Genomic DNA, 70,634 nt, shown 5'->3' on the forward strand with positions numbered 1-70,634 from the left:
TTGTTCCAGAGGTATAGACGGGAACCCCGGGGCTGAGCCTGCCCCGCAGCTGAGCATCGGCCGGACCCGGCTTCCATCCCGGGTTTTTAATGACAGACGGTCTCTGCCTTCTTCTTCTTCTGCTTCTTCGCTTGGGGTTGGGTTGAGAAGAAAGGAAAACCAGCCCCCCCCACCCTCCACTCCCACCCCTCTCCGAAAACCCCGACGGCGGGTTTGGGTTAAGGGTTTGACAAATGAGGTTTTGATGCTTCTTTACAAAAAAATAACCCCCAAACCAAATTCAATTACTAATTCAGTTTTGGAATTGGCATTGAGCGATGCTATCATCCCGGTTGGTGGGCGCAGAGCCGGATCGGGGTGGGGGGGGGGAGCTGGAAAGAACCCCGACCCCCCCCCAAAGCCGGCGTATCCTGCGCCCGCGGCCCCTCCGCGCTGCACCGCGGGGAGGAGCGGGCTCGCCGCCGGGGTCTCCCCGCCCCAACCCCGTCGGTCCCGTCTCGCTTCCAGCCACTTCTTCCGAGAAATACCTTTTTTTTTTTTTTTTTTTTTTGCCGGCAGACACCCAGCGGGAAAAAATCTCTCAGAGGGATTTTTTTTGGGTTTAGCTATTAATTTTTTTTTTCCTGCATAAAGACTGCAGGATCAGACCCTGTGCGGAGAGAATAAGGCACTTTGAAAAGAGACAGCCATGCTCATTCTGTTATTTATTCTACATTTTTTTGTTGTTGCTAATAATCGAGACACGAGTAGTCTCAGTTGATCAGTATTAAATCGGTGAATCTCTGTTGGCAATATTTGCCATATAGATTTTTTTTTTTTTTTAGTTAACCTTTGTAAATTTTAAACCGATCATGGTCTCTGTGTAAAGACAATCCTCCATATGTTTTTATAGAAATATATATATAATGAAGGATTATTGCCCTCCCTCCCCCTCTATATTTTTTTTTCCGCCCTGACTTTGTACAGTTCGGTGACACCTATTTTAATTCTTTCTGCACTGTATAAAATTGTAATTATGTGGGTTGTTTTTTTTTTCAGCCTGCCCTTTTGTGTACGTTTTGTCCCTAAAGAAAAAAAAAAATCGAACCGAAATAAAACATGTATGTTATTTGTACATGGGCTTCACGATTGTATGAGCAGCAAATAAACGAGCATGCGGTGTTAACAGGCGTAATTATATCTGAGGAGTCTGTGGCCTCCGCTGGGCTCCGCGGAGCGCTCCGCACTGCGCGGAGGGGCCGCGGAGCGCCCGGCCCGGCCGCTGCAAACCTTCGTGGGTTTGATGCAAGAATTCCCCATCTCGGTGCAGACTCGAAAGGGCCTTTTTGGGGTTTGGCTGCGGCTTCCGAGGGGTCCTGTGTCCCGGGCTGGTTATCCCTTTCGCTGCGCAGAAATATTTAAAATGAGGCTAATGAAGCGAGGAGGGAAGAAAACCGGAGGCGATTTTTATTTTTATTTATTTTTATTATTATTATTATTTCATTTTTTTCCCCCAAGGAGAAAGCGAAAGGCGGTGTTTGACAGCTCTTTGCCTCTTACTCGGAGACAAGGCGAGTCGCTGCAGGGATGGAGCCTGCGGCTCCTTTTCTCTCTTCCTCCCCCCCAGGAGGGAACACGGGCATTTTTCGGGCAGCCCGAGCCGGGCATCCCCGTGGATCCGCGCCGCGCTCAACCCCGGCTCTGCAGAACCTCTGCTGGTAACGGCCACGGCCGCATGGAGGAGAGCTCTGCGTGGAAAAAAAAAAAAAAAAAAAAATCAAGCAGATGAACTCCTGCACCATCACCATCCAGTGCTGGGCAGCGATAAATCCGCAGCGAGGGGAGAGCAGGCAGCGGGAACACAAGCCCGGCTCATCTGAAAAATAGGTCTTTTCCTGCAAAGGTTGGGTTTATTTGGTCTAATTGAGGATGCTACCATATCCAGGAAATTTTGCTTTAATCTGTGGGCCAACACATCTATATCAACACTCATACTATGAATATACACACACATAAAAAATAGACACACACAAATTAATCTGATTACTTGGCTGTGTATTTCTGTCTTTATGTAGGGAAGTTAGGTTACTGCACACTAATTAGCCCAGCTGTGTGTAATCAGCTTAGTTAAAAGCAAAGTTAGCTGGTAACAACAACAACAAATCTGATTATTCTTTTAATTAAGGCAGGTGGGAAAGGCCTTATCAGAGTTGGTGGAGGCCTTTATCAGAGAGGGGGGTTTGTTGTTGTTTTGGGTTTGTTCTGGGGGTGGGTTTTTGGGGGGTTTCTTTTGGGTTTTTTTTTTTGAGAGTAGGTTTGTTTAAGCTAGTGGTAATCAACCTGCAGTATTTATTGGCGTTTCCCTGGTTTTATGCCTTTATGGATTGATCCTTCCCTCCATCGCCTGCACTGCCGCCCATCCCTGGTGAAGGTGAGCCGCGTTGTTACCATCCTTTTTATATCTGAGCTGAAGACTGAGGTTTTTGCTCCTGAAGCACATATCTGCTCTAGGTGTGGCTGAGATAAAGGTCCAGGGTTAGGAGTTCAGTCTCTGCCAAGTGGTTCTTCCTTCCTTGAAATCTCACTGTCACTCCTAAGGTTCATTTTCCTCCTTCAGATGAATTTTGGATTCACTCGTTTGCCTGCGGCACCGATACCTTCACAGCTTGGCCTCTGCTGGGCTGGAAAGGGCAGGCAGGCACCTTTGCGAGCCTCAGGTCCAGCTTGAAGGGGTTTGATATCTGGTCCCCAACAAAGGTTTACGTGATTCATTTTTCTCCCTCCCGTCAGTTTCCAAACCTGGAAAAACAGAACCACCGCATACCGTGGACGCCACATATTCCTCAAGCCAGTGAGCGCAGTCTAAACAGACAGCTCTCCATCTCAGACACCTACATCGGGGAGGAGAGGATGAAACCCCACAGGCTCCTGCCCCCGGCCCTTCTTCTGCGCAAGACAAACTTGATTTTTTTTCCCTGCATATATTGTCCCAGGGGATGGCAAAAAAACCCCCCAGCCGCTATCACAAGCGGTCCCTTTGTACAAGCTCCGCTCGTACATTTGCAGGATCGGTTGGGCTCTGGTGGGAGGCGAGGAGAAATAAGCTTGCTCAGAAATGCTGTTGGAGCCCTGTAAGAGGAGATGAGACATAGGCTTGCTCAGAAATGCGGTATTTGCTCACGTAACGGCCCAGATCTGACCGTGGTCAGCTGCTGTGGCTCAGTTCGGTATCAGTGATCTGCTCTCCGCTCCCCGTCACCCACTTCCCAACCTGTAGGTGATACAACACCATGGTTTTCTTTGGGTTTTTTTGGCATTTCTACTCCAGGAAAGAGTTTCTCATTGCGGATGCCCTGTGAAGGGTCCGTGAGTTTTCTACGGGGCTGAAATTTTTTGGAGGGGGAGGAGAAACAGGGCCTGGCGTCTCCAGTGGGATTTGGCACAAGACGTGTTCCTGGCTCAGGGACCCTGGGGGTCCCCAGGCGCGCCGCACCCCGGGCTCGTAGCAAGGATTCGGATGGCGAGGCCGCGTCGGCAGCCTCGATGCTTCCCTCTGCTCCTCCCTGGGTGCTCCCTCCCATCCCTGCGGACCCCCCCCTGCCCAAGCTGGAGCTCCCCATCACCTACGGCTGTCACCTGCCCCGGGACTTGTGTCCCCAGGGATGCTTATGGGGGGGGGACGAGGGGGTGGGGGGTACAGCTTGAGGGAGCGTGGGCTCACGCAGGGATCCCAAAGCAGAGATGTGCACCGTGGAGACCCCGCCAAAGCAGATGTGGGGTTGAGTCCTTGCTGCGGGGGGGGGGGCACATATTTTTGGGGGGGACGGGGCATCGAGGCGATCTGCTGTCATTTTTAGGGGGAGGGGGACAGCATCTGGGCAGGGATGCCGTCTAGGGGCTTTTTTGGAGAAGGGGGGGGTTGGAGGGATCCCCGCCGGGGGCCGGGTGGGGGGGGACACGGGGGGGCGCGGTTCCCTTGGCGACAGCGCCACCTGGTGTCGTATCGGACCGGCGCGATTTTCCCCAAATTAGGCTTAAAACCTCGGGCGGTTCTGACCTTTTCGCCACGGGTTGGCTGTTAAAGGTTTGCTGCTTGCTTTTATTTTTATTTTTTTAGTTATTTATTTTTTCCCCTTCCGGCATCCGGAGCTCCGAAAGTGAAAGTCTCCTTTATCGCATCTTCAGATTTAGTATCGCGATATTGGCGATGGAACGCGCCAGGCGAAACTCATTTATGGGATGCTTCTGGATTAGGCCTGTTCCGCAGCTGGGTGGGAGAGATGGGGATACCTGGCATGGGATAGCTCATGAACACGGATACTCAGCATGGGATTCTCTCGGATGCGGTTGGTTACCCAGATTAGCAGAAAAGCGGGTACCTTGGAGATTTAACTGGTGGGAACAGACACCTTGAATCTTAAATGGGTATTTGGAAGGCCAGGTTCTGACTTTGGTACCAACTTCTTAGCAGGTAAAGGCTCAGATCCTTCAGAGTAATTGGGTGCCTGATTTATCCCTCAAAACCAAGAAGTTCGGGACCTGTGTACCTCAGGGGATCCGAGCCACAGTTCTTGGCACTCTTGAAAAGGGGACTTTGATTTCTGTGTCACTGAAATGCTTTTGGAAGACCACACCTGAACAGTTGTTCCCTTTCCATGCATCTTTACAAGCACAACTGCTGCCTGACACCCATGTCTGCAGGAAAAGACAGTGCTGGGTTCTTCTCTGGGCTTTGCATTTGCATATCCCTGCCAAGAAATCTTTGCCACTGGGAGACATCCTCAGGAACAAAATACCTGATGCAGGTGAGTGTGCGTCTGGCTACAGGAGACCCCCCCGATGAGCAGGAGGTGCCCTGAGTGCTAGCAGCAGCTTTGCAATCGTGAGCTGATGTTATTCATAAAAACGATTATCAGAACAGCCCAACAAGTGAGAAAAGGCATGCAGCTCAGTTGGTTTTTTTTAAATGACATTCACTGCCAGTATTGATCTTGCCCAGTAAGAAACTAAAATCAGGATATTGTTAAGGAAAGATAACAGAAGGAATAAACTTTATTGTTATTTGGCTTCTGGCTTGGAGAGCTGTCTGTTTGCACAGGCTCTTTGAGACCAATTCCCATTATCACAGGTTGCTCTGATCCATCAAACTTCTGATAAATGTTTTAACTTCAATCTTAAAATGAGCTAAATTTTTGCAAGGGAGATGCAGATCCTTCAGAAAATTACACTGAGGTGAATTGCTGTGTTGTAAACATGAATTGCCTGTTCTCGGACACTTCTCATAGGTCCTCTGAGAGATCCCAAGAAGCCCACAGGCCACTGGTACAAACATCAGAGAGCAAATGACAATTCTAGAGGTCAAACCGTCTCTGCTTAATCACGGAAAGAGATGCAGGGATGCTGGCAGTGCCGCTTTACTTCAGTGGTTCTTACACTGGTGTAAATACATGAGCCTGAACATAGCCATTTCTTTATTTAAAGCAGCAGGAGTTGAAAAACCCAGAACGGTACAGAAAGTGCAGTTCTGTGGCTCGGCTCAGCTTCAGGCTAATTACTGAAAAAATAAGCAAACACACCTGGGAAAGCAAGATGACAGGGCCTGGAAAGCTTTGCAAGGACTTACAGTACCAAGAGTTCACTTGGAGCAGAACTTGTTACAGCAATTGTGTTTCTCTGTGGTGGTAAAGAAAAGCCGCTGCAGACCAGCTACCCGAGCAACTGCCTCCTTCAGAGAGATGGAAACGCCACGCTTCGGAGTCTGAGCAGTGCAGGTGCCTGGAAACACTCTGAAAACATGATATCCCTCTGCAAAAATGTAAGTATTACTCTTGTCTGAACAAGTATTCACTCAAAAACACCAAGGAGTGGCAGCAATGAATACACTAATGCCTAGAAATGTAAAAGCTTTTGCAGCATTTCATGAATGTTGCCCTTCTTTCCCTGCCCTTTTTTTCTCCCATCTAACAACCCTGTGTGTTTGCCTTACTCCTTAAAGAAAGAAAATCACCCTGGTTTAGCTCCACGTCTTCCTGCATGGGATGGGTGGACCGTAACACACCTATGTGACTTGCTAGACCTCTGGAGGAGGCACGTTTTGGGAAAAGTATCTCAGTTTCTCTCTCACGTCTTGTCCCACAGGGCGAGAGCACTGCGGTTTATGTCCCTGGACTGGAAGGAGGCTCGTGTTGGGTGCTTTGGCCAGAAGGCTCGTCTCAAGCCGGAGGACCCGCAGGATGGCACGCTTCCCAGCCGCAGCCGGGCTGGCCGGCGGCTCTGCCTGGTGTGCGGAGGCAGAGCGACCACGATGCTGCAGCTCTCCATTGGGAAGCAACAAGATGCCCATCTGGCACACCAGGTAGCTGTCACGTAGAAAAGGCCAAAGGCTGCCGTGCTATGGGTTTTGGGGGATTTTTTTTGAGAGCTTTTGATGAGTTTCTAGTCTGTTCTCTCCAGTTGTTTTCCAAAGTGGTAGGCATTACCGCTTGGATCTAGTCTATCAGGAGCCATCTCCGCCTTCCTCATTTTCCCATCTGTAAAACGTGGATGTTACTGGGGCCACTGTAAAGATTGACTAGATAGGTCCGTATCCTGAACTCATTTCTCCCAGTGACTTCAGTGGGATGCCCAGCCCAGAACAATGGCAGGATACACGACCCTAAACATTTCTGCAGTGCTTTGAAAGATGAAAAGCAGTGACTTTTATACCTATGTCAGTGTAGGGGCAGGGAAACGTTTCATGATGTTTATAGCAGACATCACGGACATTACACATGAAAATATGGGAAATGGTGCACTTTTCTTGTAGGGAGATAATCTTTAAGAGATGGCAATGAGGAAATAAAAGCATTCGTACACAACAGCCTACCTCACGGAGGGGTACGTTTGCCGGAGTAACGTGGCCACAGCCACAGATGTTTCCTCCAGAGCCAGAACTGCTGCATGGGGCTGTTCCTTCTGAGGAACCGGAATGAGAGAAATCCCAGCACATGCTTTTCCTCCCCCTCCTCACCCCTTGCTGCCGTTGTGGAGAAAAACACAGCCCCAGTGCTAGATTTTTCAATGGAAACATTCCCCTAAAAACCATTTGTTTCTCCCTCTGGAGCAGTAGAAGATGATGAAATGAAAAAAAAAAAAAAAAAAAAAAAAGAGACATGACTTAAAGACAGTATTTACAGTATTTAACCATCCCTTTTCTGAGATACTTTATTGGTCTCCAAAGATAATGAGTTAAAGCCTCTGTCCTTAAAGACTGCTTTCTGGGAGGGACCAGGGCCTGATGTGCATGGAGACACTGGAGGGCTGGATGGGGACCTGGCTGTGGGACCCAGGGAAGGGCTTCACTCTCTTCCCACCCCGACAGGGAGGTTTGTTGTTTTTTTTTTTTTCCCCTTTTTCTCTCCATGGAAACAAACAATCTCTGACTCTTGTCACTCAGAGAAGACTACACAGCAACGTGGCTTGTTTACTCGCTGTTGTCTTTGGTGGATTGAAGCTGTGTGGCCTTGTCCTTGTTCCAGGAAATGCATGGACATAGCTGTCTGAAGGAAAACCCTAATGATTGTATAGTTTTCAGCGCTGAGTGGCAGTTAGCCACCTCGCTTTTATTGTTAACAGATTACAGTGTTGCCTCACTGCTCTGTGCCACACACCACGCTGTGACTAATATCATTCAACAAAAGAAAAGCCCCTCCAAAGTGACCATGTTCTTGAGCTCTAATGGATCTGGTAGAGGCTCCATTCATCCGATAATGTTTTCTCTCCGCATCTCTCCCACAAGTGAGGATAGGAAGAGGGGCAGAAGCATCCCGGGAAGCTCATGCCCGTGATGTGACACCTAGGGTGGTCGCTGCTGGATCCCACACCCTGGCAGCTGCCATGAGAGTGGAGCTGGGTTTGCTCACCCCGACCAGCCTCCAGAGCTGTTCAGCATCTTTCCCCACTGAACCCTCAAGAAGAGGGGCGTGCAATAACAACATCCTAACTTGTTTGTGCCATGAAAGGAGCTGGAAAGAATGCACTGAACCACATGACAAGCAAGGACATCAGGCTGCACAGAGAATAGAAAGACCTCATTTTTAATTACTTCTGAACAAAGTTGGCTCAGTAAAGTATTTCCCATTGTACTGCTGAACTTTTCTTCTCATCACACAGCAGTGAAACGCAGGCTCCTCTGCTGCTGCAAGTGAACTAAAATCAAGTCTGTGTTAGGGATCACTTCATTCCCTATTAAAAGCAGACTACCCATCTATCACCAGCGTTTCAGACTTTTCTGCAGCATCCAGGCACTTCTTTGTCGCTGTAGATCTTTTTATCATGAGAGTCCTAAGAAGCAAGGATGTCCCCCTGTCCTTATAGAAAGAGACTAGGGGTTAAGTGCCTCAAGATACCTTCCCCCCATTGCTCCAGGCACGAGTGGTCACAGAAAGGCCATTACAGAGAACTGGCTTGAAGCATTGAGGCCTCTGAAGTCCTAGACTGGTGCTCCAGTCACAGCAAGAAAGAGGGGATGTAAGCGTCGGTATCCACCTGAGATGAGGCACAAACTCTTATCTACCTAGACGTAGCCAAGTTCAACCGATGTGCTAACAGCAGAGCCACAACTGCAACAGGTACAAAACGAATTATTACTTGAGTAAAGGTTCACATCTTCAAAGGCTGTTAATTCAGACTGCAAGTTCTTCAGGGCACGGACTTTACAGTTTGTCAGTAAAATATCTTGCATAGTCTTGGTCTGGGCCAAAGTAAAATGTAAGCAGGCTTCAGTTCCTCGAGTTTCATTATGAGATCAGAGTCCGAGGATTCACTAAAATGTATTGCATTTCAGAGTTCTGTGGACTTAGGGAAAAGTCAGAAGTCACTCATGTATAACCAATGTCTTCCTGAGCATGCAGAGAGCCTGAAACAATAGATCTAAGAGATGCAGATTGCCCCATTCACTTTTTCTTCAAAATCTGCTGTTTCCTCAAGTAGGAACTTGGTCAGCCCACAAGAAAAAAATCCACATCATACAGCTAAAGACACCAGAAGGCCATGTAGGCCTTGGGCAGTCTTGCATTATTTAATTAAATAGCAATTTAGCATCTTGCATTGAAACGTCTTTCAGCTAAAGATGAGCAACTGCCCAAGCAGCAGTAAGGGCCCCATCCTCGTCACTGCTTCCCTTGCTGTCCAAGACAGAAATTGCATTGACTTCAGAGTACATAGGCTCAAACTCCTGCTGTGTTGGTACGTGACGTATTTCAAAAAGTATGAGCTATACCCTCCTCCTCACAAGTAAGCTTATAGAACAGCTTTGCTGCAAGTCATGCTGCTTTTCTGCAGAATGTAAATACCCCAGTTCTTGTTTTCCCCGTGAGAATCCTATAGCAACCCAAAGGTGATTTCTGAGGTCTACTGTTTTGCCTCCATGTAACCGCTTAGCACTAAACCTCGGCAGAAGCTCTGAACCCTGGTGAGCCTTCTGCAGCTTCAGGCTCTATTTTCAACAGCTGCCGGTACCAATTCCTTCCCTGCAGGTTGTTGCTCCTGAAGCAGAGATGACAGAAACGAACTCGTACCTGCACTTTAGTTGCTACTGATTCGCTGAAGCTACTGGTGCAGATGGGTTTGCAACAGGCTGCCAAACTCTGACCCGGAGTAGCTGCTATTTTGAATTAAAAACACTCTTTAATGACTTTAAGATGGCAAGGCCCAAAAGACCCTGCCGTTTATTAATAACCTGGATCAAAAATGACTACTGAAGTTGGAAATACAACTATCGTAGCATCAACATCATTATTCCAGTCCGTTCAAAATTCTAATGAATGGCACATTAGCTTAAGCTCATAGCAATTCTTTTTCTTCTCTGACCCTAACTACAGTTACATACCTCCATCTAGTTAGTATCTTCTCTGTAGTGTGGTTTGGACACTTAATTGCCTACTGGGGAAAGTAACAAGATATTAGGTAGTACTGTGAAATGCGGCCTCACAATACATGACCAAAAAAAGCGATAGGCTGGAAAAGAACTGCAGAGATCTGCGCACCTGGACACAGGCCTTGCACAGGTCACCCTGGGGGTTACAGGCAGAACCTCAACTGCAAACAGAAAACCATGTCGACATGTTTGTCCAAACAAAACCAGCCACTGACTGCACGCAGTGTTTAGAGCAAAGCAAGCAAACCTAACACATTTACCTATCACGTAACATGTAAACATACCTGCACTGAAACTTCAGATGTTAAGAAAGAAAATAAGGTAGAGGATGAAATTCCCACAAATTTGACCAGAAAAGGCTGGTTCAATCTGTAATGCAACAGGGGAAGTTTGAGATGCTGGAAGTTTTCATTGGCAGAATAACTGCTTTTTAACTGCTAAGGTCACCTGGGCATCTTCACCAAAGCAAGCAGTATTGCAAGAGTCAAAAAGAACATCAAATGATCATGTTACTTAATTTGCCATCATTTGGAAGGGGAAGGCAGTGATGTATAATTTTTTTTTTTTACTTTTCTTTCCTCTGCTTTCTAAGCTCATGATGTAATGAGTATGTTTAGGTAGTAACATAACCCCTGACTCTTACCCTTGAAGTGCACAACCACTGAAACAAGATGTGGAGGACTCTGCAGTGCTTATGTTTTAATTCAGACTAAGTGATATTGAAAATAATGTTGAGCTGGAGAAAGAGAGAGCATTTCAGAGCACAGCACTCTTTTTTCTTTTTCTTTTTTTTTTCAGAAACCTTTCCTTTGTTGACCTTACAAGAAGTTGAAGCAATGCTTTCCTTGAGCCCCTCTGTACAGAGTATATGATAACGATGAGAACTTTTTATTTAATACTGTATGAAATGTCTGACCCTTGAGGCATAATAACGTGCTTAAAATATACTTAACAGTACCCTCTGGCTAAAAAAAGTTTCCAACTCATACTTAAAAAAATATCCATTTAGATGCTTACTTTGACTATGTGCCCAGCATCAATGGCAAAAGTGCTTCTGTTTAGAAAGGATGGTTCAGCCAAAATTCAACTTGTTTTTTAGGAATAGGAAACCGAAGGAAAAAAAAAAAAGTAATAAAAACCATACCAAATAAATCATCATTCTCCTTTACACCGTAAGTGAATGTTCACATGTATGCACATCTTACTGTTCAAGCTAGTACTTGATCGCACTTTCACAATGAAAAGCTGCCAGCGCTGCTGTCTAACCCTCATGACTGTCTGATGTTGTGGGTGCAGGAAGACCACACTGGTGGTGACAAAGGCACAGCAGGAACAGGCTTTGCTACTATCTCCAGCAACTTTTTAAACAACTCCATACCAGGCTAGTCACCCACAAGTTTTGACCATGGTCTGTCTGCTTTTCATTTCCACTACAATGATTAATATTAATGTAATTTCACAGAGGCAATGGAATCACACCAAATTATAAGAGACAAGACAATCAGGAAAAGCATCTATTTTATAATTATCTGCATCCATGAAAAAAGTACCTGAAGCGTTTTGGGGAAAAACAGAGGAGAAAACTCTTCTTCACTTTCCTCTGCCAGACTGAAATAAGACATAAAAGGTTTACAGAGGGCTGAATTAACAAAACAGAACTGAGAAAGGGGCTACCATCTCTTCCACCTGATGTTAATAGCTATTACTAGAACTCAGTGGCTGAGCCAGTGTTTCCACCGCTGTTCTTCACAAGAGCACAAAAAGGGCAATCTCTCTCCCCAGCCATTTTTATGAAAAATATGCTGGAAACTCCCAAGAGGCAAACTCCGGTTTTTTAGTAAACAGAATTGTAACCCTTAAGACGGGTTTTCTGCAGCTGGCTTTTAAGCTCACAAGTACAAATTTGCAGGTACAACCTTTAGATGACGGAAGAGAATCACCTCCTTACATGTGGCTGCACACAGCTACCCAGGGGCAGGTTTTTGATCCAGGCCTAACAAATGTACACACCGCACAGCAAATCAACCCACGGCCAGCGAAAAATGAATACAGAGAGCGTGGGTACTTTGTGGGTAATTGTTTAGAGAAATGGCCCGTCATCTGTCTTGATAAATAGACTTTGCACGTACAACTGCAGGAATGAGGCAGGCAAGTCAGCTGTGAGATGTATGCCTCGTTTGTTTGAAAAGTTGGCTTTGCACTTTGTTGTTTAGCCTGCAGAAATTAGAGGATATACTAATATCCTTGAAAACTTAGGTTGGCTTCTCACAAAACAATGAAAACAAGCCTATTTTTTTCCCCTCTATTCATATTCATTTGTGACTATTGATTTCTACTTGCCCTTTGTTTCTCTGATTCTTGGCCAGCTCAACTCGCAAAGTATTGCCCCCGAGGCTCAAGCCTTTCAAAGAGGATACAGCACTCTCTGCGGTTGCTTTATCCTTGTAATCGAGAAAAGCCCTGTGCTGTGCTCCTTGCCAATTCAGTCGTAAAGGAGTTGCATGGAATTCCCTTAAAGCACATTTCAGCTCGCTCACTCTTACGCTGGGAGGTATGTTCCCCACATACACAGTAGTAATCATGCCAGATCCCTCTAATCTGGGACTTAAAGAATCACTTTCCACATAATGTTGTCCTATTTGAGCTGAGCCCATAGCAGCCTGCGGTCTTGTATTTTCAGCCATCGCCTTCTCATTTAACACTGCTGGTGTGTTGGCACTTGCCAAGTCTGAATGTTCATCTAGGAGGGTAACATCCTTGCCAGTCTGCTTCTCTCTGTGTCGAAGACTCTTTAGGATGGGGATTTTTCCCAGCATCTCATAGCTGACCTAAAAAGGAGGAAGACAGATACAATTATGAGATTTCTCGCCTTCCAGAAAAAGACCATGACCATCAGGACCCATTTGTGCCATAAAAAGAGAGGAACCTTATTATATTGCTACCATGCAGAGTGCCAGAGCATTCAAAATGTTACTAATTGCTGGCCTGATTCTGAAGTTGCTCCCTAAATACACACTGCAGGACAAAAATAAACATTAGTTACTCTTCAGGCGAGCGCACAATGTAGATCCAGCAGGAAAATCAAAACCAAACTCAAAACTACTTGATTTTGACGTTTATTTATCAGAGTGCTTTCAGATTTGCATTCTCATTGTTATCCCTCAATATTTGCTTTGACCGAGGGCCTCCGCTCCTGCTCTGGCAGAATCCTACATGCCTACAATTCATCAGACCGTCAGGCACTTTCATTCTGCAGACCTCCTTGCACTCTGTTCCCCCAAAACAGGATATCCCGTAGGCTGGGTCATACAATGGGGAGGGACGATGGTGTTAAGCTTGCAGCTGGGGAGCGTGCCTTGTAGCGGGGCTCCTCTGAGTGTGGGCCCAGCTGGAGGCACGTTCTCTGGTTGTGGCACATCACCACAGCCTCCCTCTTGTCATCTGACCTCACACACCACCCGCAGCTACTCATCAGATCCCACATCAGTCTGCTGGCTTGGATCACAGAACGGAAGAGCGCCCGGACACTATACTTCAAAACTGTGACCCCTCTATCCCTTCCATCCATCCCCAGTTCACAAGCAGCTTTTCTGGAAGGGCTCTTCCTCTCAACAGCTGAACCCTATCCATCTCAAGCATGAGATGCCCCAGGCTGCACTCAGTGACTGGCAGGAAACGCAGTGGTTCCCTAGCTCATGTGGTCTAGCTCTTGGCTTGCAGACTGCAGCTGGAAGGAGGAATAATTCGTACTTGGCTGCTGGACAAGCAGAACATCCATCAACACAAGATCCAATTCTTAAATTTAGGGAGCAAAACAGAGCCCAGGGAAGCGATGCCCGAGCTAGCAGAGACCCAAGCTAGTAGCCCATACAGTGTGGGCAAGCCACTCTAGCAGGGTACTGCACCCAAGCTTATGAGCCACTACTTCTCAGCAGGCTGTGCTGGACTAGCACCAGCATATCCTGCCTAGAATATGCCTGCAGATCTCCCAGCTCAGATCTCTCTTACCTCAGAGGCCCTGAATTCCTGGTTCTACTATTACAGAGTGAGTTTGGATCTGGCTGCAGCACATAAAGACTAAAATTTACAGATCTCCTGGGAGAGTAGCCCAGCTCTGAAGTGACTTGAGTAAAATCAAAGACAGGCTGGGGGCAATGTTAGGTTTAGGTAACACGTAAGCCAGTCAACATTAGTCTCTTAAACGTTCCCAGGGCTCCTCTTCTGAGGAGCAAACAAGCAAGTTTTATTTCAGACTGAAACTAAATAGGAAATGTAATTTACATAAAGCCTGTCCTAGCTCTGTCTTGTTCATACAATATCAAACAGCAGAATAGGACTAACCAGCATGGGCAGAGGCCACCTCCATTGTGCAACACTGCAGACCCAGAGTCAAGGTGTTTGGGATCAGGCCCTTTAAACAAGCAAACTTTATGACTGAGAACAATTTCTGAACAAATCTGGCCTGATCTGGCAGCCAGTACAGAGAGGCAAGGACTTCCGCTGGGGCTCTGGGAGCCTCCACGCTCCGAAAGGTACATGCCATTTTCAGATTATGAAGAGTTATTGCTCTGTGGATTCTTGGACTGATTTGTTTTTCTCAGCCAAGAATTCAGACTGTTGTGTTTGACAGCAAACTCCCCTTCCCTGGGCGATACAACATCAAACCAATGGCTGAAGCCATCTTACTTTGTTTTTACTGGCCAAAAATTAGGAACATTTGTTGTCCTCTGTCAAATTTCTATGTGAAATGTAAGCTCTATGCTAATTAAACCAAATAGGAAAAACATTTTTCTATTCTCATGCAACTAATCACTCCTGGACCCAAAGCACAACCTCAACCTCTTACCAAGTGCATGTACAGTTCCTTTCACCCTGAAAGTAAACCCAGTTCCCAAGGCACGGACTGGGTGTTTAGTTAGAAAGATAAATGCTACCAAGGGCAAACCCTCACCACTTTGTAGATTAAGGGAATCAAAGAGATGGGCACCGAGAGCATGATCTCTGGAACTCCCAGTCTTTCAAGGACAAACCAAGGAGAGGATTTCGATAATCCAGGGGCCAGCATACTCTCTAAGAGGCTTCAACTGGCCAGGCTTCAACACAGCCTCTCCTCTCACTGGAGTGACCTGTAGTTTTTGGCATCTGGCTGAAGCTCTTGGAGCTACTGTTTCAGGCTCCCTGCAAACTCAGGAAGACATAGTTGCAACAGCATACGCGTCTTCGTAAGGGCTATGAACTGTTGTCTTCTGTAGAAGCTGAAGCTCTGATCAACCACCACCACCATGAAGGGAATCTATCATTACCTTAAATTCAGCCCTCTGCAGATGTAACAGTAAGTAGCCTTTACAGTACCAAAGCAACAAAGGCAGTTGATTTGGCACTTGGATGTTTTTGTAATAGAAAACATTCTATAAAAAACCTACATTAGACAAGTTCTGACACTGTTAACCGACACCCTTCTGCCACAAGAGAGACAGAGGATTTACCTCAAGGGCTGTTTTCCCTGGGGTCTAGCAGAATCTTTCAGCTGGGCCAAACCTTCCAAATCCTTCCTTATCTTTCCCCACTTTTATGTCAAGGAAAGGCAGAAACTTGGTTTGGGATTTCAGAGTTTCAATTCAACAAACCAAGTCAGTACCTTTTTTGGGGTGCAGGGGGTGAGAGCCAAAAGGGCAAAGAGGGCAGTGGGTGGCAGAGGAGAGGAAAAAGCTTGCTCTGCTCTGTTGCAAAATAGCAAACAAAAGAACTCTGTGGTAGTACAATGTGTTGCTAATTACGATCATGCAAAACGTTTCTTTTGTCTTGTGAGCTGTGGAGGATTGCAATGATTTATTTCCATGTGGAGAGAGGCCAAAGATATTCCTCCTCTCTTTCAAACAAGCTGCACGTTTCTTGGTCCTGTGCCGGCTGGTCCCTCCTCCCTAGCCTTGCCTACTGCTTTAGGCTGAGCCAGGATGCAAGGGACTTGGGTACTACCCCAAGTCTGGTTGATCCAGTTATGCAGACCTGGGCAAACCCAGTGGTGGATGCTTCTTCCCTTGCTCCCCCCATCCCTATAAAGTCAAGGCCAAACCATTTATTGATGTTTGTAAACTTTGTATTGAGTGTTGGGATTTAGCTAAATGATTGGCTTTGGCAGTGAAGCCAGCTGAAGAAGTTTCCTATTATCCCTTGACCACCAATTCCCAGGCCAGTTCCATACTTCAGCCCTCTGGGATTGGCCAACAGAAGTGCTTGTGGGTCTGCGCTATAAACTCAGTAACTGAAGTGATTCAGGTTAAAAATAACTCCACCAAAGGCAATTAATCATTTAACAATCCTGCCTACTCCCTTGCCATAGCTGGGAGAGCCTTGGGGAAAGAGGACAGCGGGGTAGATGAATTCTTCTGGCTCACAATTACCGGGCTATGGGAAAGGAGCTGAGAAGGGAAATGTGGCCCCTTTCTGACAGAAACCTGAAGAAAACAGAGTCTTGGATGCTGAGTGCCAATACAAATCTCCCAGCACTTAACCCTGAGCATCCACTCTTACGACACCTGGTTTGGTCCCAAAACAACGTAGTGGCAGATGGACTTCTGCAACGTCTCTGCTGGAACATCAGGGCTCTCTTCAACCTCTGTTATTCCAGAACAGTGAATGTAGCCACTTTCAATATTTTGCTGGGGAAAATGAAAGATGTGTTTGTCCTCTGACAGAATGAGTAATGCTGACCCCTGATACAGTGCAGGCCAAGCCAAACACCACTTTGATTTCCCTGGCAGCAGAGGCGGTGCAGTTCTGATGCACGGTTGATGAGGGAAAGGCAGCTATAGATTGGAGAGCATGCTAGGTCTGCCATTTAATTCTGCTTCACACAGCTACCCATCTGCACACACCAACTGATAAAAGAACACATGGCTCAAGTTGGAGACAGATGCTGCTGCTGCCCTGCCCTGCCACGGAAGGGTGCGAACAAGACCAAACAGTCTTTAGTACAGCAGATCCACAAGCCCTTCCAAGTATTGAGGCTGGTAGGCAGAAGGTGTTTGAAAGATTCATCTTTGCCCACCCTGAGGGTTCTCTGACCCAAGACCGTTCATAAAGGCCTCCAGGAGAGAGCCCACTTCTCATGTTGTCTCCTTCATCAGTTGCTCGTTTCAAGGAGCACTGAGCTCACAGGGGTTTAAAGCACAGACAAAGCCAAGACAGCTAGGACGGGCCAGCACAGTCGAACATTTTATCATTCATTTGCACAAAATGTCCAAATATGTGCACGCAATCCGAGGGCATATTTCTGGGAGCTGGCAGCCCGTGAAGTCTGCTAGTGTCCCTCAGGAGAAACTTATGCAACCCACATTTGGAATCCATCAGCAAAAACTGATTCCATGGACTCTGCAGCAAGGGTCAGATTTGCAAAGGTGTTGAGACGTTTAACCACGCGTGGAAGCATGTCCTGCTTGCGCTATCCCTCCAAAAAACAAAACAAAACAAAACCTTGGCTAAACTAACAGCAATTTTCTTCTGATGGCAATGCTGTGTCCCTGCTAAAGGTTTTGCCAGCTTGAATGTGTGAACTTTTTGAGCTTTAAAACAACATCGCTTTACTTTCCAAATATTCTATCACAGACCCAAATCAAAAGCTGTTTGTTGTCAGATAGTTTCCATCTCTGCCACTGCGTACTGAACTCTTTCAACATTAGACTCAGGGATTTCCCCCCAGTTCATTTCATTTTGGGAAAAATCTTCTCCTACTTCTATAAAATTCTCAGCAAAAGAATAATTTAAAAACCAGAAGGAAATGCTTGCTAGAATATAGTGATTTTTCCACCAACTACTCTCATTTCCCTCTTCATGACCCCAAATATTTTAATTGGTCTGTATAGTTTCAATTTAAAATAAGCACAGCACAAATAACTTCATAATTGTAACAAATATAATAGACAGTGTCACAGATAAAGATCACAGCTACCCATACAAAATACTAAATGAGAAAGTAAGTCACTTCATGAATTTAGAGTTCCCAGAAACAATGGGTTAGATTTTCAAGACAGATGAAGCCAAATAATTCTCCACTGGCATCCAAATAAAGTTTTCCAGAGTGTTCAGCTCTTAGCAGCTCTTGCTGTCCTCCAAGAGCACATACTGATTTCTCAAAACCCTGAACTCAGATGCAGAAAAAACTTACCCATATACACACTCCAGTACTGCCTTTGTATTTAGAAGTGTTTCTAGAGTGCCTAGCACTGACATTGATAATGCTGCTTTGGCATTAATAATATTGCAGCTCTTATGCTTCCTTGGAAGTCTTTAAATCAGCATTTCTGTGACAAAAATCACACCAAGTAATTCACATCTTCCTGTTTGGAAAAACATACTACCTCGACAGCAAAAAATAGCTCAACTGGAAATTCTGCACCGAGAAGAACTGAAAGAAGGCAACTGAGGGCAAGTCATGCCAACTACCCCAAGAAGTGAATTATTTACAGAAGAACACCTATTTACCCCGTCCCCATATCTGACACACTACTTCCTTCCTGCATAGTACATACCAAACAAAAACACTCCAGGAAAACGCAGTACCTCCTCGAGCACAGAAATCTAGCCTGGAGACACGCATTTTGTTTGCTGTTTAAGTACCACCTTACCTCTTTTGAGCTGAAAACAGAGTGTATGTATTAATGGCTATTTATCCTAACAGCTTCAGGAAAGCACATCCTTTACAACAATGCTTAGCTGTAATCCCATGTTTGCAAACACCTTTAATTTAAGCTCTTAAATCATTGTCTTGGCTTGATCCAGCCATGTTCCTGAAGGATGAACTTTTTTGCAATGTATTTCACACATCACACATCTTAACAATAAAGTTAAGCTACTTTCTGTTGACAAATCACCATATTTAGAAGCGGGTTATTTATTTACTCACTACCTCTTGGTTCATTTAGTTTTGCTCTGAGGAACAGGAATGCAGCAGTAAAGCCAGGATTTGAAGGAGAAAAGGATGTAGAGAAAAGGATGTAGAAGCAGCCGGGAAAAGTCAAAGGACAAACACTTAAATAGCCCGTATCAAATCCTGCATTTTTAACACCCTGTCGATTAACTAGACCTCCCACCTCCAAGACCCTCTGTGCAAGAGTTGAACATACAGTTACCACCACAAGCACAAACAAACCACGTACAAGTTGCTCAGCTCTCTGTGAAAGAATAATGCTAATTTCTTTCTTCTTCACATAGACACGACACTTTGTTCCCATCCCAAACAACAGAAATGTAATGATTATCCCTGCTCTGGCTAGTATCCTCCAATATTCTTATCTAATCAACACAGGCTCTGAAGAACTGCCAAAAGCAGCTTTAGGTGTTAAATCAACATTCAAATATTCGAGTAAAGGGTCAATCACGTAATGTGCTCCATTCTCAGTGAAAACTGTAGAAAGTTCTGAGAGCTGTATTTTTCAGACACCACCACCAATGTAGAGATTACTATAAAAAAAAAAAGTTTCACTGTCTCATGCAAACTGGCTAGAGTCAGTGTGGCGCAAGCTTTAGATACAGCTCTGCTAAGCATCTCTCCTCAAGCTTTAAAAACAAGCACAAAGGAGTTGTGGCAGATACTTCATTAGTTTATGAGGCATATATTATAACGCCGATCTTGATTCTTTTTCTCTGAAAAGCAAAGAAATGCAAAGGTAACATCAAATTTGATACATCGCTTGGGACTGACTGACTTTTTTCATGAGTGGTAAAAGTTTCACAAAAATTCAATAGCCCCTGCAAGAGACCGTGTTCCCCAGACCTTTGAAAAATGTTGCTGCTAAAGGGAATCAGACAGGAAAAAAAAAAGAGAAAAAAAAAAAGATTTAGCAAGGCCACTTACTGAGACTGAAGTCTGACAGCAAGACAGGCAGACTGATCAAAAGTATGTTGGCAAGACAGATGGAGCACAAGGAGCAGGCCTTCAAAACAATTACATTCAGTAATATCCTAGAAAAATTATGATTCAAAAATAATTCAATGGAAAAAATGCACTAGTACAGACAGGGCTTTTATTTATTTATTTATAACCTCAAATCCTCAACCACAGGCAGGGTAAAATACTCTCCCACCACAGGAATAAAAATAGTACTGGCTAGAATTGTTTGTTGTAGATATATTACCTTAACAAATTTAACTCTTTTTGCTGTTTGGCAAGTGCTTAACAAACAACTCTTGATTTCCCTAGAAGTATTCACTAATAATTCCTCAGCGGTTTCTGCAAGACATGGGTATACTATTCCTCATTTCAGTGTCCCTACTGTTACTCAATCACACGGGATTGCGTCTGCTCCCTAACTGGATGATCTTAGGAATGAAAATCTAATGACAAAGCTTTCCCAGCATGAACTTCCAGTAAAACAATTCACTAAATGCTTTTCTGAAACTATTTGTGAAGCTGCTAAAGTTTCTGACAATCCTGGGCTGGGGTGAGCCAAACTCATGAAAAAATATTTATCTATAAATAATGATTCATGATTTAAAGCAGTATAAAGTCACTATTCCTCTACCTGAAAACAAGCTCCAGCCACAAATTCATCTGTCCTTTGAAAGTTAATTCACTATGTAAACAGCAACGTACCAGCCACTAGGTCACACTTTCCTTCTGCAACCAGAGCAGCACATATTCCACCCATTCCACGTGGTCTAATGCCGTAAAGTTCTCTCTGTGGTACTGTCTCCAGAAAACGAACAGAGCCAATTTCAATGAGCACTGAGGAATAAAACACATAAGGTGGAGAAGCCCCTCAGCTTACATAGGCTATTATACTGCCAATGACTACAAGAAATGTCTATCTTAAAAAATCGACAAACGTTGTTTCCAGTGGCTCTCACTCGATAATCCATTTGATACAGCAACCTGAGCTTCAGTAATATATCCCTCCTCCTCACCATTACCACTTAAAAACTGCTGAACGTAGATGCTGTTGTTTTGTTTCATCTGACAAACACATTTGCTCCCTTTCCAAGTATTTCTAATACAATGAATGTATTTATACGTGAAAATGGGGGACTTATCAACAGAACGTCAGTACCAGTAAGCCACCGTTAGCAGAAGTAACTTGCCTTATGCCATATTATTCCCTGAGGTTTCGGTCGTTTGCAATTAGTCTTGATAGTTCTTGTTGGAGTGAGTATATAATCCACAGTTAAATCATGATCATCAAGAAGCTCTTCTGCTATGTCAACCACCTACCAGAAATAAGACATTTGGTAAGTAGTTAAAAAGAAATTCACTAAAAGCATACACTTTTCCTGATGTCTCGCAACATACAAAAATCTGTCAGTGATAGTGGAAACAAAGTAAAGATGCCACACCAACATCATTCCAAGTCTCTTCTTCAGGCATACCATTCAGTATCACACAATTCTGACTCATCACTTGAGAGTGGATATTTTAACTTACCTGACAGTCATGCACAATAGTAAGTACAGGTGTATCCTCCTGCACTGCACCCATTGACACCATCATTGCATATTCCATGTCTGCATAACCTTCCCCTTTTCCAATTCTCCAGCCTAAAATATATAAAAGTCAACAGTGATAGTGAACACAGGAACAGCAGCGTGGAAAGGTTGGTAACTGTCAAAGCATGCAACTAAACTAAGCAGTCTGCAACAGATAAACCAAGCACAGAGCTGTAACTCAGGAAAAATTCAGATCGGTGCCTCTCACAGAATGCAACTTTCCTTCTAATCAGCACTGAAATTGAAATAAAACATTAGTTTCAATGAACTCCTAAAGGACCCCAGGAGAGTAATAAACTGCTCTGAATAAACCAAATTTAGTCCAGTTTAGTTACCATAGAAGCCTATTTACCCATTGCAATTAGAACCCTCTATTCATGTCAAACATAGGTTAACTTCATGTGTGTAAAGAGGAGTCTGGGTCACATACAAAAAGCATGTTATTTTTAGGCAACGGATAAAATCAGTGGAAAAGTTTTCACCACCAGCAGGTCTTCAAAATACTAGAAAACGCAAAATCTGATCCCTAAATAGGTACTGAATCAGCAGCTGTAACACATGTCCTTTCACACACCCTGTGAGAGCAGAGCAGATCCTCTGAACAGGGAGCCCTCTTTGATTCTTTAAAAAAAAAAAAAAAAAAAAAAAAAGAATTGCTTGCCTGAATAGTTCTACTGAAGGCCAAAACACTGGCCCGCACACTCTAAACCACACTGCTGTCTGCCGACTAGGTCCTGGCAGCATTGTTGTATAGCAGGCATTGATTCTTCCTGGTTGACTGGGATCAGAGACTTGTCACACAGAAGAGACAGAACTCAAGACTGTAATTCAGTTCCAAAGATATGTTTGGGTCTGTCAAAAAGAACACGTAGTGTAGCCTACTGACATTGTGAATCATGACTTAGGACCCTCCTCCTGAAAAGCTTACAAGGCTTTATCTTACCTTTTTCAGAGACAGCCACTGATCCTACAACAACCAAGTCGACCCGTGCTTTCCCATCAAGACCTACAGGCACACTGTATTCTTTTATACCCTGCAAGAAAAACATAATTTTATGTTCCCAGAGTGTACAGTCTTCCAACGAGTGAGGCAGAAATCCAGAATATTTTGATAAATCCAAGTGACTCCCCACATTTCAAAGTGTTTCTTCCATGTATAGCCAAGCTGTACATGTCTGGAAAGTTATCCTCTAGGGAATCCTAGAATAGATTCCCTACTACAGTGACAAGAATTTTGGCACACTTCAAGGAGAGCTAAGGGAGGTGGGCACTTTTTTAAGCAAGGTTACTTATTTAGGATCAAGAACTTGTATTTTGAAACCCTTTATTGGACATCTGTTTCTAAAAATGAGGGCAAATGACACTTCCTACCCTACTGCTACTAACTTAAAAGTCATAATATGCCCGTGAGGAATAGCAGAGCACTACAAATTCTTAAATTAATTCTCACATACAAATCACAAAGTTAATTTAGACACATACAGCTACAGCATAAAGATGTTAAGCTGCTTGCCTGAAGTCACACAAAATGCTTTACTGAAGCACCACCAGGTACACGAGCTGGATCACTCTCCATTTCACACTGCATCCACCACACAGCCAGTTTCTCCACACCTGTGTCTTTAAAAGCACCTTCCAAAGCTGCCCACGTGTTCCCCGAGACTACGTTCCTCAACACTTTGCTGTGTGATCATCACTCAGGACGTGCCCCTGCTAAGCTAAGCTACCTTTGCCAAAACCTTCTATCTAAGACGCTAATCAACAGAAAAGCCTGCTGTCCCTGACAAGTGGAAAGAAAAACCTTACACAGCCCTGTCATCCTTTTTTTCTTCCCCTCTCCCTCTGCTCATCCCCACCCACCCCTCTTCAGGGTCCTCTCTGAAGAGCATATCCTAACAAAATTCTGTCCAGAGCTGCAGAAATTAAAAGTGGTGCTTACTTGGGCTTTCAAACATCAGAGTTTTAGAACTTTTAGAATTATATCTCGTGATTCATTCACTCTTAATATATGCGTACAGCGTAACATAAATCCTCCTCACACCAATGCAACTTGGTGCCAAGTTAATCCTCACAATAAAAAGCCAAACATTTTCTGTGTAGAGCACAAAACCAAAAAGATCAGTAATTTGTGGCTGACTATCAGTAATAATGCTCATTATCCACTTCACAGCAGTGTGGTAGGAATTGTTTGCACAGTGCTTTGTAAATATAAACGGCTAATAGCGTTTATTCATTAGTACGCCTGGTTGGGGGAAAAGCCAGACACATGGTGGTAAGATCACAGATCAGATATGAGGCCTGAAGCAAGTCAAGAGAAAGGTCTCTTTCAAAAGTGCTCTTCAGCCCTGAAAAGCTTAATTAGTTAATGACTTTAATAGAACTTCCAACAAAGAAAGTCGCTACTAATTACCATCCATTTACAACCCTCAGCTGTATACAGGATTACTGTAGAAGTATATTGCCTTTAGCAGGAGATAAAGAACAAAATAAAACCTACATAGCTGGCCTATTCATTTTATACAAGTTACGTTTTCATATCCAATAAAGACTCGTACAAAATAATGCAGGTTTCTCTGCCAAATGACTTCAGCGGTACAGTATGATATTTTAACACCAGAGGGCAGCAACATACCACACTTCAAAAGAAAACGTATTTTTATACCTCGGCTGATGCGAGCGACAGAACTAACGTTTCTTTAGTCTTAGGATTTTAAAAGAACTGATCTTTCTTATTTTGTAACACCTAATATTCTATTGATGAGATTATTCAAAAACTGTAAACGCTAAAATCTTCCTCATAGGGTTTGCCAGCTCAAAACTGCAGAAGACTATAGGAGTACTATTTATTGGAAACCTAAAGATCTAACTCACCTATGAAAGTTGCTCATAATGTTCCAAAAAACATTCACAAAGTAGTGATACCATTCTGTTAATAAAATAGAGCGAAAAGACTAAATTTGCTCGCGATTTAAGTACAAACAAAAGAATTATTAATGGTGGATGTGTACACAAAACCAGGAATAACATACTAGCAGAACAGTATTTCAGGTAGCATCTGGTTTTCCAACTTCTAGTTGGACTAGCATAACGCAACACCCTTCCACAAGTTAATTCAGACCTCCCCCATTTTTCATTCCTACTTGAGATGTAGCACATATTCGCAGGATCTCCTTAGTTGCACCTGAAGGTGGAACAATCTTATTGAACAGCCCAGTTCTCAGACGTGGTGTGGGAACCAACAAAGTCTTCCTTGCCTGCGTAACAAAAGAAGTTCTCACATTAAAAGGAGGTGGGTTCATTTTACACTAAAGAAATATTTTTACTGTCCCATAGGTCTCCATGTCGTCAATCATCTTATTTGCTATAGAGCAGTTAGCATCATTGATTGCATAGTGCTTGTCGATGAATCCCCTCCAGTACAGCAAAATTCCAGACAAGGTTTTATTTAAGAAACAGATGGCAAGACATACCTATTGGTCTAACGCATATGCCCACAAATAAGCTACTCATCATATAAACTAGCGAACACGCATAGGTCTGAGGTAGGTCTGTCCCTGTGATAAACGTAAGGCAATTTGGGGCAAGGCTACCTTACGTGTTTCGGGGAATAAGAACAGAATGACAGCGAAACAGCTGTTGCTCTGCAGAAACATTAATATCCCCAAACCCTACCTGCACCTTCGCCATTTGCCAAAAAGGCAAAGACATCCTTACATGAGCTACCTCGTGTGGCTTAGGGCTGGTAAAGCTCCCACCAGAGAAATGGCAGGTGTTGACCATGAGATGCTGCCAAGCGCTGCACTGCTGTCCCACTCTCCTCCTCAGGGGTGCAAAGGTGCTGTTACCTGCAATGCAGCTAGCCGAACACCTTCTAGAGGTTTGTCAGGATCCACTTTAATCTCACGTGCTCTGTTGAACACATCCAGCTCTTTGATAGAGCAGCAAGCCTGGTGAGACCCCTGCGTGAAGAAAGGAATCAAGAGAGAAGAGAATACGTTCACTTACTTCCAGTGTTAGAAAGCGAGCGTTCTTCTGGGGAGCATCGGGATTTATTTTTACAGTTTTGGCAGCTTTGAACTCCTGTAAACCCAGAAGCTTTGTCGCAGCATGGGAGGCACCCTGTTTTCACAAGATATCAGCGCATCACCAAGGAGTTCACAGCAGAGATGGGCAATTTACAATCTTTCATCCTATAGAGAGGCTGATTTCCCCACATTTTAAATATGAGGGACATACTGCTAATTTTGCAATGTTCTCTATGGGAAACCTTCACTTACTAACAGATACTGAGCGCTTGACTAATATCTCTCAGGCCTCCGGAAAAGAGGGGATCCAAGTACACTCACTTTGCCAGACTTCACACTCATTCACACCTAACTCAAAGCTGGAAACTAATTTCCCTTTTCAGTCAATGAATACAAACAGATTCTTTTAAACACAAGCCACAGTCAGAGATTCTTTTAGATGAAGGCTTTCTGGACAAGGTTCTCTCTTCACAGAGCCTACACTGAGCTCAGAAGATTCCCAGACTCCCTTCCCAGCTGAGTAAGGTGCTCAAGCTTAGCAAAGCACACACTCCCCTTGTAATTTCAGCTCTGATATCCCCTTTCTTAAGGGTGCGATGAAGCTTCAGGCTTCCTCCAACTGCTTCGGCACCTATTTTACCTCAGCACCAAACTAAGACAGAATGTTTCTGCCAGTCCCTTGAGCAAAAGCAGAGCCAATCTCCTAATGCTGCTCATGGGCTAAAACACCCAACACACATCCCCACAACGCTATTTCAGACATCATTTCTTCAGCGCATGGCAGATACATGGCCGCACACCTCGAGCTTGGATTAAAACAGGCAGGCGGTAAAGTGGTGGCCTGAATAACTGAATACTCGGAAGTCCTCTTGTTTCTTCCTCCCACCCATCAAGCTAGGGACAGAATGAAGCCAGAGCAGGAGGAAGGGGTCTCCCACCACTGCCCAGCAACACGCTGCCAGCAATAACTTGGCCACCGTTCGCATTTCAGCGGCACACTGCATGTTCCTAGGCTAAGCCCTGCAAGACGGGTGACCTCAGCTTTCCATCCCAATGGACCCGCTGAAGGCCCCGGGGAGTGAAATCCAGTTCCGAATGCCTCAGTTTCCCCACCCATAAACATATTTAATCTCATTCACAAGGTGTTTTCGTACCCACCGATTCAAACGCAGCAACACACCTGCCACGCCTCGTCAGGTACAGAGACCTGCGATTCTTTACTCGTTATGAATTACAGAAGCGTGCTGTTTGCATGGTGGCCTTTTTCAGAGCTCCACCACCTTCTATCCTCACTCACCAACCCCACAGCCCGCAGGAACCTGCGGTTCACAGCTGCCTCTTTGAAAGCTGCAGCGACGGGCCGGGGCGGGGGGGGTGGTGTGGGGTGTCTCCAGAGCCCGCGGATGGGGTCCGAGGCTGGGGGAAGAAGCAGCGGCCCAGTCCCTCAAGGCGGATCGCCGTACCTTGAAGTTGGGGATGCGGCGGTGCACCGGCCGCGGGAAATCGGCCAGGCCGCTGGCCTCCAGGTAGTCCCACACCTTCTCCCGGACGTCCCCCTTGGAGGCACCTAGAGGAGGGCAGAGCCGAGAGCACAGGCGGGCGCCTCACGGGGGAGCACCGCGACCGCCGGGCCGGGCCCCTCCATTTCCCGCCCATTCCCTTCTCCCCCCTCAGACCAACGGTCGCCCCCCGCCCCGCCAACGGCCGCGCTCGCGCTCGCGCTCCCCCTCCCCGCGCCCCTGACGTAACCCGCCGCCCCGCCCCTCCCCGCCGCACCCGCGCGCAGCCGCACGCCCCCCTCCATGGCGGCGCGACCGGCGGCGGCGAGAGGAGGAGCCTCCGCCTTAAGCCCCGCCCCTCCCGCACGCCTCTACGGCGGCGCGGAGCGGTCAAAAAAGTCCCGGAAGCGAAACGATGGGGATGGCGGCCGGGGGATGGCGGCCGTGGGGTTGGCCAAGGGCCGGTCTTGGGTCGCCTTCGGCTGGGCGAGGCGAGTCCCCGGGGAGGGGGAAGGCCGTGATCCCGCTGGAACCCCCTCTGGCAGTGTAAAGCTGTGAGGGAACCCAGGGCCGTTTCCTCAGGGGGTCAGGCCTGGTGTGAGGGGCCTGGTGGTTTGGGTGCTGAGGAAAAATATTGCGTCACGCGAAGTTATGAGGATTTCGGCTCCCTTCTCGGAGGGTTTCTGTTGGCAGGCAGGTTCCGGGCTGTAAAATGGTGCCCTGCAGCACAGGCCTGCCAGGCGCCTTCCTGCCTGGGCTCGGGGCGAGGCACCGGAGGGGTCGCACACCCCAAAATCTGCAACAGCGTCGCCCTTCTTTCTGAAGTTGAACGTAGAAAAGGACGTGCCGTGCCACGTCGTTAATGTGAGACTACCCCCCCGACGTTATAGAAATAACCGTGGCCTTTCGATCACGTGTTACAGCTGGGGGTAAAAAACCCACTCCGCTTTTCATAAAATAAACTCCCAAATCAATTATTTTCCCATTTAAAATTGGCTGGTTGTGAATAAAGCAATATTCAGCCTTTTCGTGGGCTTCCGAGTCTGCCAGCTTTGAGAAAGTACGCTCCTCGCTTGCATTTAATAGGGTAGTAATTGATTTGTCTGCATGATTTATTATTTATAGAATTAATGTATTTGACAATTACCCCAAGAAGAAGGAGGACATTGAGAATCCCAACATTCCTGAGCGGAGCGGGATGGAAGGGTCATGGGAACAACGAAACGGAGGTTTATTTTAAAGTGTGTCGGGGAAGTGGGGGGAAATGGCTTTTGAATTTGGTTTCTAATCTGCTTGGCTTGGATGCTACCAATACACATCCACCGTCAGAGCTGACTGTTGCTCTGCCAACCAAAAAGCGGAACAAATTCGGATGCTCTTCTCTGAATAGTTACAGATGTAGCCGGGCAGATGCAAACGCCTTTTCTCTCTGCGGCTGCTGTTGATCGCTGAACTGTTTTTTTCACAGTGCGAATCAAAGGCCAGGACTCTGCTGGGTTCAGGAGTCTTTCCCCCTCCAACTATGTGTGTTTTTCAAACTCAGTTTAATATCAACGCATTGGGCTAAATGCTGCGGAGCAGCTGCGGTGAGCCTGAGGCTTCACCTTTCCACCGAAGTCCCTTGTAAGCAGTCAAAGAAAGTGCTTAGAGCCCTGGTTCTGCAATGGGGTGTATTTAGGAAGAGCCTTTTCACTACCTCAGAGTGCTGCTGGAGCCAGTGGGAATCCGTCCAGGCATAATAGACCACCCATGTGGAGCTGGGCCTAAATGTTTGAAGCTCATTCCTCCACTTCCTACTCACGGAAAACTCCCAGCGACTTTGATATCTCTGCGGGGAGTTCAGGATCGGGCCTTTGGTGAGCAATTTACAACCTCTCTGTAATTCAGCATTGCGATTTGTACTCCCGGGCTGCGAGTGCTGACGCTGTCCGTCTGTCCGCTGTCACCCAAAATCGCCACGCTGCGGCTTGTGGGACTTGTTTCCACTCCAACACACTCTCTTCCTCCTCTCCTTTGAGGAAGGGAAAGCGAGTGAGGTAGCAATGGTGCCGTTAATTAATGCATTAACAGTCAAGGGGGGCTGAGATCCTACCAGACCACCTACATCTCCCTCCAACCTCCATGCAAGATGCTCAGTAAAAGCTGTTCCTTACGTGGATTTGGCTTCCAAAAAAGAGGGCCCGAGCTGGCTTTCTAGAAATCGGGGTACTTTGCCTTAAGCAAGCAAGGAGTTTGCTAATAGGTGACGTCTTTTCTGCTGGTTCAGTTCTCTGCTTTGATTCTACAGGTCTGAAGTTGGCTTCAAATAACTTTTCCAGGGTCTCTTCTATCACACGTACTGCAGCCTTTAGCATCAGCTCTAGCAGCGTGATGTGGCTCGTACGGATGCCACTGGAAAGCCTCTCTTTTCAGCGGGAAGCAGACGGGGCTACCGACATCCTTATAAATGGAGTTAGTCTACTGGAGGTGCCTGAATCACTTCTAACATCCATTTTACCAAATTGCATAAAATACTCTAGTGAAAGAGGTCAAAAAAAAGGACCCTGGGCTTTCATACAAAAGACAAAATGCAGCTCTTGCTTGAAACACCCACAGTTTGTGAAAACACCTAGAAAAAGGGAGTGCCAGATTAATACAAAGCCTGTGAACAATGCAGGAAGAAACTCCTTGTGCTGCAGGAATCATTTCTCTGAAGGGCAGGCTGAACACACAAGGGCAGCCACGGAAAACAGACAAACTGGACCCAAAGAGGAGCACTGAACTAGCGATATCACTCCGCTTGGTTTTCAATATTGAAAATTAAAAGTAGGCTACAAATTTTAAAGGCAACAGTTTTTAATGAGGTTTTCATTCGCACAGCGTATTAGCTGGGTACTAGGAACTAGTCTTTCAGACCACTGTGAAATGGATTTCTTTGTGTGAATAAACAGCGCATGACTGAATTTTTGTGCTTACGAAATAGCCTGGCAAAGGAGGCACATTAGGGCAGGTGGGGCTGGCCCCGGCTAACCTGTTTGAGCCCGGCAACATTGCTCGCTGCTGGAAAATAGGTGTGGGGTTTGTGTCACCCCCTGTAGCCAGCGGTGGGTGCTCTCTTCTGGGTCGGTCACCAGTACAGATGCAAAACTGGTGACCGAGCAGAAAGCTGTGTGCATCGGTGGGTCTTAGCTGGACTGATGCCACTGTTTGCATTGCCAAGATGTAGCTTTTCTGTTCCTTTCTTTGTTTCTTTCTTTCTTTGTTTCCTTCTTTCTCTTTCTTTCTCTTTCTCTCTTTTTCTCTTTTTCTCTTTTTCTCTCTGTTTCCCTCTTTCCCTCTTTGTCTTTCCCTCTTTCTCTTCTTTCTTCCTTTCTCTCTCTTTCCTCCTCTCCCCCTCTTTCCTTCCTTCCTTCCTTCTTTCTCCCTTTCTCTCTTTGTTTCTCTCTTTCTCCCACTCTCATGCTTCCTTTCTCTCTTGTCCCCATTCTCCATTCTCTTTCTCTCTCTCACACTTCTCGCTCTTTCTTTTTTGCCTGCTCGCTCACTCGCCTTCTCTTTCTTTGATCCCCTGTCCCATTCCGGCCCCCCCAACCCCCATTTTTTCCCCCTCTCCTCCTTTCTCCCCATCTCTTCTTCTCTGTCCCCTCTCCCACCGCCCCCCGGCAGTACTCCCGCACAACCGGGAGACCCGGGGGCGGGCAGCCGGTGCCGGTGCGGTGCCGGTACGGCGGTGCAGACCCCTCGGTGTCCCCTGGGGGGCAGCACACGCCGTGCAAAGCCCCCGGGGCGGGCAGGTGAACCGCCGAGCACCGGCCGCCCCGGGAACCGACCGCCGGGAACCGGCCGCGCCGAGCACCCGCCGCACCGGCAGCGCCGAGCACCCGCCCGCCCCCGGGGGGACCGGCGTGGGGAGAGCCCCCCGAGGAGGGAAAGGGGTCGGGTTGTTGCTTTCGGGTGGTCGCCGAAGGGAAATAAAAGCTGCGGAGGGAAAACCGCCGCCTTCCCGCCGGCGGCTGTTGGGGTGATTCGGGAAAACGCCGCTCCCGGGGTTCCCGCAGCGGAACGGAGAGGAAAACCCGCCGTGCCCGGGAGGAGAGAGCCTTTCCCCCCGTGCTTTTTGCTCTCTTGCTTGAAAGGACTCCTCTCTTTGCGCTCCCCCGTTTGGAAGCTGGTTATTTTTCCTAATGATGATTTTTTTTTTTTTTGCGCTTTTTTCTTCCTGCAATTTGAAGTTTGGGCTTTTCCCAGCCCGTTGTTTTAAGTCTCTGTTAAGTTCCCAGCTGCAGCAAGCAAAGACCTATTGCTGCTTCTTGGTTTTCTGTAGAAATTCATCTCGGTAAAGTTTTCAGCCGAGGAGAGGTAAGATCCAACCAAGGTTATTTCTCGAGAGCGTACCAGGCTTCTAGGAAGGGACAGCTCTAGGACGCCGCGGGGGTGGCTTTGCTCAAGCGTTTGCATTCAAAAATTCCTGCCTTGTAAAGAGTTACGTTGTTTTAAGAAATCCTGTGTGCTTGTGTACGCTAAGCAAACGCCCTAGTTTTTATGAGAAATACGATTTCTTTGAAAGCCGGAGAGAAAAACGCGAAGTCGTTCTCAAATTATTCCAGGGGAAAAAAAAAAAAAGAATAAAATGTTTTCTCGATGGTCGTACATTTACATGAAAAATATCAGCAGACTTTGCAGAATTTACTATATGTTTTAATTAAAAAAAATCCCTCGGACGTTTGCTCGGTTGATGAAACCCTCCCAGGACATTTACGTTTATTTCCATCAAAATTAAATAACAATTTCGAAGCGTCCGGCGAAACTTCCCAATCGATTTTTCCATCGCAGATCATTTTTAACCATACCTCCTTGTAGAGGAGCTGCCTCTTATTTTTTATTTATTTTTATTTTTTTTTCCCCGGCTATCGCATAAAATCGTTTCCTTTCTTATTAAGAAAAACTCCGGTAATTAACAGCACCGCCGAGTTCCCACGGCCGGAGCCGGCCGCGGTCTCGTCCCCACCGCCCCGGCTGGGAGCGGGGAAGGGACCCTTCGTACCAGCAAAAATCACAATCTGACTTTGGGGCAAAAAAACCCCCAATCTTTGTTTAAAGCCTTACGAAGCCACACAAATTACCAAGAGGGAAAGGCAGAATTACAGTGTAAGAAACCAAAAGATCACCGCTTAGAAATCAGAGCAGGAGCAGGGGGGGAGGCAGCGGGAAGGAGCCCTGCCGAAGTGACAGCTAATTAATTTCAACCTTATCTCGGTCTCTTCGGGCTCGAACCGATTTTGCAGTGACTATTTTTTTTGTTGGGGTTTTGGGGGGTTGGTTTTTTGTTTGTTTTCGGGGTTTTTTTGGTTTTTTTCGGAGCGGGGAGGGGGGAATTCGCCGTTTCCCACCTTCATTTCTTCGCTGGGCAGATCCACGCTTTTCCCGAGTGGGACAGGGCAGCTCGCAGCAGTTTTCCCAATACCTGAGTTTACACTTGGTCACCATGCGTCCCTAATTGTCCCGCTCTGATTGCCTCTAATGAAATCATTAGAGAAAAGGCAGAGGGGCGGATTTCACAGGCACAAGAAAATCCGCCTCAATGGCCGGAACGAAAAAAAAAAAAGAAAAAAAAAGCGCCACTTAAGTGCGCCCACTGTTTTCTTTAAAAAATGAAATAAAATGAAATGAAATGAAATGAAATGAAATGAAATGAAATACCCTCAAACTCCCCCAAAGCGGCAGAGGAACCTCTGAGCCCCCAGCAACGGCGGGGCCGGGGTGCGGGGGGCAAAGCGGGGCGCGCTGCCACCCGCCACCGGGCGATGCAACGTGGGGAGGGGACCCGGTGGCCTTTCCCGGCGCCAGGCGAGGGACCGCCGGGCTATTTCACTTCAAATAAATATATTGAAATAAAGGGGGAAAAAGAAAGAACCTGCCCGGCGCAGGGGCACCGTTATGTCGGCATGACGGGGCGATGCGGGGATGAGCGGGGTGTCGCGACTCCCGCCGTCCTCGAGATCAACCTGGCTCCACAAAAAAAAAAAAAAAAAAAAAAAGACAAAAAAAAAGCTTAAAAACTTGGCTTTTTGATGCAGCGCAGAGAGAAGGTGCCGCGGGAGAGCAGAGCCCCCGGCCAGAGCCGCTGGGCGCTGGCTCCTTTTGGGGCCAAACCGTTAAAATTATAGAAAGAAGGGTGTGTGTGGGGGGGGAGGAATATCTATAACTTTTTTTTATGCCTGTATATATGATTTCAGAGTAAGGCAAGGCGGGCGCGCGCGGGCGCGCCCCCGCGCTCGACCGACGCCCCCCCCCCTCATTCCACTTAACGCCACCCGCATCCCCGCCGCCTCCCTCCCATTGGCTGCGTCGGCGGGGGGGCGAGCTCCGCCATTGGCGAAGGGTGGCGGCGGAGGGGGCGGAGCCAGCGGGAAGTAAAAACGGGTCGGCGGCGCGGGGTGAGTTTTGAAGCTCCGCGGAGGCGGCCGAGGAGCTGGGCGGCTCCGCGCAACTCCCCCCCCTCCCCCCCCGCGCATCTTTCGCCAGGAGCCGGCGGGGCCCCGAGGGCTCCGGAAGATTTCGGGCCGTTGTTGTGACAAGAACTGGGTTTCCGCAAGGCTGCCTTTTTTTTTTTTTTTTTTTTTTCTTTTTGCCTTTTTTTTTTTTTTTAATAATTCCCTTTTTCTGCGAGAACAGGGCTTTTTCCCCCCCTCCCCGCCCCCCCTCCCTTCTCCCAAACCTTCCCCCCCCTCCCCTCCCCCGGGCTCCCCGCCTCCCGCAGCAGCAGTAGGTGTGTATGCAAGAATCACGGTAATAAAGAGGGAGGGAGAGGCCGCCAGAGACCACCCAGCCCCCGGCGCCCCGAAGGATGCTGCTGCGGTGCCGCTGCTAGAGGACACGCTGGGATTTAGCTCGCCTCTGAGACTCTCTCTCTGTCTCCCGCTCTCTCCCTCTCTCCCCTCTTCCTTCTCCGCAGAGGGGGTGCCGGACGGGGGGCGAGGCCCTTCCACCCTCTTCCTCCTCCTCCTCCTCCTCCTCTTCGTCTCCTGCCCGGCCGCGGGAAGCCCCTCTCCATGATGCAGGCTCGCTACTCCGTCTCGGACCCCAACGCTTTGGGAGTGGTGCCGTATTTAAGCGAGCAGAACTACTACCGGACGGCGGGGACGTACGGCGGCATGGGCAACCCCATGAGCGTCTACTCGGGCCACGCCGAGCAGTACGCGGCGGGCATGGGACGTTCCTACGGCCCCTACCACCCCCACCAACCCGCCGCCCCCAAGGACCTGGTGAAGCCACCTTACAGCTACATCGCCCTCATCACCATGGCCATCCAGAACGCCCCCGACAAGAAGATCACGCTCAATGGGATTTACCAGTTCATCATGGACCGCTTCCCCTTCTACCGAGAGAACAAGCAGGGCTGGCAGAACAGCATCCGCCACAACCTCTCCCTCAACGAGTGCTTCGTCAAGGTGCCCCGCGACGACAAGAAGCCGGGCAAGGGCAGCTACTGGACCCTCGACCCCGACTCCTACAACATGTTCGAGAACGGCAGCTTCCTCCGCCGCCGGCGACGCTTCAAGAAGAAGGACGTCTCCAAGGAGAAGGAGGAGGCCCGGGAACGGCTGCTGAAGGAGCAGCCCAAGCCCCCCGGCTTGCCCGGCGCCGAGCTCCCCAAGGAAGCCTCCTCCTCCTCCTCTTCCTCCTCCTCCGCCTCGGCGCCGGCTTCCGAGAAGAAGGTGGTCATCAAAAGCGAGACGGCATCCCCCGACCTGCCCGTGATCACCAAGGTGGAGACGCTGAGCCCGGCCAGCGGCGGGGCTTTGCGGGACAGTCCCCGCAGCGCAGCCTCCCCCCCCGCCGCCGCTTCCCCCGAAGCCCCCCTCCCGGAGCATCACCCCGCCGGGAACGGCTTACCGGGTTTCAGCGTGGAAAGCATCATGACCCTACGGACTTCCCCCGCGGGGGATCTCAGCCCGGTGAGTGCCGCCTCGGGCAGGACGGGAGCCTCGATGCCGTTGGGCTACCCGGCCGGGCAACCGACGGGCTACGGCGCGGCGTGCGGCCAAGCCCTGGACACTAGTGGGAGCTACCACTGCAGCGTGCGGGCCATGAGCCTCTACAGCGGCGAGAGGCCGGGCCACATGTGCGTCCCCCCCTCGGCGCTGGAGGAGGGGCTGACCGAGCATCCCACCGGTGCCCCGTCGCCCCTCGGCACCCTGAGCCTGCCCTCGGGGCAGGAGGGTGCCTTGGGGACCGGGCATCCCCACGGTGGTGGGGCCGGAGGAGGAGGAGCGGGGGGGGGGCAACCCACCGCTTCTTGGTACCCTCAATCACGGGGCTGAGTTGAGCCACCTGCCCGGGCACACTTTTGGCTCTCAGCAGCAGACTTTTCCCAACGTTCGGGAAATGTTCACCTCGCACCGGCTGGGGATGGAGAGCGCCTCGCTCAGCGACCACCAGGTGAGCAGCAACTCCGCCTGTCAGATCCCCTACAGATCCGCGCCCTCCCTATACCGCCACGCCGCCCCTTACTCCTACGACTGCACTAAGTACTGAGTAGCCGCCACCCCCTCCTCCCTCCCCCCGCCCAGGGCCATCCGCCAAAAAAAACCCAAACCCCCCAAACAACCCCCAACCAACAACCCAAAAATTAAAAAAAAAAAAAAATTACTACTAATTATTATTATTAAAAAAGATCGGGAGAAATAAAACCGCACCAAACGCTTCGGACGCAGGAAAAAAAAATAATAAAAAAAATCTGACAGCTTCCCCGTGGACCTGGGAGCCACAGAGTTTGTAGATTCCCGTTTCGGGCCTCCTTAAATTCCAGGCAAGTAAATTCTACTTGAAAAGGGGGATCTCTCCTAACAAAACAAAACAAAAAAATTAAAAAAAAAAAAAAAGAATAATTCTATATATATATGTCTATCTAAAAGTGGCAAATTTTATATGCTAAAGTATAGGGGGTCTCAGAAAAATAAGTTATGGACCAATATCACAACATCCATTTATACGTTTTAAAAGAAAAAAAAAGTATATAAATATATATATATAAATATATGTCCTGGGTATTTTTTAAGTTCTCTGTTGTGCTGTAAAAAATGTGTGGATTTCTAATCAGGCTGATTTTCAGAGCCATTAATATAATATTTAAAGTTGAGTTCACTGGATTATTTTTGTCTCGCCCAACGATTCCTAACTTCCAAATTAATGACAAGTGATTTCTTGTTCTTCTTCTTCTTCTGTGTACAATTATGCAATACAGTTTCTTTCGTTTTAGAGCTGTTCTTTTCGCAAGACGAGGAAATAATTTATTTTTTGCTGGTGGATTTTTTTTTTGAAAGGAAAAAAAAGACAAAGTATCTGATACTTTTTTTATTATTATTTACGACGTGTGATGTTTTGTATAATAGATTTCAACTTGACCATTCCTAAGGACTATTTGCTTTAACCTGCTTCAAAGTTCGTTTGTCTTATGTGGTCCTAATTGTTGTACTTACCTTAAAATAAATCCATGCTGTTTTTTTCTGCTCCAAGTCTGGCGCTTGTCTGTGTATATACGTGTTTTTTGCAGATTTTTCTCCCTTCACCTTTCCTTCATGCGGAAAACCGGTCGTTTTTAAAACAAAGTCGTTTTCCTGGAGCCTAAAGGTTTCTTATTACGGTTATTTCTTTGATAAAAGGGTTAGTTCACGTGGAGAGCTGGAAATTATACAACTGCGGGGGGGGGGGGGGGAACGAATAAGGCACCGCGGGGGCGGCTGGGTCTGAGCACCGGCTCTCTCCCTCTATCCCAAATCCTTGGCCAGCTTGAAATTTAGAGAAATTTCCCAGGCCTCCGATGGGAAGAACGGGATTTAAAAAAAACAAACCAACAAAGAACTAAAGGGGTGGGGGGACGCAAGGAGGAGGATTTCTGCTGCCCTTGCCCCGGCCCTGCAAGCGCAGGCCTTGCGCGGTGCTCCGCGGATCTCAGCGCCCGGAGCCGGCTCTTCCCACCACAGAAAACAAACAGAATCTTCCTTTTTTTCCTTCCCCCCCCCCCCCCCCCCCCCCAAAGGAAGCCCGAAAGGGCACGAGTGCGTGCGGGTGATAAGAGCCGTCGTTTAAACCCGGATTCACCGCGGAGTCTAAAAACAAGGCGGAAAGTTCACTTCAGAATAATTTTACGGTTTTTAAATCCTCTGCCGTATTGAAGTTTTGGCTGATTTTAACCTTCTCTCTCTCTACTTAAGCTCCTGTTTGCAATGCCGGGCACTGACAGATGTTGTGCCTTTTCCCCAAAACAACCTTAACCTCTTAAAGCACCTTTAACCAAGCCCAGAAGTGCGGGGGAATGCTAAAGGCATGGAAATGCCGGTAAAGCCTGAAGCAGAATTTAGGAGGGCTCTTTGGGACTTGTCAAGCCCAGCTTGCTGGAGCCCGGCTCCTTTCCCAGCTCCCCAGATGTTGCAGAGGTTCAGCCGTCCAACATTTCCCGGCCGTGCCCCCCGTTTCATCTCCCGCAGCCCCCCAATACCCCTCGTAGCCCTGGCTGGGTTTGCGAGCGGTTATACTCGTGGTAGGCTGTTAAAATCGGTGATTTAAATTGGTTTTGATGGGGTAAAATTCACATGCGCTAGAAAGCTGGCAAAAAGCACTGAAACTCTCGATTTAAATGAGAAAAAACGTCCGGGCTTCACTTGATCTGTATTTTAAGGAACATTCTTGTAAAACTCTTGCCATTTTTCCTGGCTCTCAGAGGGTGGTTTTTATTTTTTCTTTCTTTTTTTTTTTTTTTTTAATGCAACAAAATCCAAAGTGCTCTTTTAAAGAGAGAAAATAAATAGGGTAAAGGGTAAAAAAAAGATAATAGGGTAAAAGGGTAAAGAAAAAATAGGGTGAAAGGGTAAAAAGAAAATAAATAGGATAAAAGAAAAACAAAGCGGGGAAGAATTTTTCCCTGTCCAGACACCATTCCCCGCGGGTTTTCTCCCCGCGTGGAGCCCAGCAGCGGGGGAGCGCCGGGTGGGTGCCTGCCCTCCCTCCCTCCCGGAGGTGGCTGGAGTCAGGTGCTTGCTGTGGGTTTTCCCACACGCGGTCGAGAAATCCCTGCTGATGCTCCCACAACTTCCCACGCCAGCTAAGGGTGCTGGGCAGACGGGGACCCTTCCCCTTGGCTGTGGGCAGGGGTGCGGGGCTGGGGTGTCCCCCCCGCCAGGGCTCTGCAACCTCCCCCCCCCCCCCCCGCTGCTGCTGGACAGTTCCTGGGGGGGACCACAGCTTGAGCTGTGCTTTGGGGGTCCCCTCTCTTCCCCGCCCCCCCAACCCCTTGTTGGTGAGTTTTTTCCCACCCCGTCCCGGTGGGATGCTCCCCCGTGGGGTCTGCACTGCTCCCAGCCCCTCTCCCCCTCCCCACCGTGCTGCACTCTGGCTTCGAAGATGATTTCAGGATTTCAGGAGCTTGGCAGAAAAAGAAAAGCCCTCTATCAGGTGCTGAGAGCAGTGTGGGTCTGGGACCTTGTAGGATCAGGCCTTCCCACCGGCCGGGAACTGTATCGGGAGCAGGGTGGGCATCCAGCCCCCCTCCCAGGGGCAGGGGCTGGGGGCTGAGAGCATTGTCCCTTTGCTCTGCCCCGTCCTGGCGTGGGGGTCAGACCCCATCTGCCCCTCTCCGTCGAGCCCCAGTGTTGTGTGTGTCTCCCCCAGGCTTTTTTTTTTGGTGGGCTCATTTCACAGGCGAGGTGAGAGCAAAGTGGGGGTGCAGGGACCTTTTTGGGGCTGTATTTAAAAGCTGAGATAGGGAGGTCGATAACGCGATAGGCCTCTGTCGTGACAGGTGACTTCAGCCCGGCTGGGGCAGAGGGCGAGGAAGGGAGGAAGGCCCAGGGTAGGAGCTGCAGACAGCCGCAGGCTCTCACAGCTGAAAGACCCTCATAATCCCCCCCTGTAGCAGATCAGGAGGGCCAAGCTCAGCCCCAGTGGGGGCTGGCTGAAGCTGCTGCATGGCCGGTTGCGCCGGGCTGGGGCCCAGCACGGTTCCGGGCAGCAGATGAGGATGGTGGATGGGTTTTTTTTTGTTTTGTTTGGGTATTTATTTATTTATTTATTTACTTCTTGCTGTGCTGCCTCTAACCTACGGGTTTGCAAACCTGTCCGAAAGCCCAGACAGCTCTGGGTTTCAGGAGGGCAAGGGACGGCGGTTTTCCAGCTTGTCCCTCCTAGGAAGGTCCCTGCATGGGGTGTCCCCGCAGCCCGGCCAAGGGAGCATTTCCCTGGTGCTCAGGACCCAGATAAAACGCGGTCCCTTTAGGAAGCCCCCCAGGGCTTGGCACAACCCAGGCATGGAGCTGTGTGGTCGCCCCTGAAGCTGTCCCACCTCCCCTAGAGCTCGCTGTGGGAAGGCGCTGGACAGGTTTTTGGGTAAGGCCTTTAGCTCTTCTGTCACTTTGGAGGGAACTTTGCAGAAAGTCCATACCAGGCTTGGAAAGGCCGGGAGAGAAAGAAATATAGCCCCAACCCCGGGTCAATATTGAGCGACCTCGCAACTGTACAGCTCCGTGCACGGCAAGGGACCAAAGGGTGGGCAGCTCCTGCTGGGTCCCTCCAGGAGGTCGTGTCTATGGGAGCCCAGGCCGGGCACTGATTTACACCCCCGCTCCCCCCGAGCAGGGCTGCGGCAGGAGTGGGGAGCACTGATTTACACCCCTGCTCCCCCCCCGCTCCTCTCTGCTGCTTTAAAAGGGACTTGTCAGCTGGAGAGGAGGGGAAACACGTCCAGGAGCGCCTCCATCGCCGGCTCCGCGGTTTGTTGGTTTTTTTTTTCTTTTTTTTTTTTTTTCCCGTTCAGGAAAAGAACGACGATAACAACAACAAACCCCCTCTCCACCGCTCCGCTCGCTTCCCCGGCCTCCCCCCCACCCTCTCCCCGCCCCGGCAGCCGTCGGGGCCGCTCGGAGGGCTGCTCCCGGGTGGATAACGGAGCGAGCTCCAGCGTTGCCACCGGCGGGAGAGGGACAAGAAACAGCACATGAACTGGGAAGAAGGAGCAGAGAGAAAAGCCGCATCCCCGCCTCCGAGGATTTCCTACCGCGAAGAGGGGAAAACAAGGAGGAAGGAAGAATTTTACTGGGGGAGGGAGCTCAGGGAGTGAGCGGGAGCCCCTGTGCCTGTCTCCTGCCGTACACGCGAGTATTTATTGTTTTAATAATCCGTGCTTGGAGTGTCCCAAGGAGCTTGGGACTCCCCGAGGTGGGGAGAGAAGGGGGTTGGGGTGTGGGGGGGAGACCCTCGGCCTCAGCAGGCTGCTCTGAGGATGCGTCTGGCGGGTTAGAGCAGCCGGGCTCTGCCCCATCCCTCCCCGGCGAGGATGCTATCGGGGGCGGGGGGGGTTGCCCGGGAGTGCTGATCCCCAGTGGCGAGACGAGGGGAGCCCCTCCCTCCTCTAACCCTGCTTCTGCATCCCTTTTTTTTATTTATTTGGAGGTTTATCGCATTTAAGGCACGCCGGCTGGGTCCTGCAGCTCCCGGGGGGCCGGCGGGTGTGTGCACGGCGGGGGAGGCATGCGGTATTACCGGCAAGGGCGGTGTTAGAGGGGTGGGTTTCCCCTCCCACGCGTGGGACCAGCCAGTGAGCGGGGAGACCCCCCCACCCCCGCCCGAGAAGCCACCTCCCTCTGCACCCCGGCTGTATTTCCCAGGCTCGCATGGCGGCTTGCAGCCTTTAGGATTCATCTGCGGCTCCACAACCATCGAGCTGGTTTTTTTTACCCCGGGGGTGAAACCCCTTCGCCCGATGGTTTGCTGGGGGAAGGGCAGGACGGGAGCAGAAGTGGGCGAAAAACCCCACGGGTTGCAGGGAGGTCCGGAGTGGGGGGCATCACCAGGGCCGGGCCGTGCTGGGGGACACCCCGGAGCCCGGCTTTTACCTCTTTCCCTGCCAGATAAAAGTCCCAGCACGGTCGTGGGAGCTGCACTGATGGGATACTTCTCTCTGAAGGAGGAAGAGATCCCTCTCAGGCCTCCTATTCCCTCCCCCGGAGAAATGATGCTCCACGGAACAGGGTCTCCCCGGGGTCTAACGCAGGTCTGAGCCGCGAGGAGCTGGGGAAAGAGCCGGCACCTCCAACTGCATCGGAATCCCTCGGGGCCTCGGATTAAAGCTGTTACATCAGTAAATTAAAAAAAAAAAATAAAATCCAACAACAGAAATCACAGCCCCAAACCTGGACGTTTATACAGAAAAAGAGCATCACAAATTCCTAATGTAAGCACCGGCCAGCTGTGTGCACTTGTAAAGTTGTTATAATCCCCCTCCTTGTTATAAACAGGAAAGTACATAATATAAAGCAACAGGCCCGCATTCACAAATACTGACCCTCCTCCCCGAGCCTGCCAAATTCCCCTTTTCTGAAACTCGCTGCAGCCCCCGGGCGTCTCCCCCGGCGCAGCCCTGCCCGCCCGGGGCTCAGCCGGGGCTCGCCCCCCGCCTGCTCCCGGGAACGGGACGGGGGTGGCCGGGGGGGACACAGGGACACGGAGAGGTGCAGGGTCCGGCCGGGGAGCTCCGCCACACCTGAGCCCCCCCCCTTCCTCGGGACTCCAGGCAGTCCCTTTTCCTTCCTCCCCGTCGCAGCGCTGTCTTCTCCTCTCATCCGTCCCTTTTTCTTCCTTTCTTTTAATTTTTTTTTTTTTGGTTGTTGTTTAATGCCCCAGTTTTCCTGCGGGGATCCTTGCCCGCTCCTCCCCGAGCTCCAGCAGTGTACATCCTGCTCTGCTGTGTGTGCTTACAGCGTCAAAGGGTGGACGTGATATTTCAAACATCAGATCAGTGCGTTTATATATTGGGTGCCCGGAAATTTTTCCAAATAAACACAGCTTGATTCGACTTGGGTGGGCAGACTTATCAACAGACTAATTCTATAAACAAATGAAGGAATAACCCGGAGACCATTGGCTGGTACCAGCAAGACACGTGGAGAGAGCTTGGAGTTTTGTAGCAATGAAATTTTAATTAATGTGGGTGGGCTGAGAACACAAACGACTGTTTATCAGAGACAATTTATTTTCCAGTGCTAAGTCAACATATAATAGCAAACTTACAACAATTATTTAACTTTTTTTTTTTCCCTCCTTTTTTTTTTTTTTTTTTTTTTAAGAGCTATGAAGCGGGGACAGAGGCAGAGCGAGCTCCTTCAGGCAGGGCTCGGATCTGAGCTCGCACAAATAGCTGCCCGGTGGACTCGTCCCAGGTTCCTACCCTTCCCCGTCCCTTCGCTCGGCTCCGAGGGGGAAGACCCGGAGCTAAAAGCCCACCGGCGATGAGCCACATCTACGGCAGCCACCTCTCCCCCATGGGCAGCCCCTCCATGGTGTACCTCCCGGCCGCCCTGGGCTTCGCCCCCAGCTCTACCATCTCCCGCCAGGACCCCCCGCAGAAACCCCCTTACAGCTACATCGCCCTCATCGCTATGGCCATCAAAGAAGCTCCGGAGCAGAAGGTGACCCTCAGCGGTATCTACCAGTTTATCATGGACCGCTTCCCTTTCTATCACGACAACAAGCAGGGCTGGCAGAACAGCATCCGTCACAACCTCTCCCTCAACGACTGCTTCGTCAAAGTGCCCCGGGAGAAGGGACGACCCGGCAAGGGTAGCTACTGGACCCTGGATCCCCGCTGCCTGGACATGTTCGAGAACGGCAACTACCGCCGGAGGAAGAGGAAGCCCAAAGCCCCGGGGCCACCGGAGGCGAAAAGCGGTGCGGTCCCCGCGGGTGGCGAGCAAGCGGGGCCGGTCGCTCGCCCCGACGAGCCCAAGAGGGTCAAAGGGAGGGTGGCTGCGGACACGGGCGACGAAGGGCTCCCCAGGCCGGGGGGGGGGGAAGCGGTTCCCCCCGGGGCTTCGCCCCGCTGCAGCGGTCCCCCGACCCCCGCCGCGTCCCGGCCGCCCGCCGCCGCCCCCCCCGGGCCGCACAAGAGCGGTCCACGGGGCCGCAGCTTCAGCATCGAGAGCATCCTCGCCCAGGGGCTGAGGCAGCCGCCCCCCCCGGGGGGAGCCCCCAAAGCGGCCCGGGAGAGCCCAGTCGGTTGCCTCGGCGGTTCTCTGGTGGCCAACGGTGGGTTCGGCCCGGCCCTCAATGCTTCCCTCATGCTCGACTCCCAGGTGCACGGGAGGTTTTACCACATCGGCATCCCTTTCCTCTCCTGCTTCCCTCTCCACTTCTCCGAGGCGGTATTTAATTTTCAGTAGTTGCCCCTTCATTATTGCCATCCCCCCCAGTCCCGGTCGCTGCTCCGGGGGCGAGATGGGAGGGAGAGAGCGGACTCAGACCTCACCAAGCGGGTAAAGACCAAAAAAACCCCCCAAACCCACCAAAAAAGCGATGGTAAAGGTGACTCAGGATTTCAGGGCATTTTCAAGGCACGTCTTGCTGCGGAGCTCTCTTTAGCGATTGCCTCCCACCCCCCCCTGCCAGATCGACTTTTAAAGGTAAACCGGTTTTCTTTTCCCGTGGGTGGTGGAGGTACAGAGGCAGGCAGCGGGGGGGTCCCACGCTGGCCTCCGAGCCCCGTCGGGTTCGCTCTGCACCTTTAGTCTTTGCATCCCTCAGGTTTCTCAGACCTGGTTTCTGCTGAGCCCTTTGGGTCTCCGGTTTTCTTCTTTTTTTATGTTTTTTTTCTCCTTTTGAAAACCAAACCCACCCCTTCCATCCCTGGGGGAGGAGGCTGAGTTTTGTTTTTCCATGAATACCCACAGATGCCTGCACATAAGAATTCTTGATATCGCCCTACCGGCCCAGTCCACCGAGCGGGTAAAAACCAGGTAACCGGAGCTGAAATAAGGGCAGACCAAACAATCCAGGCTTATTCCACACAATCCTGCTTGCTTTGACTCAGCACTGTATATAACGCATGGCGTTAACACAAGCTGGTTCCCTGCCTAGCACTTGTGCTTCTTGAGTATCGCGATAGCGTTTCTGTCTCACTGATGTGGCCGGAGAAGGGGGGACGGATGAGCAAACACGTTGTAAACATGGAGATGCAGCTGCTTTCCATGTCTTGCTGGGCTCAGTTGCTTCTGACCAAAAAAGACTGAAGCAGGGTTGTGGAGGCTGGTCTTGGCGTTTTGAAGTAGCTGTGTTAACAACCCGGACAACTACCAGGAAAAAAAAAAAAAAAGACATCAGCTGTGTTTCTAAAGTTTTCTTTTTTCTTAAAGAAGGAAGAATCCAGACACATTACAAGCAATCAGGAATTTTTTTTTTTTTTTTTGCCATAAATAGAGGCTTTTTGTATATTAGTGGATAAATGCCCTTTTGGAAAAAAAAATCTATATTCTCAATTTTCTTTATGAAACCAAACCTATATCCAATAAAAATATTTTGTTCAGGACTGTGGCTGATGTATTGTAAAACACCTCTTGGCTCGTGCGGCTGGAAGGCCGAGGAACGGGGCCTGCTGCTGGACGCAGCAGCCAGCTCTGGTGCAAATATTCTTGTGATGGCATGATGCACTCCTCTGCCAGGAGGAGGGAAAAGGTGGGAGAGGCTAAAAACAGGGTCCTGGGAAATTACCCATTCCTTGCAACCGAGATAATGTTTCCCCAAATGATTCTGTTTCTCCTTCCCTCCCCTCCCTCCATCCCACCCCGTCAATTAGCACCTGGACTATCGGAAATCTGGGTTTCTCTGGTGAGTTGTGATTCAGCTTTTGCAGAGGAAGGCTGGCATCAAACTGCTTTGACACCTGGAGCAGGGGCTCAGGGGGGCTCATTTCAACACAAGGCGAAGAGTTCTCATGTGGGGAAGTACAGAAAAATCTCCAAAAGATAGGAACTGGTGTTGAGTTTCCCAAAAGAAGGATGCTCTTAGGCCGATCCCTGGATCGGCAGAGGCTATCTCACTGTGAAGAAAAGAGAATAAAAAAGGAGATGGGGGCTTTTTATATAGATTTGCAAGATAGACTTTGTTTAAATAAAATCCTTTATCTGCTTCCTATTTCTGACAATTCCTGTTTGACTATCTATTGAGTCCATTCTTTAAAGCTATGGCATTGAATTAAAAAAAGAACACTTGTAAAAGTGAAGGTGTCACTGCCCAGTCAAAGACACATGTGTCCCCACCATCATTTACAAGGCTGGGCAAGGGCTAAAAGGGTTAATGCTCTCTGTGTGAAATCCCGTGTCCCCACAGTGCTGCTCCTGTGTGCAATCAGAGACAGGTATTATCGCCAGTTAAATAAGTGGCCACGTTGCCAGGAGGTTTCTGTTCAAGGCTCGGGGCTGATGTTGCCAGTCTTTTCGCAGTCCGTGTAGTAACATCGCTCTTGGGAAGCTGCAGGGGTAGGGAAAAGATCCGCCTTAGTTCTTGCCTGGCAGAGACCTCAAATCATCTCTCCCCGCCCCAGCTGCTTGCATGTGCGAGGACTTTGGCATGTGGGTGAAATAGGAGGTTAACGCTGCCTCCGAGGACTCGCGAAGCTGAGTCTCCGGCAAGTTCTAGAGCCGGTTCCAACAGGTGGGGATCCTGCATGCCTGGTCTCCCTGCAGGCTGGCCCACGGAAATGTTTTACCCCCAGAAAGTGGGTATTTATGCTCTCGGTCAGAAGGTGGTTTATTCCTAGAAAAACCTTTTTGGTTCTTTAAAAACCCTGCCCTGAAGGAGCTGTGGGTGTTCCCATCAGGCGCAGGGAGAGCTGTGTGGGGCATGGACCGGTGCTGAGCATCCTCCCCATCCCTGGGTGTCTACACGTGTCTGGGACGTGCCGGCAAGGAGCCGCCGTCAGCGAGGGCGAGCCCTTGCTTCTGCATGCATGGAGCATGAGGACAGCACCCCCCCCCCCCCAAAAATCCACTAAATCCCCCCAAAGCAGTTTTAACCTGTGTCTTCAGGCTCCTCTGCTTCCCTTTCTCCTAACTTGGCACGCCAGCTGTGACCCCCCAGTTTTGGCACCTCTCAGCTCCTGTTCCAGCTCCCAAAGTACCTTTTTGGCCCTGCAAACTGGGCTTTTATTCCTTTTCTGCTCATACAGGTGTACACCCTCCACTTTTCTGTACAAGGGCAGTTTTTAGTGGCAGGTCCTGGTCAAAAAAATCAACTGAAGGAGTAAGTCTCACTTTAAGATTGCAGTTTGATATGTACATGATGTATATTTTTATCACAGGCATGTTTTTTTGGAGATTCAACTTCTATGCAATGGGGATTTATTTTTTGTGCAGCTTTGCTTATGGTGACATTTGATTTTATTTCTGTTTTGTTGTAGTGGAGTGGGACCAAATACAGCTGCAGTATTTAAAAGCCACACTGGGCTTGATTTTGGTTTCACTTGAGAGAGTAAAATTAGTAAATTTAACATGCTCTGCACAAAAGTGACACTAACTTGAATGAACTCGGAACCAAGTGAATAGTTATGAGTGGCAATTTGGAATTAATTGGGATCAGGCCATCGATGTAACTTGCAGGGGATGAATACCGAGAAAAAGGGTCTTCCTGCCAACACGCAGAATGACTAACCGCACACGGCTTTTGCACGTCATCTGTTTATATATAGAGAAGAAGTAATGGTACGATAAAACCAACAGCTCTTCAGTGCAGAGAAATAAGCGTACATGTCAATACCCCAGTACCTGCCCTTTGGATGTAACCGAGCATCCTTTAATCCTCTATACATCATGCGAATTTTGGTGCCGTGCAGTACTAAACAGACGACGTGTCATACAAATATAAAGGACTTGACAAGCTGCAAATAGTTGATGTCAATGGTTTCACACCTGTTTCACAATCCAAAAAAGCAGCTGCCAAACACAAAACTGCCACCCAGTATTTAACTCATCCCTGGAATCTTCCCCCTCCTGGCTTTCCCAACCTCTCGGGGTTGGCTATAAACACAAGTCTGAAATACTGTGAAGAAATGTAGAAAATAGCCTACGATGCAGTATAAACAGCATACTTCTTGTGTGGGCGTTATATATGCCTTTCCGTTCCACTGGAGAGGAATGACCTCTCCCAACTGAGCAAGGTTTCACGTCTCCGAGGTCTGCAGCCAATTTTAACTCATAGGAGCAGAGAAGAGCACACAGTGGAAGAGACTCACAGCGGAGTCATGCGGTTCACGGAGCAGCTTCGCTCCACACACAGGTTTCCTATGAGGGGAACTGAAAATTTGGCATCTTAAAATAATTCAGGAATTTAATTTCTCATAAATGGGGCTTCCAGTCTTTAAATACGCTCAGTGTGTGTTCTCTTAAAGTTGGTCCCATAGCATATATAAAAAAACCAAGTATTTACGCATGAGCAGAAGCCACTTTCAGGACTCGTCACTCGACGTGCATGGCTGTCCATGTCTGATCTCAAGGTGACATAACTCTAAGGGATTTTGTAACTGCTTCTACTTTCCCCCCACCCCCTTTTAATAGTTAATTCTCTTTCCATCCTTCACCAAGGAAGACACATGATGGAGAGAGCATCCATTTTCACACCAAAACCCACTAGCCTCCGGCTAATTGCCCCTAAGCCTGTTGTGAAGAGCAGCCAATTCCCCAACCGAGAGGGAAAGAAGGATCTGCTTCGTTACTTGATTCATAGCCCTGCACACCCAGAAAACAGATCTCCTGGGAGACAGCATTTTGGATATTAAACAGATCACATGTTTGATTTTAAGTGAAAGACCAAGAAGACAAGATCACAGAATTAGAGAAGTTACAGATGGAAAAGGTCTATGAGGTTATGCAATCCATCAGTCTGGACATTGCATAATTGCTCCCCACAGTATATTTTTAGTGCTTTATCCAGACAAATCATTAAGTGCTTTAAAATGGGCCAGATTCCTCAAACGCAATGCGTGCTAAGTCACAGCTGATTTCACTGAGGCTCGTAGCTTGCAGTATCTAATAAAGACACCAGAAGAAAGTTTTGTGTGGTCAAGGAGGACGGAACGGACTCTTCCAAAAATAAATATGGGTCTGATTTGGTATTCCTCATAGGAATCTTTCCTAAATTGGCTGAATTAGATCTCTTAAATCTCATTTTCGGATTATACTGAATAATACATTATTACTTATTCAGATGTTCACTTAGTCCAAAGTAAAACATTGTTAATGTTCATGTGAACGCAATTTGCTTTCAGCCAGCTTCAAAGCCGGTTCAGTAAAGCGTAAAGAATGTTTATTTAAAATATAGTTGCTAAATTTAGCATGAGCTTGGTTAGCCTAAATCTTAGCGACATTTTTAGAGAGCACATTGCGAATCAGGAATGCATGGAGAAATAAATAAACTTTCCCACATTTTTGGAAATCGAGTAAGAATTTGCAAGTTATTTCTTGCACGGGCAATTTCTGTGGATTGAAAAGTGTTATGAATAATGCAAATTTCCCACTAAACAGACAGTTGAAAACACAATGCTAATAATTTTCATTGTAATTTCATTTCAAATAATGCTCCCTCAAGGAGGAAACAATAGCTGTCAGCTATTGTTATAGAAATTACGCAGAGCATCAACATGTTTCAATATTTACTCAAGCTCTTTGCAAAGCACCAGAAAGCGCAACGGAGCTGTGGTTGGCTACAAGCCACATCCAAACCCCTGCAAAGGAAATCTTACTTTTGAATTAGGTCCTGTGCCTCTTCCTAGTAATTATGGTACTGGATTTTACACCCACCTCTCGCACATTGGTTGCCAAAGTCGTTTGGCCAGATCCTCAGCTGGGTTAAATGCCAGCCTGCCTGCGGGTTGAGCATTTAGACAGAAGACAGATGACTTTAAGCTTTTCCTTTCTTCCAGCACCACCTTCCTGAGTTTATGCAAGTAAAAGAGGCACATCTGGGCCATCTTTACGTTAAGTGACGTTGCCTTAGAGAAACAAGCAGAGATGAGCAGACTTGCGATGCTAAGCAGTTAAATTCTCTTTTATTGGGTCACTATCAGAGGGCTGGAGCCTGGAAATTATGCTCAACTTTCATCATTTTCCTCTGTCCTTTCCATCCTTTGGCTGGTGCGAGTGTAATACCTGTTTCTGCTCCTATGGTGGGAGGATTACAGCTGTACCGCTCATGGGGCTACAAGACAAAAGGGATGGGGCCAAGTGTCCCCCATTGTCACCAAAGATACCTGTAGACTTTGGTGGGATTGGGATCAGCTCCTCACCAGGCAGACAGGTGAAATAAGGGGTCATGGAAGAAAACGCTGAGGGTTTGTTTTTTTTTTCTCCAAAGGCAGGGCTCCACTGCTTCCACTGGTTTTAGGCAGCTTCAAGCATCTACATCCCGATCCAAAGCGCTGTGACTCAGCTTTACGTGCAAGCGCCAAGTCCCACCTGTAGACCCATCCTCCCCAGTCTCCTTGGATCTCCCTCGGCTCTTCAGATGAAGGTTGGCAAATACACTGGCCCAACACACTAATTCCTGAATCTGCAGTGAGGTGGACTCCTTAATTCTTCACTACCTATCTTCAATTGCTTACTAAGTCGCTGTTTTCATTAGAAAAGCAATATGTAATAATAGTTGTTAAAATAATTGTATTTCTGTTTTTACATCTGTAAAGATTAAGTTAAACAGTATGAAGCCCATTAAACTATTTCATGTCATGCTGCCATAAATTTCCTCCATTCCCATTGCTACTATTATTCCAGAGTAAACTCTGAGATCAAGCTGCTGCCACAGAGAGTTATTTATAGGAGCTCATTCATCAATAAAAACTTCAAAAGAAATCTGTTACTCTTCTATTGGGAAGCCAAAGAAAACTAACATAAAGACAACCCTGTTAAGAAACAAAGCTAAGGAGACCACAAGACATTCAGTTAAGGAAAATCCTGATTTCTAACAAATACCGTGCAAGAAGGGGAGGAGGGGAAAAAAAAAAGATTGTTGGCAACATGAATCCTTTTAAGTTATTTCATTCTCATTGGATGGTTAAAATAAACTGTTAAACAGTTGTATTTGTACTGGCTCAGCCCCCTCATTAGGCTTCATGTGACGGATTTGTGATCTCGCAGAGCGTAAGGAGCTCTTCATCTCTTGCAAAAACTGGCGTTGTCTTTCCACTTGTCTCAGCTGCTCGTACAGCCATCCATCAGCACAGCAGAAACCGAAGGAGCAAGATGCTGAGTAGGCAACTGATAGCATCCACCCCCCTAAAGGCAGATATACAGAGCAGCAAAAGGTTATATTTCATCATCCTTATTCTCTCTTATTTCTTATTGTACCTTCCTCTGTACACTTGAGTTGTGCAGCATTGGCTTTGATGGTCGTGACAGTTAGTCTTCAGAAACTGAAATATATGAGGGGTTTAGTGCTGTGTTTTCCTGTACCAGTACCCGCTGCCTGTACCAGCACCGGTCCTCACGGAACTGATCAGGTCTCTTTTCAGGCAGGACTGTTTGAAGCCACGTCAGATCTCAACACATTTCATTTGTGTCATAGAAATTAACCATATTTTGAAAAACAATCTCTCTCCTTTTTGTCCCTGTCTCACTAAGAGCTCCACATGGGTGAGATCTTCCCGGAGGTCTTTGCAGGAACAGGGACTCAGTGATCAGCCATATCCTGGTAACAGCATGCTCAAACAGTGGGTTTTTGAGCCCAGCAGACAGACTCACTTGTTCCCATCACAAGGATCTGAGTCCTGAAGGCAATGTGGACCTCAAGGTCCCAGTATGCATAGCAAAAAAAAATCATACTCACATCCCCAAACATCAAAGCGCAGAGGTGAGGATACTATTTCCCAGAGATCTCTTTACATCTTTGCCATTATTCATGCAAATGTGGGCAGGGCATTTTGCATGGGATTCATCTCAGTCAACACTACTCATCTAACAACTCAATACCTGGTCTAAGCTGGCCATCAAAATTATCTCTAGAATCTGCCGGGACACGGAGCGCCTTCAGAGGGCTGAACTTCCAACCACCTGAGGGACAAGCTTTAGGCTGGGTGAAATCACCCTTCCTTTATATACGGAGGAGCTGGATAAGGGCTGTGCCTTATAGAATTTGCGGGGTGTGTGTGTGTGTGTGTGTGAAATCCACCTGCAGCGGACTGCAACTTCCAGACTAGCTGTCAGCTTGGTTGGCAAATGCAACTTCTGCCTAAATGGTGTTCCTCTCTAAACTCACCCCAAAGGCTCCTTTTATTTCTCTTACAAGTAGTTCTTGGTTGCGTTGTGCTGCAGTGGAGGGAAGACATCACTGGTTTGCTTCCACTGAGAATTTAGAGCAGGGACTCCCAAATCAACCACTAGGGATGTGACTTAAAAGTAGCCCACTAGCTGCTTCCCCAAACAGAGGTACTAGATAAAGAAATTTGCAAAGAGTCATCAAATTATGGGCCAAATAAATCTCTTTCCCCTTGAGATCCGGAAGCATTACTCTCACTTTTGCCCATCTTTGCTTTGCTACAAATTGAGGCTCATGTATCCACTTTTGCACTGATACAATTACAGGCGTTCAGAAAAGTGAGATCCAAGTCAGTCACGTTGACTCAATTATGCCAATGAGAAAAGTTTTTATACAGCGCTATATCTTATATTTGGAATGGGTCTAAACACTATGGACACAATGATTATTAATAAACATGAAATGGCTCTGTATACAAACCAGATTTATTCCAATTTAACTGTACCTACTGTTAAATATAATTGCTTTGTTATGAAAAGGGCAAAGAGAAGCCCTTAATTGTTGCATCTGGTTTCAGATTAGACACTACATAAATTCTAAGTAACAATAACAGCGACTGTGACCCACTTCTTATGGAGTATTTTTCATTGATTTCTCCTAAAGTGCTTTGCAGGGAAGGTCAGTGGAAAGCCCCATTGTAAACATGGGGAAATCTCCTGATTATTTGTTTTGGATGGCTATAGAGGAAATTGCATATGCTTTCATGGAAAAAAATCCTCTATTATTATCCTCTGTCCTAAAAGGGGGGGAAAAAAAGTCTGGTCACTCTGATCGTACTCTAAATCATCCTGAAGTAAATTCCTGGCAAACCAAATCAAGCCAGATGACTCTGGATTTAATGACAACAAATAGCAACAGACTAAGTTAAAGCTTAAAACAGGGCACCTAGCTGCTCTGCACTCCTTTGCAGTATGATGGGTCTCCTGAAACCTCTGATTGACCAGTTTTACTTTCTTAGCTTATTTCAGAGATATTTTACTTATGGCTTGAGTATCAATAGGAAACAGCAGGTTAGCTGTTAGCAAAACAAAGCAGAAAAAAACCTGTAGTTGTAGTTTATATAAAATTAAGAAAATAGTTGTGTTTAGAGTGTGAAATGCAATCATGTAGCAAAGCATGCAAAAATACCTTCGTCTGATAAGGCTTGTGGCTGAACAGAGACAGCCCAAGACCAGACTGAGATGTGATTCAGCCCTTTGAAGTCTCATGAACTAATTCTTTTTGTACCCATATATGATTTCTGTTGCTGGGGAAAAAAAACCCCAACAAACTAAAGCCCCCGACAGAGGGAAAGACACGCATTTTAATTAGAGATGTCTCTTAGAAAACTCAGAGATCGGATTTGCAGGGTGTGTGCAAACTGTAGAATCCTGGCTTTGGTGCAGAGCAAGCAACTATCTAGCTAAATGCATTGCTAGGAAAGGACCGGGAGCTGGAGCTGGAGGTGCTCTCCTCCTACTCCAGGCATGGAGCTGGGCTCCTGGTTGTAGAAGCTCCTGCTGGTCCGACTTCCTTAGGGCCAAGGGCCAAGAGGAGCAAGGGGGAGCATTTGGAGGGGGACTCTTGTCTCTCCCTGTCCTAGGGATCAGGCAAGCTTCACTGAGTGCTTAATTTGCAACACGCAGGCTTTGCCTGGGCACGTGTCTAAGAGGGCTTTGTTGGATAGGTCACTCAACCTTGCTCTATCAAATGCTTTTGTCAAGTTTTTAATCAAGACAGGACTAGTCATGCTCTGACCTGGTGGCTCAGCAAATACTGAAGAGCTGTTGGCCTTCCCTTGAATTTCCGAAGGTGTAGGCACGTTGCGAGAAAAGGTCCCGGAGAAACTGAAGGGTGGGAGGCTTTCATTCCCATTCCTGCTCCTTAGCAGGACCACCTGGTGTAGAGCATTTGTCCAAGGTTTCCAAGAACTCAGCAGCCTGGACAAGCGGTCATTGCTCGCAGGTACTTGCAAACCAATTGTGCCGCAGTCGGTCCAAGCCTCTTGGTACGTCAGACTGGTGTGAACGGTGGACGTGTTGTCTGAGATGTGACTTCTGGTTCCCTTCGACCCTGCTTTGCTTCCATCCCAGAGTGGCCCATTTAGCCTCCACCTTTCATACACAACATGAACAGATGCACTAGTGCATTTGGACAACGCGTGTGAGCTACCCAACCCTGCCCCACTCCGGAAAGAAAAAATATATTTTCTCCCCACTCAGGTGGCTTTCAGGAATCAGTTCTGCACCAAAACTTGCTTGTCTGTCTAACCATAATAAGGAATAAGTGACTCCATGGCCTTTTCCAGTCACTCATTAAGATTTCTTCATGCTAGGACATTAGCATCAAGTCTCCAAATGAGGTATGCTGTCTCCGCTCTTACACTTGTATATTCTTGCTGCTTACTTTAAAAGTGATAATCTTTTCTTCCATTAATAAAATAAATCAATAGGGGAAAAATATCTTTCAAATGTTTAAGAAATGAATTTTCTCCTCGAGAGTGTTAAGCTACAGAGGAAACATGAAGAATCAACTTTGACACACATGACAAATATTGAAAGGGAGGTAAAGCTAAAAGGCAACTCCTTGAAGACTTTGGATCATTAAGAAAGTACACGAACGGGTTGAAATTCTTGAAAGAAAACCTATCCCAGACTTACTTGGTTGGATCGGTGCCAGGGCTGTGCGTTTGCCTCCCAAACTCTACCACAGTAATGATGTCTAAGGGAAAATCCATCTCCTCTTATTTCCTAAGGTTGGGAAGGATCTGTGAGCCAATGAACTGGAGGTTCCTGTGTGTTCGTTTGTGTGCGTGCGTAGTGCTTAGAGCAGAATGTGTGAACCCAGAAATCCTGGCTCGCTTTGCCCCAGCGAGAGTAAGACCAGCTGCTCTGTTTTGGCCCAAAGGATGACTGCTGGGGAGCTGGGCTGGGTTGCACGGACCTTTCTCAGGCTCGGCTTCTCACTGGATTGCATTGCATCGATTGAAAAGTGCTCGGATGCAAAACCAAGGTCATGCCTGCACAGAGTCCCATGCAAATCTCTGCAGTCCTGCGTATGCGACACAGAGATGTGGATGCGGTGTTTTATACAGCGAGGATCCTAGCTTCAGATGATACCCCCTGCTCTTAAGAGAGCGGCTTGCCCTGGCGTCGAAGGTGAAGCTACCCCACCTTCTGTCAAGGGCAGCTACACCCTAGCCCCATCCTTAGCTAACGAGAGAATCCTTTGGGTCCTGTAAGTGGTGCGTCTCTCCTGGGTGGCAAGAGAAGAGCCTGGCTGCTCTCCATCAGCTCTCTCTGGCTTAGGCATGGTGGCAGGCGTAGGAGTTGAGCCCCAAGTGGACGTCGGCTCCAGAGGGTGACCTTACGGACCGTGGAAACTTCACATGTGAAATATTCGAGACCGCACGTCTTCCTGTGTCTCCGCACAGCTCTCACACAAAGGGTCCTGTGTCCCGGGCTGCACACAACACCCCAACAACAATTAGGTGACTCAGCTTCCCCGGCACGGAGGTACGGAGCCGACCGAGCGGACCACACTCGGCTCTGCGAGGAGAGGGCGAGGGGAGGTTATTCGGAGAAGTGGGTTTGAGGGTGGTTTGGTGTGGGCACTCCGTGGAGAGGTCGATGGGTCTCACAGCGGAGGGAGGGAGGGAGGCGGAGGGCGGCGGAGCTGAGCTTTCCCATGGTGGTTGCAGCGATTGCGAGTCATCTCGCAAGATCGGGCTGCATCTGTCCTGGCATTCACGCTTTAAAACTCATTTCCAGCTAGTTTACTAGAAATAGCCTGTACAGCCCTAGATGTGAAATATCCCAGGCTGGCAAGCTAACGTCTTGTGCTAGCTGCAATCTGCAAGCTCTGAATTTCACAGCTGCGGTGAGACGGTATTTAAAATCTCAGAGACAGAAATGGCCCTCTGTAAAGCAGAAATTATAAGTTTTGGCCCCGTCTCTAACCTTTGGAGAGTTGCCCAGCTTCTGACAGTCTGTGATGATGTCTCTGTGGAGGAAATCCTACGCTGAAGAAAAGCATGTTGCTTTCTCCCAAAGTTCTATTCTTTCTTTCCTTTATTCGGCCACCATAAAGGACACTTTGTCATCTTGACAGATCCTAAATATTCCCTCCTAATTTTATGGGAGGCAGCTATGGGGACAAAAATTAAGGATTATTCAGGAGTCTTATTTATGGCTAAGGATATAAGGGATGTGAATGGAAATAACAATTAAACTCAAGAAAAAATTCACACTACAGGTCACTGCAATCCCAACTTTTCCCCTTATGAACTCAAGCCGAGGAGGTTTTCTTCCCCTTTGTGATTTAGGCTTTGCTAAACTTCTCTGAAAATAGTTCATATATCATAGAGAAGAATTTCCATGGGGAACATAAATACATCTGTGGAAAGAAGGGAAAATTTTTCCTTGTCTCTGGGAATGGATGAGAAAGAAAGACAGTTGACGCCAAATATTAATGATGAGTGGAGGAATCTGTCCAAAGAAATGATCTATTGAGAATACTAAAACTATCCTAAAGTCATAGACATATAAAAATCTAGTACGGAACAATGACTTTTCTGCTAATAGAGGCTTCGATTCAAGAAAATATTTAAGCACATACTTAAGTCGGTCCCTGTTCAGAACAGCCCTTAAATGAATTGTTGAAGCTAACTTCAGCTTTATTGATGTGTTTTTCAGCTCTGTGGATACCAGCTGGCATTAAACATGCCTACAGTTAAGTACATGCTTAAGAACTGTCTGGAGGGGAGATGTTTCCTTCTAGTGGGGCCGTGTAACACAGTTTTCAATTTCTTTGCTTCAGGAAGAGTTTGTATTAAATTTGTAGTTGAGGGGATAGTGTTGAGGACACTCAGAGCTTACAGATTTTGATCAGTAGAGAAGGAAGTCAGACCAATCCAAAGGAAATACAAACCACGTCGTTCAAATAGCGGGTGATTCATGCACTGATATATATACATAAATCCGTTGCATATGTGGGTGTATATGGACACATATGTACCTGCATATGTGGTGTGCTTCACAGGCTTCTCACTTATATCCAGAGGGTGACAGTCAAGGGTAATGATAGAGGGACATGAATAGCTGGTCTTTTCTGGTAAACACCTCTGCAAAACAGTGCTTCGGACTTGTGATCCCTTTGCAGACAGGAGCGACTGGAGCCTCCCAAGCAACTGAGTGGGGCAGGGAAACATTCCTGCCTTCTTCTGCTGGGTGGGAAAGCAGAGGCACGGTTGTGTCAGCCATGCATGGGCATGTTCAGGCAGACCTGAACCCTCGTCCTGCTGCCTGCATGTAGCCACAGCTGGCCTGGTAGGTGCCACGTACACTCTGCCCTGTGCCCCCAGTGGGCAGCTGCTGGGTTGTCCTGTCGTCAACGCAATGTCGTTGCCGTAGGCGTTTAATCCCTCCCCTTTGCAGCCCTCTTGCCAAGGTCTTGCGTTGATATTTCCTACCTCAGAAAGCCACGACCAGCTCCTAAGCACCTTCTGCCAAGTTTCACGCATGATCTCACGCGCTTGTGTGCCTTTGCCTCCGTCCTCATGACGGGGAGGAAGCAGTCAGCTAGTGCAGGTGGTGTTCATACAAGACAGCTTTAGATGTTAGCACTTCACTGCCTAATATCGCATGAGATCACGTTGATGATGATCTGGGGCTAGGTGTCAGCCACAAGGACATCACTTTTGCGTGCTGTAACGCGGTACACGAATTACAAAGCAAAACACACCATCCTTCCTCAAGCAATTGGATTTGACATAGCTGGATGAACAGTTTAATTGAGTTATTAACACATCTCCACACTGACATCAAGAGCATTAAATGCTGTGTAAATAGATTGGGGCTCTGCCAACGGGCTGGAGGCGGGTGGGAACGTGTCTCCCGAGTCCGTCTGCGAGCCCCGTGGCTTGCTGCTTTCTTTGCAGCCGGGGCATCCCTTGGCTCCAAGAGGGAGGTGCTGGGAAGGTGGGACGCAAAACCACAGCTCCTTTCAGAGCTGTGTCAGGGTTAAGAAGAAGACAGGCATGGTAGGGTCCACACCACTTGTTCTGCAGAGCATCCTGGGAGCTGTATTGAGGTATCCTAAAATAGTATAAAGACCACGTTCCTACCATAGTCTTCTTTGGGTTCATCTCCGGGAGGTTAGATTGGCTTCATAATTATCACCAATACTGGCTGCTTCTGCATCCATTGGGGTTATCACCTCTGCTGGGATTTCTCCTCCTTCTCTGCTCATGGTAGAAGCAAAGGGCTGTCTGTCTGGACAGGGGGTTTGGGTCATTTTCTGTCCACGTGCACGGCGTTGTCCTGAGGCAGCAGTTCCTCCACCGCCTTTGCTGTGAGCCAGCGTCAATATTTGGGTGAAGCGATGTGGTTGTCACTCTGCAAACCTGTGCCTCATGTCCCGAGGGAGCAAGAGGATTAGCAAGGCACTTCAAAGCATTGTGTAATTGCACTTTCACTCAACTCACACGGCTTTGTTTTCTTAATTTTTAAAAGAAATGTCAGGCGAGCCTCCAGGGACAGGCGAAAGGATCCCTCTCTTGGTGACAGGGGGTAAAACAGAGTCCGTACATCGTTGTCCTCAGACCGGACCGGCTTGCCAAAGCAAGGACAAATAAATCAGCTTTGGATTCAGTCCCTTTGGTCTTTTGAACTTGCAGCAGTCAGCTTGCCCCGCTGCTCTGCACTTGTGTGTTGGAGCTCTTCTCTCTGGCTGACTCAACAGGGAAGAGCCAGGTCTCCTGCATCCCCCTTCCCCTTCAACCACCCCACAGAGGGATGCTGTGGTGGACTCAAGGCAGTTTCTTGCCTCCCTGATCTCACGTTTGGAGGTGATGCCTCTCTTCTTGCTCGCACTAAATTAGTTAAGGGAGTAAATCTCTTCAGTCTGTTTACCATGCTTCTTCTGAGGGATTGAAGCTTGGGACAGAGGACTCTCTCTGGAGGTCCCACCAGCAGCTGAAGGATCGGTGCCCACCTCTCCTCCTCCCTGCCTTAAAGGAAGAGGATGTTAAAGGTTATAAATGCTTTGCTTCCACTTGAGAAACCAGCACACTAGAGAAGAAATCAGAGACAGGCGGTGAATTCCCCTGGTTGCTATCTCGTGGCATACCACCAGTGTCTGCCTTAGTAGATTTACTTTCTGGTATAGCCGTAACCTTGCTCTCCTCTGCAGAGAGAGGCTTGCTCAGCGGCAGAGCCTGCTGGTACGGTCGTAAACTCTTCATTCGTACACACCTTGGTTTTCACGCAACTTGGTTTTCACAACTCAGATCATGGGATCCCTGATTCTGAACCCCGGTGCGGTTAGGATTCACATTTTTGCAAGCCTTAACATGGAAAACAAATCATCTGCCTTTGGAGGAAATTTTAGGCTTTTCTTCAAAAGGTGCAGATTGTGCTGAAAAGAGCAGTGGGGGATTTCACACAGTTCGTAGAGAGGAAAAATTTGGATTGCCAAGTCAAATTCTCTCCAAGCATAATCAACCACTTCATGTGATCTTTTCTCTAAACAAGTCAACCCTATATGAAGCTTTCCCTGTTTTTTTTTCCTCTTCATCACTGTGGAAAGGCTCTGACTGCTAGAAATCATCCTCTACCTTCCTTCCCTTGACGATAGTTCATCGGCTGACTAGAAACTGACTCTGGGGATGTTCTCTTTCCCTTTATTTAATCAAACTTCTCTCTGGCAAATCGATTTTGAGGAGAGAATGAGCTATTCACTTAGCAAAAATGAAACTGGTGCATCACAGAAGATAAATATTGGGAACTGGTTTATCTGGTTTGAAAGTCTGTTCTGATTTTCTTCTCCCCCTGCTCCTGGTGAAGAGTGAACTGTCTTCTCTGGGTGCTCTGGGCTCTTCTCATCTTGGTTGGGACTTAGAAGTGCAGAAATTGAAATTAAAAAAAACCCAAAGAAAAACAAAGGAATGTTTTGAATGTTGAATCCTTTTGGTGTGATGCCAGTTGGAGGTGCTGGGTGAAGGCATGAGATTAAGTACACTGCCTCGCTCATCCCTAGCCATATTGTTCCTAGTAAATCAACTTTGCTTCTGGTGAGTGTCAGGCAAACTCCAAGCTTGTCTGTCTTTAGAAATGCCACAAAACCTTCTCATCTGATAAAGGTTTCCCTTGCTAACTGGAATATAATTCATAGGATTAAGTCAGTGACATCATCCTTTGTCATTTTTACTCATTAACGTGTGGAAATTTTGGGTCTGTTGGTGCATTAAAGGCTATCTATCTGCCTGGAACATCCCTCCCAGCTGTGGATCCCAAACTAGGGGTCAGGACTCCAAGCGGGCTTGTGGCATTTAAAAGTGGGCTTGCAAGCCACTTGAAGCTTAGCCATCGAGGTGGGACCTGCTGCTAGAAGTGTGTTGAACAGTGTGCTCATCAGTGAAAGGATTTGAGAAGTTCAGTCACAGAACATATTTTTTGTGGTTTCTATCTTCTCCTATTTTCTCCTGCATTTCCCTTTCTCTCTTCCCGTATATTTATCCCTGTTTTCCTAGCCCTAGTGCTAATAAATTAGATTATCACTCGCTATAGACTCTCATCCTTCGGAGAGCTGCACTGGAAGCTGAAATGCAGTCCAAGTCAGAGGGTTGTGATCTTTTTTAAGACAAAGGGCGGGGGAAATAATTTGGTTCTCATTCTTTAGAAGATTCTTGTTTTAAGAAGTCACAGGGTTATAAGATATTTTCCCAATTTCTCCCATTTACAGGGTTATAAGATATTTTCCCAACTTCTCCCATTTACATGGGAACAGCAGCAGATCAAGCATTACTCTGAGAGTCAGCAAAAGATTTCTTAACATTTCAAATTCTGACCAAATTGGGGGGGGGGGAAGCCCTTTCCCCTTGTTTTTCTGGCCAGCTCTAGTTCACAGCATTTGGGAACGGCAAAGCAGATGACAGAAAAAACATCACCCCGCAGCTGCTACCACACAACATTCGCTCTCGGAGTTGGCTGTTTTCCTTCCCCACTTCCCGGGCTCCCAACCCAGTGTGTCGGAGCTGCTTCCCGGGGTGCACGGGGCAGGTGAGCCCAACGCTGCCCAGACCAGCCCTGGGGAGATGGGGCTCGTCACGGTGTTTTCTCACTAAACAGATGCTCAGGTCAATAAACAAACACACCGGTTTTGGTAACTGAGCTCCTGCAAAGTGCAGAATTCACCAGCTATGCAGCTTTGTCAAATAGGTGGGATACTCTGATCCCATCTGATAAGGTAAGAGTCTGTCCAAAACCAACACTGCCAGGTCCATGATCTCATCCACCCAACCAGGAACAGTGCAAAGAAGTGAAAAATGAATATGAAAAGAGAGAAAGAGATATCCAGGAGACAGCGTGAATAAACCCTTAGCAACACAGGAGTCACCAATAGTAATAATAAACCACGAAAAAACAAAGCTCGCCATTATGCGAGCGCTGATTCTGCTTTCACTTGTATCAATAGGAATCTGGCAATCAGTTTTGACGGCAGGAAGGTTAGGCTCAGGTTGGAAATATTTTTGATGTGAACTTTTCACCTTGCAAGAACCTGTTCACACTTTAAGGGAAAATTGCATTGCACAGACGTGACATTCACGTGACAGCATCACCTGCGTGGAGAGAGCACTGAGCTGCAGGGTCTGAACATCGCAAAGCCTGTGTGCGGGAGGATGAAACGGTGAACGCATTGAATAATGAGGATAGCAAACAACTTGCCTTTTCCCTGCATGGAAAATTTCCTTTTTTACCAAAATTTAATAGAACAAAACAAAAATTAGCATTTTCACATCTTGCAGTTTCGTATCTGTTCCTAGCTGTGCTCTCAGCCTGCTGCTTGTTGCAGCAGTGGCATAGTCCCAAGTTTATTGTTGGAGAGGAAAATGGAGGATAAGGAGATGAAAAGACCCAACCAAGGCCACATGGGAAGTCAGTAGCAGAGTTCAGAAACCAAGGCTGGAAACTTGATTTCCTTAATTATCCCTGCTCTTGTGCTTTTGAAATAACAGCAAGTACTTTTCTCTTGGAGGGGAGTCATGAGAAACAACAGCAAATATTACAGAAGCAAAATTCCTGAGACCCTTAAATATCTTCTTAATCCTGCCCATGTTTGTCACTTGTAAGGCTTCCATTTAGCATAAGATTTGTGCCACTCCTCTTAGGTTTAGGCAATACTGCAAATAACCAAGTACATGTAAATACAGAATAAATGAGAATTTCTCATGACATCCATTGTTTTTTTCTAGTGTTTGTGTTAATCTCAGAGACCCAATCAGACTGGGTTGTAAGTAATCTTTTGCTTATTCCTGGTGCCTACCCCACATGAGGGCAATACGCAGCCAACAGCAGTGGATCATTTTTGCATCTTCAACAGAGATGCTTATCATGTTTACTAAAAAGATTGTTGTACCATAGGAGGAAACGGAAAATTGACATGTTTTAAGGCCTTTTGAACACAAGACAGAAAACAGCAGGAGAAGAAGGGTGGAAAGTTTATATAGAAATTACTTCTGAGAAACTGACACCGGGAAAACGAGAAACACATTTCCTCGGTGGAGCAAGGATTTGAATTTGCAGAGGACACATTGCGAGCACACCAATTTTAACAAGCGGCAAGGAAGAAAATGATGCATTTCCTGAAAAGAGAATGAAAACAAACAAGAAGTCTCACTGCGACTTGAGTGAGAGTAATCTAAAAGCAACCATGAAAATAAGACATAGTTGTGAATTCCTTGCGGAGCCGGGGATGGGGAGGACAGGACAGCTGAGTCCAATCAGCCTGGCCAGGGTTCTCGTGCTCCTCCTGTCATGGGCTGCTACTTGATGTCTCTTATCATCTGCATCGGCCCCATGGAGACGAGCTGTGTTCTTAATGAGCTGATATATGAGACAGTGATAGCTGCAGCTTAAAGCTAATATTGTACCTTCAGAGACATGATTTTTCAAACTGAACAAATGGCCTCTGAAGCTGCTGGTGACTCGGAGTAATGGATTATATGTCTGAAGGCTTTTTTTTTTTTTTTTTTAGGTGCATGCGTAGAAATGGCATGTTTTTAAATGAGCTCTAACGGGAGCGGCAGGTACGCTGCTGAGGCACCGCAGACCTCGTGCAGACAGGCTGACCCGATGTCCCGGCTGATTTCCATGCCTTGCCTTGGGATGAGCATCACTCCGTGTCTGGGGACATGTCCCACTGCAGCTGCTTGCTTTGAAAGCTGTATGGGGACAGGGACCCTGGGAGGGGTTGGGAAATGGGTAACGCCACATCCCTCAGCTTCTTGACCTGCTACTTGAAATCACTAATTGGTCTTCAAAGGACCCAGGTCTTCTGCCTTGCATCTGTGCAGAAATATTTCAGTTATCTCTTTTTGGGTGGATTCCAGGTGTCCATCTCCCTCCCAGAGCACCCAGCCTTCACGTGAGCATCTCCACCAGACCAGAGTAGCCTTCCTAAATCTGGTGTCCCTGGAGCAAATGTGGTTTTTAACTCTTCTGGAGCCCTCATTTCTGAGCTCATGGATGTAGAAACTTCTCCCATACCGTCCTAAAATATTTGAGCTGTGTGGGTGAAGAATTACAGACTGGTGAATATTTCCTTCGAAACATTGTGAAGCTTCACCCAGGTGGTGGAGCAAACATGACCCAAAAAACCTGTTGTAAGACAGTTACAATGCAGTGCCTACTCGGGAGGCACAGCATTATGGACACAGTTAATTTCCTTCCAATCCACAAAATTATTATAGTACTGGGTTTGAACAACATTAGGAAAATGATGCAATGGATACAATGGATGCAGTTATCCTGAAGGGATTTCGATGTAATAATATTCAGGCTGACATAATCAACAGAATCTCTGAACTGCTCAAGTTTCAGCCAGCATTGGCAATTAAGAAATCTTACCAAGAAATGTAACTTAACTCCTTATTAGCACTTGGATCCCTATCAGGAACACTGAAAAAAAAATATTTAAGAAAATATCCAAGAGCGTTTTTCAAATTAGCAGCCTTGAGGGCAATATAATATAAGTTCAGCCAGAGCGAATCGAGTAGGAATAGTTAATTTAGTTCTAGGAAACTTAAGAATCCCTCATCTCCTCATCAGCAGTAACTTGCTTGTTAAAGGAAGACAAATGAAAATGTTAATCAGCAAAGATTCACACTGGGGGATTGCTTGGAATGAATCACTCCTACCCAGCAGCCCTGGTGAGGTCATGTGTGAGAGTCGGCTCTGCTGACTCGAAAATGCTCCGAGCTGGAGAAATTGGACTTTAAAAGACCTGTGTCACAGCCTGCTTGGCAGAGAGGATTTGTCATACCTGGGCAGGATGGCTCCAGAATCAAGATCGGGGCTCATGGTGTTGGCAATGGTCTGAGAATTATTTTTATTGCTATATTTTTTATCCAGCTCTTGGTTAGGTCTGATGAATATGCCCTATGTTGGATTTGACATTGGGTCCTTGAACGGGTTTTGGCTGTGTCGTGAGTATGTTGTGCATCTTGGGGAAGGGGAGGCGATGCCCTCGGGGGGGACAGGCACATGGCCAGGTAAGCAAGGCTAAGGAATTGTAGGACATTTAAAATCTTGTTAGTTTTTCTTTTCTTTTTTTCTCTTTTTAACAGAAGAAACAGCCCTGGCTAGTTATATGGACCATAGATTTAAAAATAGCTGGGTTCCTTCCTGTCTGAGGTAGAGAGAAAGATATAAGCCTGATTTATTGGCTGTCCAGTAGACTTTATATTCAATTTCCTCTTGTCACATTCCTATCAAGTAACTGCATGAGTGTAGCAGAGACAGGGTGAGCCTTTACAGAATAAATACATTCATTTACATGATGAATACCTATATTCACATGAACAAAAGTCCCTCTTCAAACACTCAAGCAAATAAATACTGGCCAAACACTGTTAGCAAAAAAAAAAGGTGAAGAAAAGCCATTGCACATACTTGAATTCAGCTGCAGGTTAGAGTTAGCAAGTGTGTTTGTGAAGACACTTTCCTAGGATGTACATACGGGTTGCACTGAAATGAACGTCCTGCCACATCCCATGTAATGAGGGACAAATCCTGCTTTCTGGGACACAGCCGCATCTTGCCTTTGCCTCCTTTTTGCCTTGCGATGCCCACGGCGGCTGATGGTGCACAACGATAACTCGGAACAGCGGAGCACCCCATGTGTCTGCACTGCCCAGGGACAGGTCCTGGGGGAGGAAAACCTCCTGGCGACGTTTTGCTGGGGGCAAACACAGGACTGGCTAAGCCAGACTTGCTCACAAACAAGCCTGCGAAGGGAAAGATGCAAAAAAGTAAAATAAATGCAGTTTAAAGCTCCTCTGCAAGCTGGCATTGTAGTTTGAGCCAAGGTTTGCTAAACTTTTGCTGGGCTAAAGCTTCCATAAACCTTACATTACACATACGAATAGCTATTATTTAGTACTTTCATCATATGTAAAAGAAATCTTCCTTTCCGAGAAAACTTGGCCTTTTGAAAACTGGTTTGTGAACTCGCATGTGTTTACGGAGCTGGGACAAACAGGGAACTCACAAGAAATGTTCGCAGGAAGATGGATGCAATCCTGTCTCCGGGGAAAAAATTAGGAACCCAACCATGGAAAAACACTCTGGAAAACTTCACATCAAACAAGAAAAGGAAGGAGTGAGAAGAAATGAAACACATTTAAGATTATGAAAAGGGGTTTAGTTAATGTCTCAGTTTTGTCCGATGCCCTGGTGATGCCAGTGAGGGAAATCAGTGTAGGGGCACCCAAGCCAAGCTCAGGATACGGCCCCGCACAAGGCTCGTTGCAATGGTCAGTCTAGGGCACTGAAATGTATCCAGCTTGATTTGCTCCAGTGAATTCAAAAATACTTTCCCTGTGTTGTATTAAACATAAACAAAGCATTCACTTACATTGCATATTCTCCTGTACAAGTATGTTATTTTAATTTCCCCCAAGAGCTAAAAAAAGAAACTTCTTTTTTTTTCTTTTTTATTTTCTATTTGATATACATAATGTAGGCTGGCAGTATTAGTGTAAGTGTTTTCTATTCATGGTTTTCTGAAACTTTCTATTAGAATTCTTTGAAATTGAACACCCTTCTTTTTATCATACATTACTTCCTCCCCTGGAACTATTCTGTCTCTGTGCATGATCCCATTAGGCTTTTAACTTTCGTATGAAAAAAAACCCACCCAAAACCTGTGATAAAAATGTATTGATGTTTGAACACCATCCAAAACAGTCAACTTCAAAAACAACAGAGACACACACAAATTTTGTGAATGGAAAATGGAGGCTTGATTTACTGGGACGGGAAAAAGCTCTTGCATAGGCAGTTACTAGGTTTAATGGACCGTCTATTGACTTTGGGTATATCCAGTACCACTGGTGTTTGCAACAGCATTTTAGACAAAATTTTCAAGAGAGTGGGCCATGGCTTTATACAAACCACAAGTGACACAAGTGACTTGTAGGCCTGATGATGTCTGCAGAATTGTTTACTCTTGCAGCAGTCAAGGAGTCCAGAATGGCTGTGGTTCTAGCTGCAAACTTAGAGATGGTATCAAAGAGGAAAAAATAGATTTGAAAGACTTAAAGCTATCGTACACAGTTAAGAAAATGAAAAGATGACCTTAAATGGACTTTTTGGTGTTCAAAATGCTACTTTGGGTTAAATTTTATAAAAATTTTCTTTTCAGCCCCACTCAGATCACTTCTTTTACCATCAGTAAGTATTTCAATAGACTCAGAATATCCTCTTCAACCAGTGTTTTCCACATTTAAGAGATGAGCTGATTTAATAACAACAACAATGTTGTAAAGCCAAAGACATCGATCTGATCCATCTGAAATCAGCCAGCTCTTCACCCAGACTCCTGTGCATCCGAAAGTGTTTGGGATGTAAAAGAAATCTCCCAAGCAATAGGGATGAAGAGGAGGAAGGACAGAGGACTTGAGGTGCCCAGATTGAATTACCTTAGTATATGTTTATTATTGGAGCACACAGCATTATGGCTTGAAGGATCATCTACACATCTGAAATGAGGGTCGCAGAGGACAGACGTTATCCTGGGTTGAGACTCTTCATTTCCAGGCCCAGCTGTATAAACGCCAAACTTCTGCTAGGGGTGATGACCCCAGTAAGACCCAAGGCATGTCTGAGACCCGTCTTACCCCTCTCGCCGCATCCTCAATTCACCTGATTTACCAATTCCCGAGTTGCCTTTTCATCGGCTGGTGTTCGGCGGTTCCCACAGGACACCATGCCAGGTGTCAGCAGATTACGCTCACCTACTCCCGTCCTAATACGGCCATATTATTTTTGCTTGATGCTGCACGACTACTCAATATTCACCAACCAAGACATATTGGCCAGGTAAATCCTGCGCCGCCGCTTCTGTTCCTTGACTGGAAACACAGCCAAACATCGCCTGGTGAAGTACATGAAATCCTGTTAATTTAACCCATCCCTTTCATGCATGTGACATCCACACCTGTAAAAAAAAGCATGCAAACACTTTCAGTGATAATTTAGAGAAAAACCAAGTTCAGGAACCTCAGAAGAGATTTCATTAAAATCAAACAAACTGCTAGTGCTTGACATAATTAAGGGTGTTTGATTTGGCTCTCGAGCAATGAAACAGCTACGCACAGAAAAGTGGTTGCAGCTTTTGTCCTAACAAATATGAAGCATCATTATTCTCTACCAGCTCGGTACCAATCTTCTTCTGTTAAAATCTTTCAAACATTTCTTATTTTTCGCTTTTCCTGGCACTGTAAAGCAAAAGAAATGTTTGACAGGTATTAATTTTGAAAACAAATGGTAGATTTTCAGATGAGCCGCTGACAAGAAAGCAGGGAAAGAGCAAATTACAGGTTGTTTTAATTGCAAACAGGGAATTTTATAAACAAAACACACACGTATCATTTATAATCATGATCCAGGCCAGAGCAATAATTATGATAAATCCTTTGTCAACCCGACTAAGAAGTCTTTTATGAAGTAGTAGGAAATTAATTCACATTCTAGACAATGGTTCAATAAAATGCTTTCCAGCTTCTCTGACATATGGAATTCCACATGGGTTGCAATCAGATGTTCCCCAAATCACACTTTTTCATTGCTTAACTCCTTGACAGTTTAACATAAACAAGCACTGAATTCATTAAGCTGCATTTTTTAAGCTTTCTAATTAACTGAAACAGCTGAAGTTTGAATCTTCAAACGCATGTTAAAGGCTTAATTTTCAAGACATAAACCACTGTAAGACCTGCAGTTTATTAATATTTGAGGAGTTCAGCAGAGTACCTTTCCTTGTGTTGTTCTCTATGGTTCTGCAAAATGTAGACTTTCAATATTTTAACATAAAGTAATTACAAAACAACAAAATATCTCTTTTTTATAATGAAAGGCATTATTGTTTTGATTTGGAAACAGAACCCTTTTGACTGCTAGCTCCCCGATTACTTTGTCCAATCTTATCACACTATCTTCATAGCTGCATCAAATGTCCTGTGGCTCCCTAAACAGCACGTACTTAAGCACTATTCCTCAAAAACCAGCCATGGCCCTGCTCTGCGTGGTTCACGCCACATTCGAGAGACAGTCCAGTCAATATTCTGGATGGAGTCTTGACCCCAGTGAAGGGTGCTTTAACCCCTTAAAGTCTTTTAATCTTTGCCATGGCTTGGGAAATGTGCTTCTGGAAGCAGCTAGGCTTTGATTCTTCTACAGTCTTAGATATACTTTATTACACAGCAAGTATTGGGTAGATCAGGAGACTGATAATATGGCATCAGCCCTTGGACCTGTATGATCCTTGCTTGCAGCCAGGTGAGACCACAGAAATAACCTGAGCACCGTAGATACTTGGTTGCTCCGAAGGTGTTTTTAAATTCAACCACTTTGAACTTGAGATAGTCACCGTTTAATTCTTCAGTGAAAATAACCACCACAACAGCATCATTTTCAATAGGGGCAGCCACAGCATCTGTATGACCTGAGGACCACACGGCCACGGCATCATGACAAAGATGCCTATCAGAGCTAATGGAGGGGAGAAAGCCCTTTCAGCTCTTTTTGTCCCACCAGTAATTGCTATGATGGAGCCCATCCAAAGCAAATCTGCGATGACCCTCTGCCATTTTAGGAGGCATTGAACTGAGTCATGCTGGGACTTCGTTTGCTCAGCATGGATGATCAGCTGTGACCCTCTTCTTTCAGATGAGATAATAAATCTGACCCGGGCACCAGGTGCTTTGTCCTGCCAGCGGGTTTACGTGTGAAATGTGAAGAGAGGAGGAAATGACGGGAAGCAAAGCACCATCAGCAAAACTTTCATGTGGGTTTTGTTCCCAGGAAACCACTTCCTCTGTTTGTATGGGCTGGAACAGGGATGGGACTGCATGGGGACTCTCGCTCTCAGCTAATTTAGCCAAGCCAGAAAAACCATGGCACCCACCTAAAATTAAGGGAGGTATTTTTTTATTATTTGTTTATCTGGATTCTGCTGTCATGGAGTTTTTGTTGTATGGGAATTTTCCCCCTCTTCTTTTTCCTTTCTTTTCCTCCTTTTTTTTTTTTTTTTCCCCTACCAAAACTGATTACAGTGAAGCAAATTTTTAAGAGTTAGTTTGGACTAGCAAGAAAACCTAGACTGTTATGAATGGGGAAACCAACACATCGATTTACACCAGGGAGGTGCACAGTAATGCACAATTTTACTAACATTTGGATAAATGGCATGGTTCCTTAGTGATCACTGATCTCATTGATAGCTTACCTACTGAGGGTGGGGCACCAACCAAGGTTAAAAAGCACAATAGCTTTCTGGCCAAATTACATTCTCCCGTGCTCAGGTAAAAATGCACCTGCACATCAATGTACAGTCATACCTAGTAAGGGTTGGAAGGTTGCTTTTCTTTCCATTTTTTAAAAATAAAAATATCTAGTGGGAGAAGATGAAGAGAGATCTGTGCAGTCCCAGTGCTGTTTGATTTCTCACATCACTGTGAATGGGATTTCTCATGCTGAGCACTTTCATGAGCTTGTTTTTCCCTTGGCCAACCACCTCTCTATGCCTCCAAGGGGACAGATAACAGAGGGGCTCCATTTGATATAATCTGATTATCACCATTTCAGCTTCTGCAGTAAGGTACATCCCTCCTGATACAAAACTCTTTTTTAACAAATACATACCGCCATGATGCTACCGAGGAAAAAATTGACTGTCGCCACATTGCGATGACAAGAAGACCACAGAAGCCAAAGGGAAAAAAACCTATTATTGGCTTTATTTTCTATATGTAGACAGTGGCGCAGTAAAGATTCTAAGCATATGCTTAACTGTAAGCCTGAGAGTGGTTTCACTGAAATTAGAAAGACTTCAGCTTCTTGTTAAACTTTTGCATCTGCTTACAGGCTTTGCTAAGTCAGCACTTCTGCGCCACCGGAGAGGCACTGAGTGCTTTTGTACAACAGAGTGGGAAAATGAAGGTTAGGGTGAGCTGGATCCAAGCACTGGATCCCAATTTGGTGTGCAGTCAATTAGTATTAATGAATTTTCCATTGTGGAGAAGCCCTTGACAAAAGAGCTCTGTCATCCCAGAACATCTGCAATGGAAAATGTAGGGGCAACAAGGTTTAAAGTGGATTCTCTGAATACGGGGAGGTTCTTCTAAATCCCACATGATTAAAAAGAAAGAAGTGAAAATTGTTTAAATACATTAAAGCATCGTTCATTATCATAAATACCCTCCAATGCAGAGGAAGGTTCCAGTTGTTTCTGAATGAAGAGAAACACTTTTATGGGTGACCCTTCCAGCAGCCTTGCTTTAGTTCCCACCGCCACCCACAAATAAAGTATTTTTAAACCAGTAAAATGCCTTGTTTCTCCCCACATATGGATGTTTATAAAGGCTTCAGGTTGCCTCAGTCTATAGCACCTCTGTGGCAAGGGCAGTTGCAAGGGTCAGCTTTGGGACTACTGGATGCCCTTGTCTTCAGGGTGAAAACTCGAGTGGGTTCAAGAGGAATAGAGCGCCTGGGCTGCCGTTCCCGTGGCATCCCCCAACCAGAAACTGGAGGAGGCTGTGGGAAGAGGAGGAGGAAGAAGAAAGCCATTTTATGGGTCTGTAAGCACTGAATTTGTTAAAAAAAAAAAAAAAAAAGAGGAAGACTTTGTAAAGCTTTCATCTGTAGCCAGGGGTCTTGCCTCTGTTAAGCCTCATTCTAGCTGATAATACCCCTACGTTACATGAGGAAGACGAAGAGGAGAAACAATCCTTAAATACAGCAGGAAGCTCATAAATAAGAAGCACAGGCAAAGGCGTCCCCGAAGCCTCGTGTCCCGAGGTGCATCTGGAAACGCGGTGGTGGGGAGCTGGTGCTCTGGCAGGACGTGGAGCAGCCACGGCGCTGCTGAGGGCTGGGAACTGCTGCCTTTCCGCGCTGACCAAGCATCCAGCCAGTGTTGTTTCTCAGCACAAAAAGCTCCTGGAGTGGGAAAGGGGATTGCGGTGGTGCGGCGTCACCTGCCAGCTTGCAAAAAGCAAACCCAAGCCAAGCCGCATCCCGGGGCCAAAGGCTTAGCGAGGTTAGTCACCAGCCACCGGAGCATCCCAAAATAAACGTGTACGTGTTTTTTTGT

At 47.0% G+C, this 70,634-nt stretch overlaps 4 protein-coding genes across 5 annotated transcripts in view; 3 read left to right on the top strand and 1 right to left on the bottom strand.

Moving 5' to 3' along the window:
- The window catches only part of FOXF1 (forkhead box F1), a 3,627-nt gene extending 3,115 nt beyond the window's left edge, over positions 1–512 (top strand). Inside the window, exon 2 of the mRNA XM_052798134.1 lies at positions 1–512. This exon is cut by the window's left edge and continues 286 nt beyond it. The gene's annotated coding sequence lies outside the window, so the exon portion shown is untranslated.
- Positions 513–11,395: 10,883 nt separating this feature from the next.
- Positions 11,396–27,246, bottom strand: MTHFSD (methenyltetrahydrofolate synthetase domain containing). 2 transcript variants are annotated; one of them, XM_052797208.1, is made up of 8 exons: positions 27,175–27,246; positions 26,862–26,965; positions 25,219–25,332; positions 24,514–24,627; positions 22,317–22,407; positions 21,312–21,424; positions 20,972–21,097; positions 11,396–12,723 (listed from the first exon to the last, which is right to left on the bottom strand). In XM_052797208.1, the coding sequence occupies exons 1-8, from the start codon at positions 27,200–27,202 to the stop codon at positions 12,208–12,210; spliced, it is 1,206 nt and encodes a 401-aa protein (XP_052653168.1). In that variant the 5' UTR covers positions 27,203–27,246; the 3' UTR covers positions 11,396–12,207. The 2 variants fall into 2 exon arrangements, with proteins under 2 accessions (XP_052653168.1, XP_052653169.1); XM_052797209.1 differs by lacking the exon at positions 25,219–25,332 and adding an exon at positions 25,379–25,492.
- Positions 27,247–33,576: 6,330 nt separating this feature from the next.
- FOXC2 (forkhead box C2) lies at positions 33,577–36,217 on the top strand. The gene is given in 2 exon segments (XM_052797862.1): positions 33,577–35,182; positions 35,184–36,217. Coding segments are annotated over 2 exon segments (1,485 nt in total). The 5' UTR covers positions 33,577–33,928; the 3' UTR covers positions 35,415–36,217.
- A 4,463-nt stretch (positions 36,218–40,680) lies between these two features.
- On the top strand, positions 40,681–44,160 carry FOXL1 (forkhead box L1). Its single transcript, XM_052797863.1, has 2 exons — positions 40,681–41,103; positions 41,996–44,160. The coding sequence occupies exon 2, from the start codon at positions 42,158–42,160 to the stop codon at positions 43,085–43,087; it is 930 nt and encodes a 309-aa protein (XP_052653823.1). The 5' UTR covers positions 40,681–41,103; positions 41,996–42,157; the 3' UTR covers positions 43,088–44,160.
- The last annotated feature ends 26,474 nt before the right edge of the window (positions 44,161–70,634 follow it).

This window comes from Harpia harpyja, chromosome 9 (genome assembly GCF_026419915.1).
Source record: "Harpia harpyja isolate bHarHar1 chromosome 9, bHarHar1 primary haplotype, whole genome shotgun sequence".
NCBI lineage: Eukaryota > Metazoa > Chordata > Aves > Accipitriformes > Accipitridae > Harpia > Harpia harpyja.

Coding starts and splice junctions, on each gene's coding strand:
- FOXL1 (XM_052797863.1), top strand. CDS start 42,158: ATGAGCCACATCTACGGCAGCCACCTCTCCCCCATGGGCAGCCCCTCC.
- MTHFSD (XM_052797208.1), bottom strand. CDS start 27,202: ATGGAGGGGGGCGTGCGGCTGCGCGCGG. Junction 22,408..24,513: donor GAATATGTGCTACATCTCAA/GTAGGAATGAAA, acceptor TTTTTCTTGCAG/GGTATAAAAGAATACAGTGT. Junction 21,098..21,311: donor CTATTGTGCATGACTGTCAG/GTAAGTTAAAAT, acceptor TATTTCTGGTAG/GTGGTTGACATAGCAGAAGA.